The sequence below is a fragment of the Rhinoderma darwinii genome, chromosome 3, assembly GCF_050947455.1.
Source record: "Rhinoderma darwinii isolate aRhiDar2 chromosome 3, aRhiDar2.hap1, whole genome shotgun sequence".
NCBI lineage: Eukaryota > Metazoa > Chordata > Amphibia > Anura > Rhinodermatidae > Rhinoderma > Rhinoderma darwinii.
Genome location: NC_134689.1, coordinates 365,033,880 through 365,105,968, shown reverse-complemented (window position 1 = coordinate 365,105,968; position 72,089 = coordinate 365,033,880). Strand labels below are relative to the sequence as shown.

Here is a 72,089-nt window from a genome sequence, read left to right as displayed (position 1 = left end):
TCTAGCTATACTCCTGGGATTAATCAATCCACACCTGAGGCCAGACCTGTTCGACTGACACCATCTCCCACCAACCAGGGTGGCAGGCTCAGGAGTGGGAGAGCCTATCGCGGCCTGGTCTCTAGGAGTTAGCTCCGCCCCCTGCCCTTTATTACCTGCCCTGTGCTCTCACTCAGTGCTTGTAATTCTTTTGGATTCCTGGCCCCACTGCTGCTTGCTCCAGCCTGCTTCTGCCGTGCTTCTGCCTTGCTGCAGTTCTGCTTGACCTGCTTGCTTGCCCTGGCTTGCTTCTGTCTCCGTGCCCGCTCGGGTGTACTCACTTCGTCCTGGTCCTGACTGTTCGTTCGCCGCCCCGTTTCCTCGTGGCGTTCCGTGGCTACTGCCCCTTCCCTTGCGTGTTCCCCGTTTGTCTTCCAGTGCACTTAGCCAGCGTAGGGACCGCCGCCCAGTTGTACCTCGTCGCCTAGGGCGGGTCGTTGCAAGTAGGCAGGGACAGGGCGGTGGGTAGATTAGGGCTCACTTTCCCTTCACCTCCTTCCTGCCATTACATAATTACAAGCCCCTCACCTCTAGAACCCGACCTCAAGTTACCTGACCGGTTTTCAGGGGACCGTAAGACGTTTCTCTCCTTCCGGGAGAGTTGCAGACTGTATTTCCACCTAAAGCCCCACTCCTCAGGTTCCGAGAACCAGCGGGTGGGTATCATCATATCCCGACTCCAGGAAGGGCCCCAAGAGTGGGCCTTCTCCTTGGCTCCTGACGCCCCTGAACTTTCCTCTGTTGATAGTTTTTTCTCTGCCCTCGGACTCATTTACGACGAGACTGACAGGACTGCTTTAGCCGAGAGTCAGCTGGTGACCTTACGTCAGGGTAGGAGACCGGTTGAGGAATACTGTTCTGATTTTAGGAAGTGGTGCGTAGCTTCTCAGTGGAACGATCCGGCCCTAAGGTGCCAGTTTAGGTTAGGATTATCTGACGCCCTGAAGGATCTGCTGGTTAGCTACCCCTCGCCTGACTCCCTTGACCAGGTTATGGCCCTAGCAGTACGACTTGACCGACGTCTCAGGGAACGTCAGCTAGAACGCTTCAGTGTGCTCCCCTCTGACTTTTCTGCGATTCCCCCCGAGGTCCCGTCTCCTCGCCCCTCCACGGAGGACTCGGAGGTACCTATGCAACTCGGGGCCTCCATGTCCCCTCGACAACGTAGGGAGTTTCGCAGAATGAATGGTCTCTGCTTCTACTGTGGGGACGACAAGCATCTACTGAACACCTGTCCCAGGCGCAAGAATAAGAAGCCGGAAAACTTCCGCGCCTAAGTGATCATCGGGGAGGTCACTTGGGCGCACAGGTATTTCCCGTTAATGTGAAACGCAATAAAATTTTGCTTCCCTTTCAGGTCTCGTTTGCTGGCCGGTCTGCCACGGGCAGTGCTTTCGTGGATTCTGGCTCATCTGCTAATATCATGTCTGTGGAATTTGCTATGTCTCTAAAGATGCCTTGTATTGATTTACCTTATCCTATCCCTGTAGTAGGAATCGACTCAACCCCCCTTGCTAATGGTTATTTTACTCAGCATACCCCTGTTTTTGAACTCCTGGTTGGCTCCATGCATTTGGAGCAGTGCTCTGTACTGGTGATGCAGGGATTATCGTCTGATCTGGTATTAGGTCTTCCCTGGTTGCAGTTGCATAATCCCACGTTTGATTGGAATACTGGGGATCTCACCAAATGGGGTAATGAATGTCTGATGTCATGTCTTTCTGTTAACTCTATTTCTCCCCGGGAGGAGGTAAACACGCTTCCTGAGTTTGTTCAGGACTTCGCCGATGTGTTTTCCAAGGAGGCCTCTGAGGTGTTGCCCCCCCATAGAGATTACGATTGCGCCATCGATTTGGTGCCTGGTGCCAAGCTTCCTAAGGGTAGGATATTTAATCTTTCATGTCCTGAACGTGAAGCGATGAGGGTGTATATCCAAGAATGCCTGGCCAAGGGTTTCATTCGCCCCTCGACTTCTCCTGTAGGTGCTGGCTTCTTCTTCGTGGGGAAGAAGGATGGTGGTCTTAGGCCGTGCATTGATTATCGTAACCTGAATAAGGTCACCGTAAGGAACCAGTACCCACTTCCTTTGATTACGGATCTTTTTAATCAGGTTCAGGGAGCCCAGTGGTTTTCTAAGTTCGATCTACGGGGGGCATATAACCTTATCCGCATCAAAGAGGGGGATGAGTGGAAAACTGCGTTCAACACACCCGAGGGTCATTTCGAATACCTGGTCATGCCCTTTGGGTTGTGTAATGCCCCTGCTGTCTTCCAGAATTTTATTAATGAAATCCTGAGAGATTACCTGGGGATATTTCTTGTTGTGTACCTTGATGACATACTGGTGTTTTCCAAGGACTGGTCCTCCCACGTGGAGCATGTCAGGAAGGTGCTCCAGGTCCTTCGGGAGAATAATCTGTTTGCTAAGACTGAAAAATGTGTCTTTGGGGTACAGGAGATACCATTTTTAGGGCAAATCCTCACTCCTCATGAATTCCGCATGGACCCTGCCAAGGTTCAAGCTGTGGCGGAATGGGTCCAACCTGCCTCCCTTAAGGCGTTACAGTGTTTTTTAGGGTTCGCCAACTATTACAGGAGATTTATTGCCAACTTCTCGGTCGTCGCTAAGCCTCTTACGGACCTCACCCGCAAGGGTGCCGATGTCCTCCATTGGCCCCCTGAGGCCGTCCAGGCCTTTGAGACTCTCAAGAAGTGCTTTATCTCGGCCCCCGTGCTGATTCAGCCCAACCAAGAGGAGCCATTTATTGTGGAGGTTGACGCTTCCGAGGTGGGAGTGGGGGCCGTCTTGTCCCAGGGTACCAGCTCCCTCACCCATCTCCGCCCCTGTGCTTACTTCTCTAGGAAGTTTTCGCCCACGGAGAGTAACTATGATATTGGCAACCGCGAACTTCTAGCCATTAAATGGGCGTTTGAGGAGTGGCGGCACTTCCTGGAGGGGGCCAGACACCAGGTAACGGTCCTTACGGATCACAAGAATCTGGTTTTCCTAGAATCGGCCCGGAGGCTTAATCCTAGACAAGCTCGGTGGGCACTATTCTTTACCAGATTTAATTTCTTGGTTACCTATAGGGCTGGGTCCAAGAATATTAAGGCTGACGCTCTGTCACGTAGTTTCATGGCCAATCCTCCTTCCGAGAAGGATCCCGCTTGTATTTTACCCCCTGGTATAATCGTCTCTGCCACGGATTCTGATTTAGCTTCTGATATCGCGGCTGATCAGGGTGCAGCTCCCGGGAACGTCCCTGGGGACAAACTGTTTGTTCCCCTGCAATACCGGCTGAGGGTACTCAGGGAAAACCATGACTCCGCTCTATCTGGTCATCCTGGCATCTTGGGCACCAAACACCTCATTACCAGAAACTATTGGTGGCCTGGGTTGCCTAAAGATGTTAGGGCTTACGTCGCCGCTTGTGAGGTTTGCGCTAGGTCCAAAACCCCTAGGTCCCGACCTGCGGGCCTACTACGTTCCTTGCCCATTCCCCAGAGACCTTGGACCCATATCTCCATGGATTTTATCACCGATTTGCCTCCATCTCAGGGCAAGTCGGTGGTGTGGGTGGTAGTCGACCGCTTCAGCAAGATGTGCCACTTTGTGCCCCTTAAGAAGCTACCTAACGCCAAGACGTTAGCTTCTTTGTTCGTGAAACACATCCTGCGTCTCCATGGGGCCCCAGTCAATATCGTTTCTGACAGAGGGGTACAATTTGTTTCCTTATTTTGGAGAGCTTTTTGTAAAAAGTTGGAGATTGATCTGTCCTTCTCCTCCGCCTTCCATCCCGAAACTAATGGCCAAACGGAAAGGACCAACCAATCCCTGGAACAATATTTAAGGTGTTTCATCTCGGACTGTCAATTCGATTGGGTCTCATTCCTTCCCCTTGCTGAATTTTCCCTGAATAACCGGGTCAGTAACTCGTCAGGGGTCTCCCCGTTTTTCTGTAATTTCGGGTTTAACCCAAGGTTCTCCTCCGTCTCCCCTGGTTGTTCCAATAATCCTGAGGTAGAGGAGGTTCATCGGGAACTGTGCACTGTCTGGGCCCAGGTTCAGAAGAACCTAGAGGCGTCCCAGAGCGCACAAAAGATTCAGGCGGATAGTAGACGTTCTGCTAACCCCCGGTTTGTCGTCGGGGATTTGGTCTGGTTGTCGTCCAGGAACTTGCGCCTTAAGGTCCCGTCCAGGAAGTTTGCTCCCCGATTCATTGGACCTTATAAGATCATTGAAGTCCTCAACCCTGTATCCTTCCGTCTGGAGCTCCCCGCATCCTTTCGCATACATGACGTCTTCCATGCCTCCCTCCTTAAACGCTGCTCCCCGTCCTGGTCCCCCTCGAGGATACCTCCTGTTCCCGTTCTCACCCCTGAGGGGGTGGAATTCGAGGTGGCCAAGATTATGGACAGTAGGATGGTCCAGGGCTCCCTCCAGTACCTGGTCCATTGGAAAGGATACGGGCCGGAGGAGAGGACTTGGGTACCTGCCCGTGATGTTCACGCTGGGGTATTGATCAGGAGGTTCCACCTCCTCTTCCCCACTAAACCGGGTCCCCTTAGTAAGGGTCCGGTGGCCCCTCATAAAAGGGGGAGTACTGTTAGGGATCTGCCAGGTACTTCATCTAGCTATACTCCTGGGATTAATCAATCCACACCTGAGGCCAGACCTGTTCGACTGACACCATCTCCCACCAACCAGGGTGGCAGGCTCAGGAGTGGGAGAGCCTATCGCGGCCTGGTCTCTCGGAGTTAGCTCCGCCCCCTGCCCTTTATTACCTGCCCTGTGCTCTCACTCAGTGCTTGTAATTCTTTTGGATTCCTGGCCCCACTGCTGCTTGCTCCAGCCTGCTTCTGCCGTGCTTCTGCCTTGCTGCAGTTCTGCTTGACCTGCTTGCTTGCCCTGGCTTGCTTCTGTCTCCGTGCCCGCTCGGGTGTACTCACTTCGTCCTGGTCCTGACTGTTCGTTCGCCGCCCCGTTTCCTCGTGGCGTTCCGTGGCTACTGCCCCTTCCCTTGCGTGTTCCCCGTTTGTCTTCCAGTGCACTTAGCCAGCGTAGGGACCGGCGCCCAGTTGTACCTCGTCGCCTAGGGCGGGTCGTTGCAAGTAGGCAGGGACAGGGCGGTGGGTAGATTAGGGCTCACTTTCCCTTCACCTCCTTCCTGCCATTACATCCAGCACAACTTATCCCCACCGCCTCAAACCAAATGAGGCCGCACATACAGCCTATATCTGTCTGACTCCCACCTACCTATCTTCTTGACCATCACTGGGGATAAACCCCACCTAGCTGCTTCCGTAGCCGCACCGATCCTAAAAGAGTGAGAGCTAAACCCAGCTCCACCCCTGCCTGACAACAGGATACATTTTTTGAGAACCTGAGAAAACTGGAATTTAGACAAAGACTGACCATCTGCATGAACCAACAAGGATGTCGACCCCTCCGGCCTCACCGCAACAAACTCCTGGAAACAGTGAACCGGGCACACCCTTGATCCTTGTAATTCATACAAGCGCACCAAAAAACCTCTTCCTTCTTGATCCGTCTTTGATCTACGAAGCAAGCAGGATAAGCAGGAGCCATCCAATTCAACGTCCGCGTACAATAAGCCCCCAGCTATATGCTTACTGGCCGACACCAACTCCGATATCCTGAAAGTCCCAAAAAAAAGCTAAAGAAAAAGCCAGCGAAAATAAACGTACTTCAAAACCTGGAACACAAACAGACTTCAATAGCTCACAAATCGCTTCCAAGATCTCAAAGGAAACCGGCTTCCTATGGTCCCTAAATGCGGAACCCCTCCTGAAACCCTTCATTGCCTGCCGAACCAGGAAGGACTTAGTCACGTCCTCCTTCCCTCTGATTTTAAACCAAAAAGCTAATGCAGACAAACTCCGAGCCACCGCTGATGAAGACACCCCCTTACTGTAAGCATTCCCTATAAAGTATAACAAGCACGCCGGCCGATCCGAAATACCCACCTGCGCATTCTCCAACAAAGCCTCCCATACCTGCCATACCGCACCATACCTCTTCCACGTAACCGCGTTAACTGACTTCTCTACGAGCGACATCGCCATCATCATACCACCTTCCAAAGATGCTCTGGGCAAGCCAGGCCATGAGTCTCCGCCCCCGGCGCCAGCAGACGAAACCTGTCCCACTGTTGACGAGAAAGGGAATCAGCCACTGAATTAAGCACCCCTGGAACATGAACAGCCACAAAATGCGCATTCAAAACCAAGCCTTTTAAAATGAAATGGTGCAATAGTCGCACGACCGGCGGAGAATTCGCTGTCTGTGCATTAACGGCCTGAACCACTCCTAGGTTATCACATATGAAGCGCACTCTCCTGTCCCTCAGACAATCCCCCCAAAGCTCCGCAGCCACCACGATGGGGAATAGTTCCAACAAAGCCAAGTTACGGACGAAACCACATTCATGCCATGCACGTGGCCAAACCCCGCACACCACTGCCCCTGGAAATATGCCCCAAAGCCACAAGCACGTGATGCATCCATAAAGAGCTCCAAATCCACACTAGACACCAGCCGATACATGAGCACAGACCGCCCATTGTAGCTCTGCAAAAACTCCCCCCATACCAACAAATCCGCTTACAACTCCCCCGACAACCTAATAAAATGATGAGGCGAATGAACCCCTGTGGTAGCACTAGCCAACCGCCTGCAAAACACCCACCCCATGGGCATAATCCTACATGCGAAATTCAAATGTCCCAATAATGATTGCAAATCCCGCAACTGGATCTTTTTTCAGCGTAGCGCACTTGCCACCAACTCTCTCAACTCCAGCAATTCCTCTCTCAACTCCTCTGGCAAGCGACATTCCATTTTATCCGAATCAATCATTATCCCCAAAAACTTGATGACCGTCGTAGGTCCCTCAGTTTTTTCCGGCGCTAGGGGTACCCCAAAATCCTTTGCCACTCGTTCCATAGTATGTAGCAATCCTGCACACACATAGGTAGCTGGCGGACCAATAAACAAAAAATCATCCAAGTAATGCAGTGCCGATGGCACCTGCGCCTCACTCCGAACCACCCACTCCAGAAATGTGCTAAACATCTCAAAAAAATGGAGCAGTCCATCGGGAGGCAACAATCCACGAAATACACCTCCTGCCAATAACAACCTAACAAACAAAAACTGTCCGGGTGCACCGGCAATAAACGAAACGTGGCCTCAATGTCAGTTTTCGCTAACAGTGAGCCTTGTCCATACTTGCGAACCCAAACAACCGCCGCATTAAATGAAGTATAACTAACAGTGCACAGGGCAGGATCGATGCCATCTTTCACCGACTCCCCTTCCGGATAAGACAAGTGATGAATAAGGCGGAATTTGTTCACCTCTTTTTTAGGAACCAAACCCAACGGGGAAACCCACAAACTAGGAGCAGGCAGGGAGGAAAACGGGCCAGCCATGCGGCCCAAAGCCACCTCCATCATTAACTTATCAGTAACTAGATCAGGCCGCGCCAAAGCAGACGACAAATTACGGACCACTCCCTCATGTCCAGCCGACGTACACGGAATCCGAAAACCCTCAGAAAAAAACAACAACTCTGCCACTTTTTTATTTGGATACTCCCTTAAAAACGGAAGCATCCTTTCCACCTTCACTGGCGTCACCCCTCTTCTGCTCAGAATCTCCCTGCCTGCCCTTATGCTTCTTGAAGCATCTGGACAATCCATGGGCGCCTCCGCAAACCGGAGCACTCGTGCTTGTACCGACAGTCTGGTCCAAACTTACAATGCCCCTCATTAAATTGTCAGCAACATCCTTTTCCCGAGGAAGCTGACCGACCCGTTGCTAACCCCTGCCCGCCGGCCGCATCCCGAAAGGACTGATGTCCCTGTTTTGGAGCCGACATTAATCGCATCCACAAACTAATATCCTTGTGATCCCATCTCAAGGAAGGGCGCACCGACTTCCGCTGACGAAACTGCTCGTCATACCTCAATCATGCGTTACCGCCATATACCCGATACGCCTCCCCCACTGAATCCATATAACAAAACAGCGCCGAACAATTCTCCGGCGCCTTTTCACCCACCACGCTAACCAAAATAGCGAAGGCCTGCAGCTAATTCGCAAACGTCCTAGGAATCAAGCGATAATGACGACGCTCCTCCTCCTCCTTCTTACTCTCATCTAGTTTCCACCGGTCCAGGTTAAACTTTTCTAACGGCAATAACGCAAAAATCTCCACATATTCGTCTTTCCAGATCTTGTCCCTAATCTCAGCCTTCAAATGCGCCCCAAGCGGGCCCTCAAAAACACACGTACACTTCGCCCTTCGCCGCGTCAGCCAAGCGCATGTCCTCCACAACTTTTTTAGATGTACCAGCCCCCGCATCAACCGACTTATCCAATTCCAGCACGGCGCCCGCAGCCGGCGCCACCTCACTAGCCACTGCAACCCCCGCCGCAGCCGCACTTGCACTCGCCACACTAACAGCGCCCCACACCCTCGCTGGCGACTGCTCTACACCCCCCAAACCTTTAGTAAAATATTCCTGCATACCCTTAAAAAACAGTTGCATCTGAGACACAGAAAACAGCCCCCCCACATCCCCCCCACACATCCCCGGCACCACATCAGTGGTAGACTCACCCGGCCATCCCTGAGGTGACCTCCCAGCGGCCGTATCCACCGATCCAGTCGTTCCGGCTGGCGATCTCGTCGTTCCAGGGGATTGGCGCGCCTGCACCCCTTGCTCCCCTTAGCTACCCGACATCCTGGCCAATGATGCCCTAGGCCCCGCCGACACCGGCCCATCCAAAGCCCTGTCACCCGCTTCTGGCGTGGCATAGATAGATAGACAGCCCTGGCTTCCAAGTCCTTCAGCAGGGCTGTCATCCGAATCCTCCTCTCCTCTCGCTGTGGGGCAAGATGGCCGCTGCCCCCCCCCCTGCCGGAAGGGGCACGACGTCACTGACAGACCTGGACCGGGTACTTCCGGTCCCCGCTGCACGCCTCCCTGCTCCAGCAGGAGGCGATCTCATCCTCCAATTCGAGCCCGCCCGCCTCTTCCTGCGGGCCGGGCCTGGCGTCCGCTCGTCCTTCTGATGAGCTCCTCCGACGCACGGAACATCCGTGCCTGAGAGAGCCGTCACTTCCAGTCCCTCCCTCACTTCCGGCCTTGTTTTTGAAGACAGGGGGAGGGAAGATGGCCGCGGCCTCCCCCTCCTGTCACCTCCAATCCCGCCCGCCTGCCGGGATTCCTCCCGAACCTCTGCGGCCCTGCGCCTGGCGATAGCTCAGGACCTGGAGGAGGACGGTCCCTGGAGGGGCTTCCACGGCGCCGACGGGACTGAGGCGTTACCTCGGGTGAAGGCCTCTCCGGAGGCCTGGAACGACTGCTGCTGCGTCCCTCCACGCTCTTCACTCCCGCCACTGGATCCGGAGGAAGAGCCCCAGAGAACAGCTGCTCCAGCCATCCAGGACCGTGCTGCAGCGCTGCGTCTCTGATCCTGGCCATCATGGTCTCAAGTGAAGCCTCCATGATAAGGTAAGTGAATAACTGTTTTGTTTTTTGTTTTTTTAAATCAGTATCACACACAAATCTTTTCTCCTGTTGTCCAGCGGGAAAGAGGGCTGCCTCTATCCAGCATGGACTTATATACACTATACTCCTCCCACAAACATATAGATACATTTGCACACCAGCCCCCCTGCACTTAACCATTTTACTCCCTATACACATAGCCTCAAACATAATAGCCTAAAACCCCAAACCACCTTGTCATGCACTCTCTCCATTACGGCTGCACCTACATTACGTTGGGCTGTTCCTGAATAATGATTTAGGCGACCAATATGGTAATTCTCTGTACTTAGCCAACAAGGCGTGAACTACAGTGAATCCCCCTGGCTGGAGCCAACTTCACAGCCTCTGATGCTGTCCAATCAGCGCGAAGTATCTTATGACAAGCCTTGTCCAATCACCACGCAGGGAGAAGTTTTCTAACCAAACGCATTTGTTCTAAACTGCCTCGCTCTGGAAACGGGGAGCGAGCGGGGTAAAGGTAATATATGTAAACGGGATGTTAGGACTTGGTGACAGCTACTCCTTAAAAAATGAATTCTGTCCCTTAAATAAATTCAGAGACAACAAAAAGACACCTAAATATTAGATCCTCAGAATAGACGCCCCCCCCCCCCCATTTACCACTCACACGTCTCACGCACAGACGGTACAAACACTTCACCGCATAAGAGCTAGATACACACACACTACTCACAACACAACTCTAAACAAGTATCCCACAGCGTCCCATGTATACCCCTCCTCATATACTGCTCCCCATTTACCCCCCTCCTCACACACTGCTCCCCTTGTACCCCCCTCCTCACACACTGCTCCCCATGTACCCCCCTCCTCACACACTGCTCCCCATGTACCCCCCTCCTCACACACCGCTCCCCAGGTACACCCCTCCTCACACACTGCTCCCCATGTACAGTCCCTCCTCATACACTGCTCCCCATGTACACCCCCTCCTCACACACTGCTCCCCATGTACCCCCCTCCTCACACACTGATCCCCATGTACACCCCCTCCTCACACACTGCTCCCCATGTACCCCCTCCTCACACACTGCTCCCCATGTATCCCCTCCTCACACACTGCTCCCCATGTATCCCCTCATCACACACTGCTCCCCATGTGCCCCCCACCTCACACACTGCTCCCCATGTATCCCCTCCTCACACACTGCTCCCCATGTATCCCCTCATCACACACTGCTCCCCATGTACCCCCTCCTCACACACACTGCTCCCCATGTACCCCCCTCCTCACACACACTGCTCCCCATGTACACCACCTCCTCACACACACTGCTCCCCATGTACCCCCTCCTCACACAATGCTCCCCATGTACCCCCTCCTCACACACACTGCTCCCCATGTACCCCCTCCTCACACACACTGCTCCCCATGTACACCCCCTCCTCACACACTGCTCCCCATGTACACCACACCCTCACACACACTGCTCCCCATGTACCCCCTCCTCACACTGCTCTATCTCTTTTTCAGACCACTCATTACCTCCCACCTCTCTGCAGCCTCCTTGTATCTTTTCTCCCTGCATAGAGATGCATTAGGAGTAAGACCCTCCCCTTTCTGAGGTCACCTGTCCTCCACTCTACCTTCTATCATTTTACTATCCTCCTCAGTGGTTAAGAACCTTTGTCATGTGACTATGATGTCACCAAAGGTCCTACTCCTCTCCTAATTGATGTTTTGGGGTCATTTGCGCAAAATCGAGGCAAAAACGCAGCGTTTTTTTGTAAATGCGTAGAGACATTTAGAGACAATGCAGTTATGCACAAATCATGCTCAATTTGCAGCAGTTTTGAAGTAAAGATGCAAAAATATAGAAAAAAATATGCCTGGGCCCCGCCTGAGTTAATCAGAGACTGGGGCCTGGAACATGTGCTCCAGGAGCACCAATGATAATCCGGCCCTGGCCACAGCCCTTTTTCAGGTTTTCATTTTTGTTTTTTCCTCCCCACCTTCCAAAAGCCATAACTTTTTTATTTTTCTCGTCGATATAGTGCTATGAGGGCTTGATTTTTGCGGGACGAGTTGTAATTTTTCTTTGCACCATTTACTGTGCCGGATATTGTACTAGGAAACGGGGAAAAAATTATTTGTGGGGTAGAAAAGGAAAGAAACAGTGATTCCTCCATTGTTCTTTGTGCATCGTTTTTACAGAGTTCGCTGTGCAATTCAAACAACATGTTAACTTTATTCTGTGGGTCAATACGATTACGGCGATACCAAATATGTATGTTTTCTGTATTTTACTACTTTTACAAGTTAAAACCTAAGTGTAAAATATAAAATGTATTTTGTGTCGCCAAATTCCGAGAGCCATAACTTTTTTATTTTTCCGTCGATTATGTAGTATGAGGGCTTATTTTTTGCGGGATAAGCTGTAGTTTTTAATGATACCATTTTGGGGTACATGTGACGTTTTGATCACCTTTTATTTCATTTTTTGTGGGAGATTAGGTGACCAAAAAATTTAGATTCTGGTGTGTGCAATATTTTTTTTCCGGCGTTCACCGTGCGTGTGAAATAATGATATAATGTAATAGTTCAGACTTTTACGGACGCGGCGATGCCAATTATATTTATTTATTATTTTACTATGCTCTAGGGGGAAAATGAGAAAAGGGGGTCTTTTTGAACTTTTAATTTTAATTATTTTTTTTACATTAAAAAAAACGTTATTTTACTCATTTTTACTTTATTTTTTTACTAAGGTATTGCAGTATATCGTGACTCTGACCGGAGGCAGGGCTTAATAGGAGCACAAAGATGGCGGACCTGGGGGCCTTCATTAGGCCCCCAGGCAGCCATAGCAACCATCGCCCCCCCTGCAATTTGCGTTGCGGGGGGCGCGATGAACTGTTAGAGTGTGTCACCCCCCTCTTTCTAACGATTTAAATGCTGTGGTCGCTATTGACCGCGGCATGGAGCGGATTCACTCCGTGAGCCCGTTCCATACTTCCCTTACCCAACTTTGGGAAGGGGTTAAAGATTATTTTAATAACCAATTAACGGTAATATTTAGAGATACGTAAGATTTATTGATCGTATTTGTATTGTTGATATGACAGGTTATGTGTGCAACCCTGCACTTTGACCCTGTGTGACGTATGCTCTTCTGATTATATAAATAATTGTCAACGTGAATTATAATTTTCCATGCCTGAAAAATTTGAGGCAGCGCTCAAATGAACGGTGAAAAATAAGAAGCATTATTCACCTAAATGTGCAACGCTTCCTCCTCAATTGAGTTGGTCTAAAACATCGCACATGTGGGTGATACAATACTATTTCTTATTTGAACACATTAGCTTTTCTTTTTTATTACTTTTCTAGTCACCCTGTATTTATATATCCCCCCTCTTATACTATGGTATCTTCTTTGTACACCATGGTGCCATAATGTGATGACTTCATAAAGCAGATATGTCATCCACCTTCTTGACCAATCATGGTATGTTCTTCCATGGTGTCATAGTGTGATGACATCATAAAGCAGTCATGGGTTAACTTATCACTTTCTCCTTGATTTGACCTCTCTGATTATGGCGAGTGTACTGAGCAGAATGCTTATTTTCTGGCTTATTTTTGCTTTATTTGTTGCTGAAACAGCAGCATCTGAGAATGACCGACCATCCAGGTCTTCTCCCATCCCAGCTTATGCTGAAGGTAAGAACAATGTCCTTTATTATATGTAATATGGAAGCTTGTAGATAGAAATGCCGCAGTTGTGGATTCTCTAGTGTGAAGAACTCCCTTTTATTACATGTGTTTTATACATAGGGGGGATGTAAAGTGGGTGACCTCTTAAAAGCAGATCTCCAGGACCCCCCGTTATTACGGCTCATTTGTCTCAGTACATGGGAGGCCGTTATCTTACTGTAATATACATGTTATGTGCACATAGTATATACTTATCTCTGGTATTGATGGAAATGTAATGATAAAGGAGGTGAACCCTTTACCAGTGACTACAGATGTACAATGTAGGACCCTCCAGTAATCCACAATCTGCTATTACATATCACTACGATGTTTGGCCCCAGATGTCACCAATGATAATAAAAGGTCATGTGTTTCATTCTTTTCTTATAGGAGAAACACAACGTGTTTTTCTCAGGGGTTTGAGACAACTCAAACAAATCATGGATGAATTTCAGTCCGTACAAGGTAAGTTTATTTATTGCCACCATTTTATTCTACAATTATGTCAATCACACAGAGATCACAGTGACCGGACCCCCAACTAATCTAAGAACAAGGGGGTCCTGTCCCCATACTGTAAATTATAAGGAATATTAGAAGTCATGTAGAAATGTCCTCAGCCGGCAGCCTGTTATATGTCATACAGCTCCCTGGTGACCTCTAATATTCTTCTCGGTTACAGTAGAAGATACATAATCCCATATATAATAATAACAAATTGATACTATAAACATATAATGTATATTATACTCAGGATAGATAATACAGGAAACATAAATAACCAATAAATGGAATGTCCTTCACATAGGAACATCTGATGTACAAACTGAAAAACCTAAAACACGTCTGAGGAAAATTGTGGTGACTCTTCCTCCGACCATCGATGGTAAGTGTCTTCTGGACGTCTTCTGTGTCTTCAATGGCAGAAAACTCATTATATTCATCATTTACATTGTTTATTTGATTTTTCTATAATATATTGTTTTATTATTTACAGAAAAGACGTCTGGCGAGATAATAAAACCATCGTCCATCGCCGTGCCAACATCCCCTGCAGGTAATATAATAACACATTATAGAACAGACTCATCTCTATCCATAGAGGACATAACGGCTCAGTTTCTACATGCAGCAGTCAGGGACAGAAGATACAAGTCTCCATCCCGCACATTGTCTTCTGTGTCCACACTCAACATCCAGGAGGAGGAACCTGAAGACATTTGTGGTCAGCAATGTATAGAAGGACGTCCAGTCAGGAGGAGGAATCCTGGAGACATTTCAGTAGACTAGAACCCCATTACTTCACCACATAGAGTCATGTGTTACACTAGAACATGTTCCCTAATGATCCCCCAATGCTGATATATAGGGAGAGTAGGGAACAATAAGGCGTCTACTACATGTGGAGAAGGTGGGCTCCGCCATTATATTGTCTCCATAACAATGTTGTATGTGAATGACTCTCTGCTCTGTGCAGGACATCAGAATGGATTAGGATTATTAGGATTAGATCAATAATTTCTCTGTATTTTCTTCCAGGTCCAACAAGTGCATTAACAACAAGCACAACACAGGGGTTTACATCCCCGACTGCCTCTGATCTACAGGGGATCGGTGAGTTCCCTAGATACATATATTGTCTGTTCTAGTACGAGGCTGATACTGGAATAAGATTCTCCATATATTGGGGTCACTTATTGTTATTTCTTTGTGAATAATTATAATATGTTCTTGTTTATTATAGTAAAGACGTCTGCTGCAACTGAACAACCGTTGCCGACCACCACGACCACATCCCCTGCAGGTGATATAATAACACATTATAGATCAGACTTATATCTATCCATAGAGGACATAACGGCTCAGTTTATACATGCGGCAGTCAGGGACAGAAGATACAAGTCTCCATCCCGCACATTGTCTTCTGTGTCCACACTCAACATCCAGGAGGAGGAACCTGAAGACACTGGTGGTCAGCAATGTATAGAAGGACGTCCAGTCAGGAGTTGGAATACTGGAGACATTCCAGTAGACTAGAACCCCATTACTTCACCACATATAGTCATGTATTACAGAGTTGATGGATTAGGATTATTGGGATTAGATCAACAATTTCTCTGTATTTTCTTCCAGGTCCAACAAGTGCAGTAATAACAAGCACAACACAGGGGTTTACATCCCCGACTGCTTCTGATCTACAGGGGATCGGTGAGTTCTCTAGATACATATATTGTCTGTTCTAGTACGAGGCTGATATATTGTACTAAGTATCTATATATAAAGTAGATGATTAATAATGCAGTTTAATGACTTCTATGTAATAGAATAGACTGGACAAGCTATGAATATATAGTTATGGAGGGTAATTTAAGTACTTTTCTCACATAGGACACTCCAATGGAATTTCTACCAAAAAACAACTAAAATCCATCATTGTTCCACGTGGAATCCTCCATGGTAAGTTTATCTTGATCTTCTTGTTGTTCTCAGCTTCATATCTTGTTCTTCATGTGGAATCTATAATTAATAAAAATGTAACATCTCCAAATGTCCCAGTGTAGAAGAAGCGGAGATGTAGAGGGGACTGGAAATCATGGAAATATTACAGGAAATATATATGATGCTCTTATCTGGAAATAATAATTCCTAAGAGAGTCTGAATACTCAGTTACATCCCTGTAGTGTATTTGGTAGAAATGAAATCTTCAATAATAAAAGTGAATGTGAATTTTTATCATACAGGAGAAATCGGTTTTACCACAACAATTCAACCAAAGAAAATCCGGGTTGTATTTAGGAGAAAGTTTGGTAAGTTCTGTCTGAGGAATTTCTTCATAACCATTGAGACAATTTATCTCCTGAAAATTACATGTAACCATGACCCAATGTATTTCTACAGACAGTAATTGTCATGAGGCAGTTGTAATTGGAGCTGTTTATATATATATATATATATATATATATATATATATATACATATACATACATACATTTATAGTGCATGTAACTCTGGCCTTATACCTACAATATAATAAAGTATCTCATACAAAGACCTTTTCCAGACTGGCACGCCACTCACCAGTGTTATTTATATATGACCCATTAGAATAACATGAATGGATTTGGCCCTTTGCTCTACATGACCCTTTATTCCACTATCAATGAAGGAAATATCTCCTGATGGAGCTCACACTCATATTCTACATTGACTGACAATATACACCAGGTTCTCCTCCAGTCCACTATACCCCATAGCTTTCCTGTGATAAATGGGTTCAATAATCTGGTTGAGTAGAAAGCACAGAACCTACACAGTGGCCATATATAAACACTAATACACTGCAGAGTAATACATTAGGAGGAAACATCTGCAATGGATTGAAGAAGATGTAAGGAAATACATGTTAAGTGTTATGTTAATGCCCACTAATGCCACAGCCTGTTACCAGTAGATGTATCAGTTATTATGAGAGTAGATATACTGTATACCAGTCAGTCATATTTTGCTGTTACCTGGGCACAGACCGTTATGTCTCTGATCTTATGATTACAAGTTCTAACTATTCCACTATTAGAAGCATCTGACACTCATATCTATAATATCACAATATCAGGATTCATACTTGCTTTGCTTTAATCCATGGCCTTTATTATTTTGTTTCTGATTTTCAGGTCGCAAAATCAATGAGGACATAGAAATATCCGACCATGCAGGTAACTTCTTCTCCAGTCTATTACATCATTCATATTATATATATAAACTTGTAAAGAATGACCCTCACAGATGTAATAAATAACACTGTACATAGGAATACATTTATTAATGGACTAACAAGTTAGTGGCTCTACAGGGGTTAAAATCATGTATTTCTCACACTTGACCCTGCAGGGTGACTATATTATTAGTCAGGGAAATGAAATCCCCAGTGACCACAATGTCCCCTCCATGTCACTGGCAGGTACACGGTTAACTATAAGACCCTGTAATTGTGACATGGGTAGAAGAGGGATATTGGGGTCTATTGCAGTCACCAGGGAATTTTTAGGTTTTGGGTGTAGTTAGGTCTTGAATATTAAATAAGTTGCAGTAAATTATTTGCACCTCAGCAGCAGGATATCTGTTACATCCATGATGGCGGCTTTTTAGTTTCAGGAGAAAGCCGACACTTTATTGTAGAAATCTAACTGCTCCAAATAATACAATACAAACCAAGCAGAACTGTAGATGCTGCAAATCAATTAGACATTTCTAAGAAAATTGTAGACAATCGTTCTTAATAAAGTGTAAATAATGCGGTAGATATTGTACCAGATCTGGACAACCTACCTCTAGAATAATAAAGGTTAATGGCTGGAATTTTATCATGTAGGTGAAACCGATATACAGAAAGAGCTAAAAATATTAAAGAAGATGATGGCTGGGACTAAAAAGAAGCGCGGTAAGTTCTATGTGAGGTAATTCTTTATAGACACTGAGATAATAACACTTATAATATAACATCATATCTCATATAAACAGGGAGGCTATGGCTGTAGATCCACCACTATATACAAAGACACAGCAGATCACACAGTAACACATGTAACTCTGAGACACTGGTTAGGGAACAGTTTTCTGATTAACATAATATCCATTTAATGACATTTCTAACAAGTAAATGATTATAAGATGTCGTTGAGTAAGAGAATATAAGTCTCATACACTGGAATTATATAATAGAATTTGTGTTTATGTCAGAACGGGCAGGTCCAGTGTCATGGTAATGCCCACTAATGTCACAGCCTGTTACCAGTGGATGTATCAGTCGTTATGAGAGTAGATATACTATATACCAGTCAATATTTGGTCTGGACCTGGGCACAGACTGTTATGTCTCTTATCTTATGATGACAAGTTCTTCTATCTATCCCAATATTAGAAGCATAACACAGTTATAGCTATAATATCACAATATCAGTATTTGTATCACTTGTTTTATTTTAGCTTCATGGAATTTTAAATGATTTCATTTTTAATTTTTAGCTCGTAAAATCAATACAGGAAAAACATCTCCTGAGAAGGCAGAAACCATCTACCGTGCAGGTAACGTTTACTTCAGTCTTTAAGATCATTCTTGTCATTGATATAAATGTTATATACAAAGATATGGGGCTCATGTACAGCATCATGTTATGCCTCTATACCACCTCCGAGTTATACAGAGGCGTAATATGGCGCCCATAGACATGTGGAGGGTTTTCGGTCTGATTCCATATTAATATGACATAGAGCACCTATAGCTCCATAGTACGGAGCTGCAGGAATTGTGTTCTCCTCTGTACAGGCTCCGTGCACACGCCATATACTGACATTTATACATAACATTCACACCAGAAATAAGTAGTGACCAGAAGAAAACATTTACTAATGATGAACTGTGTGACACGTCTTATTTCCAGAATTATCACCAGCGCCACCAGATTATGACGAGGAGTCCTATCCCTGGATGGAAGAAACAACAACTGAACGTAAGCTTCTCTACTCTCCCAGATCTCTCATCTCTGTAATACAGTTCTGATAATCAATTATTGATTTTCTAATCATTTTCTTGTTTTCCAACAGCCTCTTATCAAACAACCATAAAAACACAACCAGCCCCAGCAGCAATCCAGAAACTAAAAGTGCGTCTAGCAGCAGCAAGAAAAATGGCTGCAAAAACGAAAACAACGGCGCATATAGCAGCCGCAATAAGAGCGCCAACCATCCGTACAACAACAGCGCATACAGCAGCCGCAATAACAGCGTCTCCAGCCACACAACAAGATCTTGCAGCCACTGCCAGCATTACAGACGACAGCCTGAGAAAAATCCTGATCATCAGCGGTGCTGTCGGCGTTCCACTCCTGCTGGTCGCTGCCCTGTTAATGCTGCTACTAGTGAAGCTGCACAACATTCAGAAACTGCTGGAAAGAGAAAGTGTCTGATGAGCGCTGCTGCTTGTAGAATATCGCTTGTTCTGGCTCTGGCACATGACATCTTGGCTGGTAAAGTAGGTCAACATCTGGATTGAACATAATGGCGGCTGTGAAGGGTTTAGATGAGAAGACTCCTCCATCTCTTCAGTGGTGATCCATCATCAGAGGCGTAACTTGAAGCTCCTGTGTCCCAATGTAAAATCTACAACAGGGCCCCGACCTACCATATATCATTTATAATACTGGTGTCTTCTTATGCGGCCCAGGGCTTTTGGGCCCCTCAGACTCCAGGGCCCAGGTGCACCCCCTATAGCTACGCCCCTGTCCATCATTATCATAACTATGAGGACAGTATTCGGGAGTCCTGGTGATTGCCGGTGTGATAGTGAATGTGCGTGTTTCCACCATTATGTCAGTGTAGTGATATCATAGACTGACAATGGCGCACTATTAATTCATCACAGATTCTCTGGTAGAAGCAGCTACGAGATTTTCCATTCTTGCTGTGAAGAGAGTGTGATAAGAACTGCACAGATATTCATTACTATCAATAAACTTCTACCACTCACCTGTGTCTGTGGAGTGTTGTATTAATAATATTCCTTCTCTGAGTGAAAAGCGACTTCACATATAGAAAGGCTTCGCTCGGAGGCGGCTACCGGGGCACTTGCCCAAGAAGCAGAATGTGGGGTGTGCGCAACATGGGCCCCCTCCAGATTTAAAAAGAAATGATAAAAATCGTCCGTTATCTATTGGTCTAATCCTATAGATAGCAGCATGTATACTTCCCTCTTCGCTCCTGAATCTTCTTCAGCTCCGGGCACAGCTGCACTGGGGCCCTATGCTGGTTAGCGTCAGGACGCATTCTGTACCGCTCGGAGCTGAACAAAATACGGAAGAAAGGTGGGTAAGTATATAGTTTGGGGTCTGAATATGTATTTATGTCAAGACAGGAGTCAGATGTTAATATAGAGGCCCAGTCTGGTGTGTGAATTAATTTAGGGTTCTGTTCTATATTAATAAATAAATATATTTATGAAGGTCTGAAACTAATATAGTAGTTTGACATTAATATAGGGATTGGGTCTGGCGTCTGATATTAGCACCTTCTGACATTTAACGTCATAGATCCTTTTTTATATATATATATATTTTTATAATTTTTTTTAGTGAGGGCAGGGTTTTTCCAGGATTTTCCATTGATGACCTCTGGGACCTACACCGAATGAATGGGGACCTGCCGTGACTGGATAAACAATTAAGGGGCCGGAGAACTGTGGCCCCTTCATTAGCCTTTCTTCTAGTTAGTCTTAATTTCTTCTAGTTTGTCTCCTTTAAATAAATACAGTACAATAAATACTCAGGTTTCCTTTGCTTATATTACTTATTTTTTAATGGCAGAAACCATTCAGTGTAACAACAATAGGAAACATGCGAAAGGGGGCAAATACTTGTTCACATCACTGAACTTAAATACAGCACACTTTTAAAGGGCAATTTCCGCTGCCCCTTCAGCTATAGGACAAGTAATTATCATGGTGGGGTGTTAAGAAAGTAATACACACATTGTATCCCTGCATACAGTAAATATGATATGATTGGGACTACTCTCCATGTCTCATGAGTTATATATAGGCAAACCTCCTAACCGTCCCAGGCGGCTGGTGGTTTGTCCCGGTTTCAACTGTATCTGCATCCTTAAGAGGCAGATAAAGTTGAATCCAATGGTGAAGCAGAGAGCCGTCAGCTCCCTGCTTCAACATTTACTATATAAAGCCAGCCATGAGCGGCTTGGCAGAGACAGGCGCGATGCTGTGACGTCATCAAACCTGCCTGCGCCGAGTCGTACACAATTCACAGCCCATAGGAGACTTGCCAAGGGATCTCCTCCACTCATCGTGGAAACAAGGATAGGTCTTTATTTTATAGCCCTCTTCCGATCATGTCTGACAACATCTCATTAGGGTTGAGGTCAGGACTCTGTTTTGGCCATTCTAAAACACAACTCTTCGTTTTCAACCATTCTTTAGTTGGTTTGTGTGTTTTAGGTGATTGCCTTGTTGCATGACCCAACGCCTCTTCAGCTTTGGGTCACGGACTGCTGCCATTTGTGATAAAAAAGCTTAAGTCATCTATATTACACGAGCCCGTCTTCTGAGACATTCTGAAAGATGTTGTCAACAACCAGGCTTTGTGTGCCTTTATTTAATAAGCAAAGCATCTGTGAAACCCACACTTCCGACCTCACCTCCTTAATTGAAACACCTTTTCCCAATTAGCTCTTGGAGAAGTCATTAACACAGAGGTTCAGTTACTTTTTCTTCTTGCAATGTGAATAGTTACTCAATGTGCTTAATAAACGACATGAAAAGTACAACCTCTTGGTTTGTTATCAGTTTAGATTGTGTTTGTCTAAAATTGTGACATTCTATTAGTAATCAATGCAGAAATCCAGGTACTTCCAAAGGGTTCACTAAGGCTTCGTTCACATCTGCTCCAGGGTCCCGTTACGACGTTCCGTCTGAGTCTTCCGTCAGAATGAGACCCTGTCTCGATTTCAATGGTGCCGGATCCGGTGCCAATGGTTTCCGTTTGGTTCCGTTGTGCAAGAGTTCCGTCGTTGACTGAATCAATAGCGTAGTCGACTACGCTATTGAATCCGTCAAAACAACGGAGCTCTTGTACAACAAAGACAAACGGAAATCATTGGCACTGGATCCGTTACCATTGAAATCAATCGTGATTGAAAAGTAAATCTATGGTTTCCGTTTGTGTCAGTTAGGGCTCCGTTCCGACGTAAAGCTCAGACACAACGTTGGAACGGAGCACTGATGCAGATGTGAACGAAGCATTACTTTGTCTTGCAACTGTAAGTGCAATCCAGCCTTGAACCTCAACGCATGCAAGTGCACCCATCGAGTATAGAGGATCATTGCAAGTAATAAATAATTGTATACTGATCATGGGTCATGAGTGCTGCCAAAGTGAATTTTTCAGAAAAAGCTGTTTGTAGATGGGCCACTTTCCTATGGGACCTGATTTATCCATAGAGGCAGGCCATGCAACCACTATAGGGCCTGTGGTGAGAGAGGGCGTCGCACTGAAGTGCTTTTACTTCTTGCTGAGTTATAGCGTTTGCCTGCCACTAGAGGGAGCTTGCTGCATAAAAAAATCATGTAGCTCCATTGAGTTCAATACTAGCTATATAAATCCATATGCAGTGAGCTCCCCCTAATGGTGGCTGCATGCAGTCAAAATTATAATTTTTAATAAGAAGTAGTCACCTACATATCACTTTCTCCCCTGGCTGGTGGAAGTCATCCTTTTGCCGGAGCTCATTCATGTAGGATGGAGCTCAGTCTGTTATTCTATGTGTCCCTATGATAACTCTACATTTTCTAAAAGCTTATGTAACTTAAATCGTCCTGGGCCCATCTCCTTGAAGCACAATTAGTCAGGAGCATAATTGAATTTCAGAAGATGTAACACACATTGGTAGATCAAGAAAAGTTCTGACCACTCACTGGTGGATGTAGAAAGGATCTTTTGACCCTTCTTCACATGTACAGGGTGCCATATATATGGACTTAGCCACATTGTTTCCAGGCATCTTTATACAGGAGCCAAGAGATAGGCAGAAGGGCTCTAGTTTTTTAGTAAGTATGCTTTATTAACATATGCGTTTAGGGTATTCACCTGGATTTCTCATGAGAACATGTGTGTAAATGTAATCCAAAAGTGTACAACCCCTTAAAGCAATGGTGTCAAATAATGTATGAATTTAAGACACAAGTTAAGAGTAACATGCTAGAAGCATTGCTGAAAGCACAACATTTTATTAGTGGATCCTGTGATAAGAAATAAGAACACAGTGTTTACAGGAAAAAGACACAAGACTTATCTCTGCTATTTAAAGAGGCTCTGTCACCAGATTTTGCAACCCCTATCTGCTATTGCAGCAGATAGGCGCTGCAATGTAGATTACAGTAACGTTTTTATTTTTAAAAAACGAGCATTTTTGGCCAAGTTATGACCATTTTTGTATTTATGCAAATGAGGCTTGCAAAAGTACAACTGGGCGTGTTGAAAAGTAAAAGTACAACTGGGCGTGTATTATGTGCGTACATCGGGGCGTTTTTACTACTTTTACTAGCTGGGCGTTCTGACGAGAAGTATCATCCACTTCTCTTCAGAACGCCCAGCTTCTGGCAGTGCAGACACAGCCGTGTTCTCGAGAGATCACGCTGTGACGTCACTCACAGGTCCTGCATCGTGTCAGACGAGCGAGGACACATCGGCACCAGAGGCTACAGTTGATTCTGCAGCAGCATCAGCGTTTGCAGGTAAGTCGATGTAGCTACTTACCTGCAAACGCTGATGCTGCTGCAGAATCAACTGTAGCCTCTGGTGCCGATGTGTCCTCGCTCGTCTGACACGATGCAGGACCTGTGAGTGACGTCACAGCGTGATCTCTCGAGAACACGGCTGTGTCTGCACTGCCAGAAGCTGGGCGTTCTGAAGAGAAGTGGATGATACTTCTCGTCAGAACGCCCAGCTAGTAAAAGTAGTAGAAACGCCCCGATGTGCGCACATAATACACGCCCAGTTGTACTTTTACTTTTCAACACGCCCAGTTGCACTTTTGCAAGCCTCATTTGCATAAATACAAAAATGGTCATAACTTGGCCAAAAATGCTCGTTTTTTAAAAATAAAAACGTTACTGTAATCTACATTGCAGCGCCGATCTGCTGCAATAGCAGATAGGGGTTGCAAAATCTGGTGACAGAGCCTCTTTAAGATATCGGAGAGAGCACATTTTCATTCTAGACACATTAATTTGCATAAACACAACATCTCCTGCACTCAGGAACACAGACACAAATCCCAGAATGGGTTAAAAACTGGTTGAATGGAACAGCTACCCTGCAATGTCAGCACCGGGGTCCCCTCTGAACACCCTACACCCACATCGATTGCAACATTTGGCGTTCTCGGCAGTAGGTTTTCGATATTATAGCTTTAGTCTTGCATTAAAGGTCTTTCTGAGCAATGTATTAGTCTTGGATAGTTGATAAGTACCGATGAAGTAATGTAAGTACCTTGACTACACTGCAATAAAATCAATAAAAAAAATGAAAAGATTTTACTATTGGTGAATTGTAATGACATCATTGTTTAGTTGATGGTTGTCATGAATAGAAAATGTCTTCTTCTAAGCACTGATTTATTTTCTCACAGAGATGTATAATCCTAAATCCATATCCTGAATGTAGCAAGACCGAGATGTTTCTATAAGGTGACCTTTCACTGAAGTACAAAAGAACGACCTGGATGTCGACTTAAAGAGGGGCGTGAATGGTCGCTAGAAAGGACAGGTCTTGTGGAGCATTTTAATTCAACCCGAGTATACCCACACACATGCAAACATGCCAACTCACACCTATGAATGATTTACATATGAGTATATGTACCAAAGTGCAAACACATACATACATACATACATACATACATACATACATACATACATACATACATACATACATACATACATACATACATACATACATACATACATACATACATACATACATACATACATACATACATACATACATACATACATACATACATACATACATACATACATACATACATACATACATGTGTGTTTGAGCGATGTAACCCTCTGTGTTTCCTAAACTGTTGGTATCTTCTCCTAGAAAAAGTCACTGCCCCCGATATTCTAAAAAAAAGAAAAGAAAAAGCCAGGAATCGGTAAATCTTTCGGAAATAATTCATCTTGGAGAAGGAACACAAACCAGGGGCAGGAGAATTAGTTTGGGTCTAGCCTAGGCTGGTGATGTTGGCACAGCCACCAGGAGGCGCCACAATGCGCTGAGTAGTGCGACAGGAAATATTGTCATCAACCTGTGCCCCTGCAAGAACAAGTCAATAAAAGGTAAGACATAAATTGTCCAGAATATTTGCAGAAGAGGAAACAGCAAAATGGAAAATCAGAGATGTTTCCAGTTTATAAAATATAAACAGGATAATGTGATATTTTACTAGTTCAGACTTTTACGGATATATTACGTTAATTTTTTTTATTGTTTACATAATTTTTTGTATAAAATGGGAAATGGGGGATTTTTTAACTTTACATATTTTTGAAAATGTTATTAACGGGTTCCAAACTTTAAAAAAACCTTTTCACATGTCATAGTGACATGTCAGAAGTTTTGATCTGTGGGTGTCCGAGCACTGAGACCTCCACCGATAGCTAAAACAAAGCGGCAGTAGCACACGGGTGAGCGCTTTTACTGTTTAGTGTCTGATCGGCTTTCCTCTGAAAGTCGAGAAAGCGGTGTATGGACTCATAATTAAGCCTGTACACCGCTCCGAGGAAAGCCGATCAGAAACACCCAAGCACTACTGCCACTTTGTTTCAGCCATCAGTGCTCGGACACCCACCTATCAAAACTTCTGACATGTCACTATGACATGTCAAATGTTTTTTAAAAGTTTAGCTAATTTTTTTTTAGTCATTTGGCAAGGCTTAATTGTAGGGCACTGATGAGAGACCTGGATGCCTTCAATAGGTCTCTGTCTGTCATTGCAACCGTTGCGGGGGGTGATTGGGGGACAGCGGTAGCCTACTCCCTCTGCCACGGTCACTATTGACAACGGCATCTATCGGAGGGGGAAAATGGCCAGGATAGGAGTTATCACCAATTTGTTTCCTACCACTAGAGTAAGAATATGAGCAGAAACACATCTAAACACCCCCTTTGCCTATGCACCATTTTTCGACTCGTAACCCGGATGTCTACTGGCATCTGGATCGCAGAGATTTTCGGTCTCTTCAGCTTTCATGACTTTGTGAAAGTGAGATGTCTAGACTCTGTATATCCTGAACTTTTATTTCAAACCCCTATCTCCTATTGCAGCTGATCGGCGCTGCAATGTAGATAAAAGTAACTTTTTTCTTTTTAAAAAACGAGCATTTTTGGCCAAGTTATGAGCATTTTTATATTTATGCAAATGAGCCTTTCTTATGGACAACTGGGTGTCTTTAAAGGAACAGTGTCATCACAATTTTTTTTTTAATATGTTAACGATGTTAGTGCTTTATTAAAAATGTTTATATTTATTTGTGTGTTTGTGTTTTACTTTTTCTTATTTTTACACTTTTTCTTCCCTATGGGGGCTGCCATTTTTTTTTCCATTTCTGTATGTGTCGATTAACGACACATACAGACATGGAATACGGCAGCCACAGTCCCATAGGGACTGTGAACGGCTCCCGTCCCATCCACTTCAATGTACGCCGTCTGTGTGGGAACTGCGCATGCGCCGCTCCCACACAGTCCAATTTGAAATGCGCGCCGTCCGGCGCCATTTTCGTGTGGACCGGAAGTCGCGTCCGGACAGTAAGATTACTACTTCCGGTCGCGGCTTCCGGACTTGTGCACTTGGACCAGCGGCAGCAGACGGAGCGGACGGGCCGGAGGGAGCCGCGGCGGCAGGAGCAGGTAAGAGATTTATATGTATGTTCGTGTTTGTGTACGTTTACTACTGTATGTAAACCTACTACACTGTGTGTTAGCTCAAAAAATGTCGACACACAGTGTAGGAGGTTAGACCGTTCAAACCCCTCGTTTATCCCGGCACTAGCCAGGATAAAGGAGGGGGGGGATGCTGAGAGCTCACTAGAGCGAGGGATTTTTACCCAATTTTGCAGCATAAAGCAATGTGGTTGCTTTACCACATGCAATTCTGCAATTTTGGGAATAGCTCCATCTAGTGACCAGCAATGGGAAATATTATAAATTAGAATTAATTTATAATATTTCCTGACTCGTGAAAAAAATAAAAAAAATTTGAACAATGTTTAATCACCTACACACTAAATGTTTAATTAAAAAAAAAAAAAACATGTTTTTCTGGCAACACATTGCCTTTAAAGTTATTTCCAACTGGGCGTGTATTGTGTTCGTTACATCTGGGTGTGTTTACCTGTTTTACTAGCTGGGCGTTGTGAATGGAAGTGTATGATGCTGACGAATCAGCATCATCCACTTCTCTTCGTTACCACCCAGCTTCTGGCAGTGCACAGACACACAGCGTGTCCTCGCGAGAACACGCTGTGACGTCACTCACTTCCTCCCACAGGGGGAACGAGCGAGGACACGCTGTGTGTCTGTGCACTGCCAGAACCTGGGTGGTAACGAAGAGAAGTGGATGATGCTGATTCGTCAGCATCATACACTTCTATTCACAATGCCCAGCTAGTAAAACAGGTAAACACACCCAGATGTAACGAACACAATACACGCCCAGTTGGAAATAAGATTAAAAACGCCCAGTTGTCCATAAGAAAGGCTCATTTGCATAAATATAAAAATGCTCATAACTTGGCCCAAAATGCTCGTTTTTGAAAAAGAAAAATGTTACTGTTATCTACATTGCAGCGCCGATCAGCTGCAATAGCAGATAGGGGTTTGAAAATCTGGTGACAGAGCCTCTTTAATTCAAATTGCTGTTTTGATGAATGGATCGCTGCGTCTTTGCTGATGCAAGTTTTCCATGTCCTAGTCAAGCAATGGTGGAATGGGCAGTCTGAAATGAAGAACTCACCTGACAAGCTGAATCCAGACTGGTGTAGGTTCCTTATGGGCTGCGCTGGTTGTTTGGCAGGTGATGTCTTGGCAGAAGAGCCAGGTGTTACGGCTTTTGGAGTCTCAGAAACTTCACAGACGGGCCCATCATACAGTCCACGAGGGACTCCTTGCAGCTCCGCAAGCTGAAGAGATATTATTATACAATGTTAAGCTTAAAGGAAATAGATTTGCCGTCTAAAAACTTTTCCAAATTCTTTTTCCTCACAGCTGTGCCCTTCTTCCAGATCCTCCTACAACTATTCAACCATTGTCTCCTCCTGATGCTCTTACTAGACCATCCCAAACACTATCAATAGGAGTTGACTCAAGGTTAGTGCCACCCTTTGTGGTTTCTTTATGATCATACTCTGCCTTCACCTGGATGTCATCCTAGAAGCTACTGTAACCAAATAATCTACATTTGTTCCTCGCCAGAATCAATACTGAATGAGCACTGAAAAATTATCTAACAGTCAGTTCCAACCCCTATCTGTTAAAAAATGTGAACAGAAACAGCCCGTTTTCCACAGGATAGGTAATGAATATTTGGTCGTGGGGGGCCAACTGCTGGAATCCACACCGATCTCGAGCTTACCTTGCTGTTTCTGGGAGCCCCATAGGAATGGAGCGGTACTGCACATGCTTGACCACCGCTCCATTCATTTCTATCGGCTGCCATAAAAATTAATGTAACGGTAGCCAAGCATGTGCACTACCGCTTCATTCCTATGTGGCTCCCAGGAACGGCAAGATAAGCCTCGTGATCGGTGGGGATCCCAGAAGTTGTACCCAAACCGATCAGATATTTATCACCTATCCCGTGGAAAGGTGATAAATATTGATTATGGAAAAAAGTCTTTAACCCCTTAATGACCAGCCTATTTTAGACCTTAATGACCAAGCCATTTTTTGCGTTTTTCCATCATCTCATTCAAAGAGCTATAACTTTTTGATTTTTGCATCGACATAAGGTCTTGTTCTTTGCGGGACAAGTTGTAATTTTTAATAGCACCATTTTGGGGTACATAGAATTTATTGATTAACTTTTGTGAACTTTTTTTGGGGGGGAATAGAAAAAATACTGCAATTTCGTCACACTTTTGTGCGTCCTAAATTTACGCCGTTTACCGTGTGGTATAAATAACATAATAACTTTATTCAGCGGGTTGTTGCGATTGCAAAGATACAAATTTATATAGATTTTGTATGTTTTACTACTTTTACACAGTGAAAACACTTTTTTCAAAATTATTTGCTTTTGTGTCTCCACAAAGCCATACATTTTTTATTTTTTTCGCCGATGCAGTTGTATGAGGGCTTTTTTTGCGGGATGACTTGTAGTTTTTATCGGTACCATTTTGGAGTAAATGCGACTTTTTGATCACTTTTTATCACATTTTTTTTAAGGTAGGATTCACAGAAAACAGCAATTTTTGCATTGTTTTTCATTTTATTTTTTATGATGTTCACAGTGCGGGTTAAATGATGTAATAACTTTATACTTGGGGTCGTTACGGACGCGGCTATACCAAATATGTGTACGTTTTTAACTTTATTTTGTTTTTTAATACTAAAACAGTTTGTAAGGGGAAAAAGTGAGTTTTTAATTTTTTATTTCATTTTTATTTTTCGCTTTTTATTAAACTTTTTTTTTAAAACTTTTTTACTAGTCCCACTAGGGGACTTCACTATGCGATCCTCCGATCACATTTATAATACACTGAAATACTGGCATGACCTAGCAGGCATTCACTAAAGGCAGACCTGGGGGCCTTTATTAGACCCCCAGCTGCCATCGGAGACACAGACACTCTGCGATCTTATCACCGGGTGTCGGTGGGATGAGAGGGAGCTCCCTCCCTCTCTCCATAACAACTCAGAAGCGGTGCTCGCTATTGAGCTCCGCATCTGAAGAGTTAAACGGGTGAGATCAATACTAATATCGATCTCATCCATTCGAGCAGGGATGCCCCAAGCCCTCAGCTACCTCTGGTAGCTGAGAGCAGGGAGATTTAACGGCTCCCTGCTCTGTTCATTTATTTCGATGCAGCGCCGTAAAAAGGCTATTGCATCACAATAAAGCCCGTTAGTGACCGCCGTAAAAACACTATGGGGCGGTCACTAACGGGTTAAGATATGGGATACTTGAATTTGTAGACACTTTAATTTCACTACTTCTGCTTCTGTCAAACATAATGATCCGTTACTCCCATTGACATACAGACAACACGTTTCATATGGGAGGATCAGTGATCACCGCAGGTCTAGCTCCAGACACCCTTGACAAACAGCTGATTTCGTTAGGGGATGTCCTGACCAGTTAGACATTTCCCTGCAGTGGAAATGTAGTATTACTTAGTGGCCATTCAGATGAATGCAATAAATCGACAGCTCGTGTCCACCGGAGCTTCTTCATTGATGGTATATCTTTATTATAGTCGATCGATGTATGATCAGTGGAAATCCGGTCATGTGAACCTGCCAATCATGTGTACCAGGAAGCCTAGTCTTTCAAGTGAATGGGCTGAACTGCAATACAAAGCACAGCCAAACCTGTATATACATCGTTGTGTCTAGATAAACAATAAAGGGACCACAGCCCCTTAGGATAGATGGGGTTGGACCCTCACACTCATACATTGACAACCTATTATTACACAATATTATTTACGTCCACATTAGGGATCACTCTTTTCTCCATATGAAAGAAAAAACTGATTCTACTTTGATTTAAAGGCATATGTACTACATGTATACTTTGCTCCAATGCATCTAAAATAAAAAGTTAAACAACTTTGAAAATAGTCCTGATTAAAAATATCCTACCGGTGTGTACAGCTCCTATGCAGACCTATATGTTTCCATGATTACAGATTGCAGACACACCCTGTAATGTCTGATCCTATAGTCACATGCTTCTCTCTTCTATCCGTACCCTACTTCTTGATCATGTACTTTTGGTAAGTTTCAAGAATTAGGGCACAGATGGAGAATAGTAAAACATGATCACAGTATCAGACTACACAGGGTGGGTTTGTAGTCTGTAACCATGGAAACACAGAGGAATGCATAGGAAATGTAGACACAAAATAGCGGGACGTCCGTAATCGAGACTATTTGTAAAATTGCTTCATTTTTTATTTTAGATGCATTGGAACAATAAACAAAATTGGTTGCAAAGGTGTATATGGTCTTTATGTATTAATACCCTGAGTGCTGATGTCATCTTTTTTCTTGTACAGGGGGAAAGTATTGTTTCTGGTAAGCACTCAATAGCTAAAGGTCCATATTCTCTTAAATGCGTACATGCTTATCATATGAAGATCATTTTGCAGATTACAGAGGTTTTGGGGCATTTTGGCGTTTTGGTGTATTACCGCAGAGAGGAGGACATTGAATGGAGGGGTGGTCAACCATGGCTGTTTCAATCAGTCCCATAGACATTGAATGGAGCAACGGGTCGAATGCTTGACCTTCAATCACTTTCTCACTGCGTTGGTGGAAGATCGTAGACCTTGCAGGAACCAGAGGCAGCAGCCAGCACCGCAACTTGGTCAGTGAATCTGCTGTATAAAAGCAGCAGCTTCAGTGCAATGATTTTATTTATGTATCGCCCCTGCCCACCTGTCTCCCTCTTGGCCCTCCACAGAGCCCCTGTCATGGTGCATGTCCACCTGGCCCCACCCACGCCATGCCACTTTCCACTCTCTTACCCACCCTGTCATACTCCGTGCACTGAAAGAAAATCCAATATATACATATAAATATATATATTGTAGCATATCCACGTGGTGCGAATATTTTAGATCCACATTCAGGCAATAAGATACCAATTAGGTCACGATGTGACTGTAATACTATGTATGTGGTGTTTATGTTGAAATGTCCTTGCGCACTGTATTATGTGGCAGAGACGGTATCTCCCACCATAAACCCACAGTCCGCACGACACCATGTGAACTTCCAGCACCTCGACACTTTGCTGAAGTGGTCACTCACCTACTCAGATAAGATTTCAGGTTCTAGGGGAAATGATAAAAGAACGCAGAGGGGGTGATCGCCATGAGCGACTTAAAGATCGGGAGGTGTTTTGGATAAATTATTATGTGTCCAAACGGTCTGAATCGTGATTTTTATATACATCTGTTTGTATAATGACTTGTGTAATATTCTTATTTTTTAGCGGGACATTATAAATGACTCTTTATGGGAATCTAGAATTTAGGTGGTCATGACCAGAAATGGAAAGAATGTAAATTTTGCATATTTTATGAAGCGTCTATGAGAGTTCATCATAGTGGTCAGGATATATTATTATAGATATGAGAGAGTTTAACCCCTTAAGGACACGGACAATTTTGGCCTTGAGGACAGTACAATTTTTTTATATTTCCCTCTTTGCATCCCAACGCTCATAACTTTTTTATTTTTTGTACGTTGTAGCTGCATGAGACATCTACATTGTCGTTGTGTTGCGGGACGAGTTGTACTTTATGTAGGTACCATTTTTTGGTACAAATACATTATCGTTTAATTTATCTTGGCGAAAATGCAGAAAAAAAGCAGTTCCGCTGCAGTTTTAATATTTTATATATATAAAGTTCAAGTAGATAGGAAAAACACAGCACTCAAGGTGAACTGAACATCAGGCCATGTGCACGTTACCAGTAGAAGGATGAATCAACTCCTTAGAATGGAATAACAGGAACAGAGGACAAGTAACAGCACCAGGACTTCAGTGTTGGGGAGATGTTGGTTTATTCACCACCAGGTGGAAAGAATGAGCAACGTTTCGGTTCACACCTGAACCTTTCTCAAGCTAATTCCATAAGTGCATAGTGCCACATATATATAGGGGAATACACAGGGTATACAGTAAATAGTGCAATAATAGTACATATGTTAAAAATGAATCAATACAAAGAACATCATCATACAATTAGTGAAAAATATATAAGTCAATGTGACCAATAAACGTATAATAAAGTACAACATCTCTCAATATGAAATAAATAATGCAAAGATAACTAAGATAACATTATAATTACCCTAATGAATGACATCAACTCATAATGAAGGGGAGGAGCAGAGGAATTATATTCCAACATAATTATAATAAAGAAAAACAGAGGTCATGTGGTAAAACCTACAGTGTCAGCTCTCGGTGATGCGTGGAGTAAACAATGGCGTCCCACGATCGATAGTGCACATGTGCAAGATGGCGAACTGCCGGAAGTGCGTCACATGGAAAGCATCTCTGGAACGCAGTATGACCGCGCATGCGCGAACAGCAAATTCCGTCCCGGCGCATATTTTGGCAGTACATAATAACACTCAAAAGAGTGTGTAACCAGCAATATATGTTTTTATACAAGTGACTCGCAATAGATGTACATATATATTATGTGCATATGTCAAAGACTCAATATGGAGTCTAAAACTGTAATGGCCACGGACTGCAACATTAGTGGGGAGAATGGCTACACCCGATTGGACAGGTAACCATACCACCCAAAACAAAGTCTTCTCTACCGCCCACCTATTTATTTGTTCAGGACCATATAAATATAAATAGTGACTATGAGACATAGCATATACGTAAATAGAACAACAATAGATTAATTCAAATGCTAATTAAAGTTTATTCCATACATTTTCCACAGAGAGCATATAATCTACACAACATTTTTTTTTATAATTTGTATGTAAAAAATATAATCCATGGAAAAAAAATTATTGAAAAACGTAACCTCTGCTCCCGTGATGTACATGCCTTCATTCCTGTGAAACGCCTAAAGGGTTAAAACACTTTGTGAATGCTGATTCGAATACCTTGAGGGGTGCAGTTTTCAAAATGTGGTGACTTCTGGGGATTTTCTAATATATAAGGCCCTCAAAGCCACTTCAGAACTGAACTGGTCCCTGAAAAAATGGCCTTTTGAAATTTTCTTTAAAATATGAGAAATTGCTGCTAAAGTTCTAAGCCTTGTAACGTCCTAGAAAAATAAAAGGACGTTCAAAAAACGATGCAAACATAAAGTAGACATATGGGGGATGTTAACTAGTAACTATTTTGTGTGGTATTACTATCTGTTTTACAAGCAGATACGTTTACATTTAGAAAAATGCTAATTTTTGCAAATTTTCACTAACATAAAGTACAATATGTCACGAGAAAACAATCTCAGAATCGCTTGGATAGGTAAAAGCATTCCAACGTTATTACTACATAAAGTAACACGTCAGATTTGAAAAAATCGTCTGTGTCCTGAAGGCCAAAACAGGTTGGGTCCTGAAGGGTTTAAGGGTGGGTTAGTGTGGAGGGGCGCCATTACGGGACCAGACAGCGTTAACCTTGTCCCGCCCTTCCTCCATAATTTCTCGTTAGTCATGTATATTGACAAGTCTGTGATTTCGCTTTGTTGCTCGTTGTTTTTGCTTTTTTCACAGGTACAAGGTGATCCTGAGGAGCGGTTATTGCAGTGTCGCAGCAGTAGCGTGGCGGATTGGGGTCCATGGAGTTGGGGGTAAATTGGTGTGGGGGGGGGGTATGGTCCCTCCCTAATTTATTATGGTTCAGTGGTCTGGTCAATTTGGGCTCCTGCTGGGTGGTATCCCGGGGAGTGGTTGCAGTTTAGGTCAGCCAACTGCAGGTATGACGGTGCCCCTGAGCCTGTAGGGTGACGGCTGTGAGTAAAATACGATGCAGGTGGGCTGTTTATGTTGACAGACTTTTATAGATCCAAGGACTCCCCTTCCATTGTTATTCTTATATGTAAATCGTTGTTTCTATTATGTTTGTTTGTAAATAAAATGGCTGCTGTGGCTAAATTTATCCAACCCAAGGTGTCCGTGTTTTCTTATAGGGGACGGGTGGTGTAAGTGGTATGGCCATTAAGGGGGGGGGTGAGTAGTATTCATAGTAACATTGCCCTTATGAGAATGAACGTACTCTACTGTCCCCTGGTCATGTGAATTACATTCCATTTAGAAATTTGAATAAACAATACCGTGCTAACCGTGTCAGTCTTTACTGTAGCATTGGCATTCTGCTCATGGACCAGGAGGCACAGGATGGACAGTGCTATGGGACTCCAGTCGAGTGTTTTATATAATAAGATTTATCAATTGTTTAGATTAAAATGTAACATAATTATCAATAACAATGCTACATCTATATGTGTAATCTATAGGGCCTCTTGGAATTGGAGGCAATGTTATTGACAGATTATGAGCCCCACAGAGTGATTAGCTGCGTACAGTGCTGTGGAATATGGTGGCGCCATAAAATATAACCAATAATTATAAATAATAACTATTTCCAGGGGACCCCTGCCAGGAATAAGAAGAAATCCTTTATTTGACCCCAAGTTAGTAAATGAGCTGCTGTCATTTAGATGGACACCCCTGTGCTCCGGCAGGGAATATGAGGAGCAGGTAAGGGGCCATGGACAAGGTGAAGATGTCGTTTGACAGCCAGCCAAGACCATAGAGACCAAGGAGACGACTCCACCAAGTGATTAACCCCTTAGTGACCAGCCCATTTTAGGCCCTAATGACCAAGCTATTTTATTCGTTTTTCTATAGTCGCATTCAAAGAGCTATAACTTTTTTATTTTTTCGTCTACATAGCTGTATGAGGACTTGTTTTTTGCGGTATTAGTTGTACTTTTTAATAGCACCATTTTAGGGTACATATAATTTATATATTAACTTTTATTAACTTTTTTTGGGGGGATTATAAAAAAAACTGAAATTCCGCCATTGTTCTATGCGTTTTTAAATTGACGCCGTTCACTGTGCGGCGTAAATAACATGTTACCTTTATTCTATGGGTCGGTACGATTACGGCGATACCACATATGTAGAGGTTTTTTATGTTTTACGACTTTTGCACAATAAAAACACGTTTGAACTAAAATTATTTGTTTTTTCATCGTTGCTTTCCAAGAGCCGTAACTTTTTTATTTTTCCTTCAAAGTAGTGATTTTTTCGGCTTGTTTTCTGCGGGACGAGACGTAGTTTTGATTGGTACAATTTTGGGGTGCATGAGACTTATTGATTCATTTTTATTATGACATTTTTGGGGGGCAATGGAAAAAAATTGCAATTTCGCCATTGTTTTTTGCAGGTTTTTTTTACGGTGTTCACCTTGCGGTTTAAATTACATATTAACTTTATTAATTGAGTCATAATGGTCGTGGCGATACCACATATGTGTACTTTTATTTATTTTTTACACTTTTACTAAATAAAACCACTTTTTATGGAAAAAAAAATTTTGAATGTACTTTTTATTAATAATCTTTATTTCACATTTATTATTTATTTCACTTTGATGACTTATTTTATTAGTCCCACTAGGGGACTTTACTGTGCGATCTTCAGATCGCTGCTATAATGCTTTGGTATACTTCGTATACCAGAGCATTATTGCCTGTCAGTGTAAATCTGACAGGTATTCTGTTAGGACGTGCCTCCGGCGCGTCCTAACAGGCATATGTCCAGGGCAGACCTGGGGGCTTTTATCAGGCCCCCGGCTGCCATAACACCCCATCGGAGACCCGCGATTGCATTCGCCGGACGCCGATGGGTGACAGAGGGAGCGCACTCCCTCTGTAAACAAAGTTAAATGCCGCGGTCGCTATTGACAGCGTCATTTAACGGGTTAAACGGCCGCGATCGAAGTAAACTTCGATCGCAGGCGTTGGAGCAGGAGCTCAGCTGTCATCAGACAGCTGAGCCCCGGCTCCAGCCTGCACGGGAGACCTGTGCAGGACTTAGACTAGGCTAACGTGAAAAGGCGTCAGCCTAGCCTAAGGCCCCTTAGTGACGAACGTGAAAAGGCGTATTGTTAGTCACCAAGTGATTAAGAAGAATTGCTAAGCAATGTCGGCATGAATACGGCTGTATAGCACAGGGACATTGGTAAGAAGACATACTCTATGTGTCTTATGTGGGGTTTCTATGGCTCTTGTCGGATAGAATAATGGAGAATTGTTCTATTGAGAACAATAAAAACTATGCGTCATCAAAGGAGAGGGAAGCCTCAGATCAGGATAACCCTAACCCTCCTCTATATGAGAAAATCATTACTTCTTTAATCACGGTCCAGATACTTTTGTGACTTAATGGACTGCAATTCCTTCCAGCCGATGACAGTGATGTCGCTGGACGCTGGAGCTGTCAATCAAGGCCAATCAGGGGCATTGCTAGGGTCTTAAAAGATCATATGCCCCGAGACATATATTTACCCCCGTAAAATAAATACATTTTTACATACATACCAGATTATAAGTGCCCTATCTCATACATAGTCTGATCGGCGCTGTAATGTAGATAACAGCAGTGGTTTTTATTTTGAAAAACTATCATTTTTTAGCAAGTTATGAGCAATTTTAGATTTATGCTAATGAGTTTCTTAAAGACCAACTGGGCGTGTTTTTACTTTTGACCAAGTGGGTGTTGTAAAGGAGTGTATGAGGCTGACCAATCAGTGACCAATCAGCGTCATACACTTCTCATTGTTCCAGCCCAGCTTCTTTCACAGCACAATAAGGGGAGATTCACACGAACGTTGCGTTTTTGCGCGCGCAAACAACGCAGCGTTTTGCGAGCGCAAAAACCATTTGACAGCTGCGTGTGTCATGCGTGTCTGATGCGCGGCTGCGTGATTTTCGCGCAGCCGGCATCATAGAGATGAGGCTTGTCAACGCCCGTCACTGTCCAAGGTGCTGAAAGAGCTAAATCTTTCAGCACCCTCGACAGTGAATGCCGAACACAACAGCGAAAAACCTGTAAAAAAAAAAGATAAAGTTCCTACTTACCGAGAACTTCCCGGCCGTTGCCTTGGTGACGCGTCCTTGGTGACGCGTCCTTGGTGACGCGCCTCTCTTGACATCGGGCCCCACCTCCCTGGATGACGCAGCAGTCCAAGTGACCGCTGCAGCCTGTGATTGGCTGCAGCCTGTGCTTGGCCTGTGATTGGCTGGAGCTGTCACTTGAACTGAAGTGTCATCCCGGGAGGTCGGACTGCAGGAAGGAGACAGGAGTAATCGGTAAGTTAGAACTTCGTTTTTTTTTTACAGGTTAATGTATTTTGGGATCGCAAGTCACTGTCCATGGTGCTGAAACAGTTTAACTCTTTCAGCACCATGGACAGTGACTATCTCCTGACGTCGCGTACCGATAATTTTTTTGCCGGGATCGGCCAAAACGAGTTTGGCCGAACCCGGTGAAGTTCGGTACGCTTGTCCGGCTTCGCTCATCGCAAAGACACTCCGTTTGGATGTTCGGAAACAGAAAAGCACGTGGTGCTTTTCGGTTTTCATTCATCCTTTTCACTGCTGTTGCGCGAATCACGCTCGTCCCACGGAAGTGCTTCCGTGTGGTGCGCGTGATTTTCACGCACCCATTGACTTCAATGGGTGCGTGATGCGCGAAATACGCAGAGTTATTGAACCTGTCGCGCATTTTGCGCAGCAGACAAACGCTGCGCAAAAAGCACGGACTGTCTGTACTGCCCCATAGACTTGTATTGGTCCATGCGTGCCGCGTGAAAACCACGCGGCCCGCACGGACCGAATACACGCTCGTGTGAATCCCCCCTTACACTGAGGAAAAAAAGTCTTTGCAAGAGCGTGAATGACGCATGCCACACGCAAAGCACACTGATGCAAACTTCTGGGGCCCCAAGCAAAGTTATGTCTCGGGGCTCTAATCAAAGACACCTGTAGAGCGTTCCCCACATAATGCCCCCTGTATACAGTGTCACAACCCCCCTGTATGGTTCCACACAGTCCCCCTGCCATACATCGCCCATGTAGACAGTGCCATGAAGTCCCCTGTAGGTATTCCCACAGAACCACCTTGTCTGAGCAGACAGTATAATACATGATAGGAATAGATACATGGCCACAGCAGACAGTGCCACACATGATAGACTTAGATACAGGGCCCCAGCAGTAAGTATCCTTGTACTAACATATGTCCACTCCCCAAAAAAAATGTGTGTGCATGTATGTGTGTGTATATGTGTGTGCATGTATGTATGTATGTATGTATGTATGTATGTATGTATGTATGTATATAGACAGCATATCATTAGCACTACGACCATATAGCTATGGATAGGATTAGATACATTGGCTCAGTAGACAGTACCACACATGATAGGCTTAGATATAGGGCCAAGCTTGCTGACATTGTGGGTCCAGCGCTGGACCCAGGAAAGGTTAGTATAAGAATTGCATTGCTTGTTACTAATATTTTTGGTGTGTTTTTTTGTTTTTTTTACAGGTTCGGTTGTTGGACTATGTCAGGTGGTAGGCTTAGATACCTGGCCCAGGTGTGATACTGTGTCTTAGACCATGTATCTAAGCCTACCACAAGTTAGGATTAGATACAGGGCCCCAGCAGACAGTAATCTTATAATGTATAAGATTACTGTCAGCTGGGGCCCTGTATCTAAGTCTACTATGTGGTAGGCTTAGATACAGTGCCCATCAGGCAGGATCACACATGGGCCATGTATTTAAGCCTACTATATGGTAGTCTTAGATACAGGGTACATGTGTGATACTGTCTGTTAGACCCTGTATCTAAGCCTACCACAAGGCAGGCTTAGATACAGGACCCCAGCATTCAGTAACGTTACACTTACCCTCCTCTTCGGCTCTGGGTGCAGCGGATGTCCCGACACCATCCAGCGTCATGCGCAGCGCACAGCGTAGTGACGTCATGACGTGAGAAGACGTCAGGACTTCCGCTGCGCTCGGGAAGGAGGGTAAGTATAGTGTTATTACTATAGAAACAGGGGCCTGTGTATTTTATGACATAGACCCCAGTTACTATAGTTAATTTTTTATAGACGAGGTGCGGGGGGCCACGTCCCGGTCGCAATTGCAACCGCTGCGACCCCTGTTGCTACACCATTGAGGCAGTGTGGCAGTCGCTTGGGCCCCGGAGGCCTGGTGCTAGCGACGCCCCTGAGGCCAATACCTAATTTTTATATGAAAACAAAGTTATTTTTATCTGAAATACTAAGTGTATCTGCGGCCAAATAGGTATATTTAAGTATATGTTTAAGTCCCCTACCTGGCGCTGTTATTGGTTTACTGGCCATAAAAGACCTGACGGACTCTGTTTATAAGAAGCTTTAGTTCATATTATATAAACCTGGAAAACGCCTTATGATTTATATGTTTTGTATGTACAGAGTGTTAGGTATGTTGGTAAACTCTCGTATTGTTTTGAACCTCTCAAACTGTAAATATTTTATATTCAGGATTAAAATTGGTTATTTATGTACATAACTTGTGTTTTATTTCTTATTGTGCAAAATGCAACACAGAGGGACTGTGCCCGGATGTTTTAGGATCCTAGCAATGCCCCAGCTCCACACTTCTGATTCATAACTAGTAAGATTTACCAATAATATACCAGACAGAAAACACAGGAGGCAGGAAGAAAATAAGAATATATTTTTAAAATAGTTTAGAAGTTCATAAGTGATCATTCCATATGTGAATGCTAGAATACTATCAGGTGACATCTTCACGGTATCTCCAGCCCGGCAGATCTTATGTCACGGGCCTGTATACTGTTTGGTCTTTCTGATGTTTCTGATGATGAACATTTAGTGAAGTTGGTAATTCTCATCTTCTTATGAACTTCTGATGTTATTATATCTGGTGGAACTGTGGATGTTGTTCAGTTGTTCATTCCAATGTCTTGATGTTCCAGCAACAGAAAATTGCCCTAAGGAATCTGGATGGCCGAGCCGCTCCTTCTCTGCCGCTCCTCCTGACACATTTCGGAATCCACCATTTTCTGTGTGATGTAACTGAATCCACACTCGGCCAAGCTACCTTTATATGATGTCCTAAAGGTGCATTCATTCTCACATAGATATTTTCCCTTTCCTTGTCTTGTTCTGCCTCCGCATCCTCCTCTTCTTCACTGATTTTATCCAGATCAAAGCAATTTTGGAATCTTCTTAATCCGAAGTTCTCTCGCTTGTCTGTATCTCCAATCTCCTCCTCTTCATTCTGTATGCCCTCTGCTTCCTCGCCAATCTCTACCTCCTCCTCCTCAGGTATGGTCTCCAGACTGGGACAAAATGAGACCTCTCCAAACTGAGAAGGCCGGAATGCTGGCTCTGCCTCCTCAACCATCTTCCTCCATATCTCATCTGGGTATTCTTCCTCCTTCATCCTGACTCAATCAAAGTGCTCACCAACGCTACAAATACTCAACCGACAACTACAACCATCAAGTGAGTATCTGCCAAGCAGCCCCTTATATAAGGTGAGTGATGTCATAATACCCGACCATTCCATGACATTGCGGCTAGCAACAGCAGTGATTTCAAGGGAAATGACAAGACTTTAACCCGTTAGTGACCGGCCCATCGTGTTTTTACGTCGGTCACTAACGGGCCTTATTCCGATGCCATAGACTTTTTACGTCGCAGCATCGGAATAAGTAAACAGAGCAGGGAGCTGTCAGATCTCCCTGCTCTCAGCTGCCAGAGGCAGCTGAGGGCTGGGAGTGTCCCTGCTCTGCTGGGTGAGATCGATATAAGGATCGATCTCACCCGTTTAACCCCTCAGATGCGGTGCTCAATAGCGAGCACCGCATCTGAGTGGTTTTGGAGAGAGGGAGGGAGCTCCCTCTCTCCCCCACCGACACCCGGCGATACGATCACCGAGTGTCTGTGTCTCCAATGGCAGCCGGGGGCCTAATAAAGGCCCCCAGGTCTGCCTGGAGTGAATGCCTGCTAGATCATGCCGGAGGCATGACCTAGCAGATGTCTGTCCGTTTTAAACGGACAGGCATAACACACTGCAATACAGAAGTATTGCAGTGTATTATAATAGCGATTGCAGAATCGCATATTAAAGTCCCCTAGTGGGACTAGTAAAAAAGTTTAAAAAAAAGTTTAATAAAGTTAATTTAAAAAAAATGTGAAAAAAACCCCACTTTTTCCCCTTACAAACTGCTTTAGTATTAAAAAACCAAAATAAAGTAAAAAAGTTACACATATTTGGTATCGCCGCGTCCGTAACGACCCCGACTATAAAGCTATTACATTATTTAACCCGCACGGTGAACGCCGTAAAAAATTAAATAAAAAAAGATGGAAAAATTGCTGTTTTCTGTGAATACTGACTTTAAAAAAATGTGATTAAAAAGTGATCAAAAAGTCGCATCTACTCCAAAAAGGTACCAATAAAAACTACAAGTCGTCTCGCAAAAAAAAAGGCCTCATACAACTGCATCGCTGAAAAAATAAAAACGTTACGGCTCTTCAAATATGGAGACACAAAAACAAATAATTTTGAAAAAAAAGCGTTTTTACTGTGTAAAAGTAGTAAAACATACAAAAACTATACAAATTTGGTATCGTTGCAATCGTAACAACCCGCTGAATAAAGTTATTGTGTTATTTATATCAGACGGTAAACGGCATAGATTTAGGACGCAAAAAAGAGTGGCGAAATTTCAGATTTTTTTCTATTCCCCCCCCCAAAAAAAGTTAATAAAAGTTAACCAATAAATAATATGTACCTCAAAATGGTGCTATTAAAAAATACAACTTGTCCCGCAAAAAACAAGACCTTTTACAGCGATGTCGACGCAAAAATAAAAAAGTTATAGCTCTTGGAATGCGACGATGGAAAAACTTAAAAAATAGCTTGGTCATTAACGTCTAAAATAGGCTGGTCATTAAGGGGTTAAGCTAATTTAATTCATTATAGGATAATTGGTCTCTAAATTGTCCTCCCAGCCCTCAAAACCAAAACGTAAATAGTTGCTCAATAAGAATTTGCTTACAGAAGGACTCCAGTTCCATCAACATGAATGTAATAGCAGCTCTGGTCTTTATAGGCTATGTACACTTTTGTAGCCGTTTTTGTTTTGTTTTTTTTTAAATAAATCAATGTTTTATTTGATTCTAGGACATTTAATAGAAAAAAAATGTTTACTTTTTCAGAAACAGCTTTTATGTGTCCTGTATACATAGAAGCTGTATCTTGCTGTCAAAGTCGATTCCGTCAGGTCAGCTGGACTGACGCCTCGGCAGAAAGCTGGTCCTGGCTGTTTCTGACACGCAGGATCCAGCTAATAACTATCACATCTAAGTTCATGAATGACGGAATCGCCTGTGACGGCAAGACACAGCTTCTATGTATACAGGATACATAGAAGCTGTATCTAAAAAAAAAACGGCTACAAAAGTGTGCATAGCCTTTAAATTATCAGCAGACATTTACCTTCAGCAGACCACTGCCTCTTATTCCCACTGACTGTGAAGTCTTCTACTTCAGGACCCTGCTAGCTGCACACAAATTCCCAAAAGCTTTAAGGACTGAACTAAATATATTTTGCGTCTCACACTCATTATCACTATTCAAAAGTTTTATATAAAATATAATTGTCATCCTTTACAGCCGGATACAATGTTCTCCAAGGATCTAGTATGCCAGCACAGCAAATCATCAATCATCAATCTTAGGGCATGTTCACACTGCTTATTTTCTTGCTAATATCGAAGTGTAAAACGTTCCAAAATACACTTTGAAAGCGCCTGCAGTCTTCCATTGTTTTCAATGGTAAAACGCTGTGCTGTTCATATGAGGCATGATTTTATGCCAGTGTTGGAGAAAACGGCGTGTAAAAATACGCCTCGACAAAAAGAATGGCGATTGTTATTAACAATCTGTCCTCTGAAGACGCTGCTATATGCAGTGAAACACGTACAGAGGTTGGAATGTGAATGAACATTTTAAATCACAAATTCATGTCAGACCGCTACTTGTGAAATAATACATTACCAGACCAGCAAACAAGAACATGAGTGCTAGAATCATACCTCCCAACCGTCCCGGATTCAGCAGGACAGTCCCTGATTTCGGGCGGTGTCCCGCTGTCCCTGGCGGCCGGTGGTATGTCCCAGGGTCAACTGTATCTGCGTCTTCAGGATGCAAATACAGTTGAATCCAATGCCGAAGCAAGGAGCCGTCAGCTCCTTAGTATTATCCGTTAGTATTAGTCGACTATAGTCTACTAATTTTAGAGCATCCGGCAGACGCCTATACAACGACCGTGACAAAGGCTAAGGTATGGCCGAAACGTCTCTATGTAAAACCGCTTATGCTCTGTTATACTACATTTTACTTCATGACATGAAAAAAAACTTATGAATGGAATCCACTTTTGCATCAGGAATCTCTATGTTTTACTTTGATCCTGAGTGCTGAGGTTTTCTGCATATCATATATGGACAGTGACGTCAGTGGCTCCTCCCGGAGAGGAATCCCCGGCCCCAGCGTGGCCAATGATCTGTCTGGGGCTTCCGTTTCTAGAGGGAGCCTCAATGGCGCTATATACAGGGAGTAGTGCTATATACAGGGGGTTGTGACGCTATCTATAAGGGGGTTGTGACTATCTACATGGGCACTGTAGCAATATATGGGGCTGATATACAGGGGTCACTATGGCACTATCTACATGGGCACTGGCACTTTATATGTGGGCACTGGCACTATGGGCAGCTAAGGGGGCCTTATACTGTATGGGGCAGCTATGGCAGAATTATACTGTATTGGGGCAGCAATGGGGCATTATACTGTATGGGGCAGCTATGGGGCATTATTCTGTATGGTGGCAGCTAAGGAAATACTACAAATTATGGTGGCAGCTACGGAGGCATTATACTGTATCAGTCAGCTTTAAGGGAATTATAATGTATGGGACAGCTATGCGGGCATTATACTGTACAGGGGAAGCTATGGGGGCATTATGCTGTATGGGGCAACTAAGAGGGTATTATACTGTATGGGTATTATACTGTATGGGGGCATCTGTGTGGGCATTATACTGAATGGAACAGCTATGGGGCATTATACTGTATGGGGGAATCTCTGTGGGCATTATACTACATGACGGCATCTGTGTGGGCATTATACTGTATCGGTGCATCTATGGGGGAATTATACCGTGTGGGGGCAGCTATTTGGCATTATACTCTGTGGGAGGCTGTATGGGGCATTATAATGTGTTGGGGGCAGCTAAGGGGCTTTATACTGTGTGGGAGTTTCTATGGGGTATTATACTGTGGGGGGGGGGTACTATGGGAGCATGACATTATGTGGGCTTAACCGGGTGTGTATGATCGGGGTTACATGTGTCGCTCAAAAGGAAATATATTGTTTCTTTTCTGCGATACCTGAAAGTTGGGAGGTATGCTAGAAGGCCAATGTTTAGTCAAAATCAGAACTAAATAAGAACAATATTTTATTGGGTATACATTATAATTGGATTTAAAAAGGGAGTCCCACAAGAACTGGAAGGGACCCTACCGTGAGGTATACATGTATACAATACAGGCTTAACAAGGATGCTGAGGTTACCCCAAATGAACAGAATAGCAGGACAGAGTATAACAATAAAGTGGCATAGTGCATAAGTTCAGTATTAACGTTCAATGTCATGTAACATTGTCAGCGCACATACCCATGTGATCTCTGCCATCAGAGGGACGCCCACCCCGACACGCTTTTCGGCTGAGAGCCTTCATCTGGTGGTGAAATGAAATAATAGGTTATATACAGTGGACTAGCAATGCGGGAGCGAGGGCTATGAGCTCAGCTTTTCTCCTACAGCGTTCTGCAATGTTTCTCCACTGAGGAGGGATGATATACCTGGTAGATATTCACAATAGAAAGTATATAGTCCATGATTGTCCAGCACGTTATAATGAGTTGTATATACTTCTATAGGATTGAATAAAGATGGATTTTTATCATTAGAATGCTTAGCCCTCAGCTGATGGTGGGTCCTTTATTACAGCCTATTAGAAAATACGAGTATATGTTCAGGGACCGGAGACAATTTTCTTGAATATTGTAATACCGATTCACACAGGAATATCTTACAATACTCGTCACACATAAGGGTTTCTATAGATTCACTTATACTGTTTATGGCAGTTTTGCCAATTTATGGCAGTTTTGCCTCAGTGGTCATTTACTGCAGAACTCACATGTTACATTGTAGTAAATGGAATATTGAAAAACAGCCCCGACTTCAGACCCTGCCCCAAAACCAGTCATCTAAGTGTCTGAAGACTGCGATGGTGTCTAATATGGTCTGCCCAGTCTTCCCGATGGAGCCGGCTGGCAGAGACAGGTGACTGGTGACTCTCCTGCGTTTACCAGCCTGCTCCATACTGCAATCCTAGGGAGGAAGAGGAGCGCGGTGCCACGAGATACACTGCTTTATTAGGCGTTCATGGATGTATTTTTTTTTATGCATTTAACCCTTCTGCTGCCAGGGGTATTGGACAATTTGGCACGTACATATAAAACCAAAATTACAAAATAAAAAAACAAAACATACTAAACCTATTTGTTTTCTGAAAGTGGACAGTGGGAACATTGTCAAAATGCCCCTCACCCCTTTATACACACAGAAATCTTCATGCAGTTTTGTTACAGTGTAATACTTTTACATAAGAACGCATACAAATGTATATTTGTGATTACAAGCCTGACCCAAGCAGAAACATAGATGCCCACACATCCTGTGAATAAAAGGTTAATATGGGCAGAGATCATTCCTACCACTTATGCCTATGTCTACATGCACAGATCTCCATACAATTACTGGAACTGAAGAGATCAAAAATATGGTTTTAAGTTGAATTTTTTTTTTTTTTTTAAAGTAACAACCTAAAAACGCCAGGGATTACACACATTGATAAAAGTGCAGCCCCAAACACGATATATTTCCTTAAAGCAGACAAGCGGACGATTGCAGTTGTCCTGATGTGACAGCCATGTCCACCTTCACATAACTTTGTCAAGAAACCAAGAAATAGAGTCGTAGACATCCATAAATTCAGGGGAGATCGTCACAAATATTACACTTTCATTCTAGTAGAAACATCATTTATTGCAGGAAAGTGAAAACATTGTAACTTACATTATATTTATAAGCCCCTGACAAGAAGAGACAAGCCAATATTTAAAGGGGTATACGCAGCACAGACAACCTCTTAGATCAGGGGCGTAGCTAAAGGCTTACGGGTCCCGGCTCATGGGACCCCCAGGGGCGTAGCTAAAGGCTCATGGGCCCCGATGCAAAAATTCTTACTGGGCCCCCCCCCACAAACTTCTCATGCCCGGCGGTCCGCAGCTTTCAGTTGCATCGCTGGGTCTCCTAAGTGACCCAACAATGCAGCACTAGCAGCCGGGGGCGTCACTAAGGCTGGGTTCACACACCCTATTTACGGACGTAATTCGGGCGTTTTAGCATTGAATTACATCCGAAAATGCGGCTCAAAAGCGTTGGCAAACATCTGCCCATTCATTTGAATGGGTCTTACGATGTTCTGTGCCGACGGTCATTTTTTTTTACGCGTCGCTGTCAAAAGGCGGCGCGTAAAAAAGTGCCCGTCACTTCTTCAGACGTAAATGGAGCAGTTTTCCATGGACTCCATAGAAAAACAGCTCCAATTACGTCCGTAATGGACGCAGCGAAAAACGCCTGCACATGCCACAGCTCCGTAATTTCAGCCGTAACAGACGCTGCCGTGTGAACATACCCTCAGGGCTTAAAATGTCAGGGAAATAGCCCCAATACATATGTGTCCGCCCAAAAAAAAAAAAAGTGTGTATAGGAGACAGCATAGCATATCTATAACACTACGACCCTATAAACTATGGATAGGATTAGATACAGTGGCTGAGCAGACAGTATCACACATGATAGGATTAGATACAGACTCAGAAGGCAGTATCACACATGATAGGATTAGATACAGTGGCCCAGCAGACAGTATCACACATGACAGGATTAGATACAGTGGCTGAGCAGACAGTATCACACATGATAGGATTAGATACAGTGGCTGAGCAGACAGTATCACACATGATAGGATTAGATACAGACTCAGAAGGCAGTATCACACATGATAGGATTAGATACAGTGGCCCAGCAGACAGTATCACACATGACAGGATTAGATACAGTGGCTGAGCAGACAGTATCACACATGATAGGATTAGATACAGTGGCTGAGCAGACAGTATCACACATGATAGGATTAGATACAGTGGCTCAGAAGGCAGTATCACACATGATAGGATTAGATACAGTGGCCCAGCAGACAGTATCACACATGACAGGATTAGATACAGTGGCTGAGCAGACAGTATCACACATGATAGGATTAGATACAGTGGCTGAGCAGACAGTATCACACATGATAGGATTAGATACAGTGGCTCAGAAGGCAGTATCACACATGATAGGATTAGATACAGTGGCCCAGCAGACAGTATCACACATGATAGGATTAGATACAGTGGCACAGCAGACAGTACCACACATGATAGGATTAGATACAGTGGCTCAGAAGGCAGTATCACACATGATAGGATTAGATACACAGCTCAGCAGACAGTATCACACATGATTGGATTAGATACAGTGGCACAGCAGACAGTACCACACATGATAGGATTAGATACAGTGGCTCAGAAGGCAGTATCACACATGATAGGATTAGATACACAGCTCAGCAGACAGTATCACACATGATTGGATTAGATACAGGGGCCAGCTCGCTGACATTGCGTCTCCAGCGCTGGACCCAGGCCAGGTAAGAATAATAATTTTGCTTCTTTATGTGTTACTGATTATTTTTGTGGTTTTTTACAGGTTCGGTTGTTGGACTTCAGATTCAATGACGGCGTTTTTTTTATTCTCAATAAAATGGTTAATGAGGGTTGTGTTTTTTTATTTCAATAAAATATTTTTTCTATGTGCTTGTATCTATTTAAACTTTATTATCACCGCCTTAGTAATGGCCGCCGGCTGATTGACAACCTCCATTACTAAGGCGGAGCTTAATGTTAGCAGGTGCAGAGGCTACACTAACCCCCATTATTACCCCGGTACCCACCGCCACCAGGAGTACTGGGAAGAGCCGGGTACGAACCAGTACCCGACCATCTGTAGTGACGGGCAGGCACCGGGGTGGCCGCAGGCTGGTAGTATTAGGCTGGGGAAGGCCAAAAACAGTGGCCCCTACCACCCTGGTAATGCTGCCTGCTGCTGCTGTGTTGTATCTGGCTGGTTATGAAAATTGGGGGGGACCCGACATCGTTCTTTCCAATTATTATTATTTTTTTTTTAAATGACGTGGGGTCCCCCCCATTTTTCATAACCAGCCAGATACAATAACGCAGCAGCAGGCATTACCAGGGTGGGAAGGGCCACTGTTTTTGGCCTTTCCCCTCCTGATACTACCAGCCTGCGGCCACCCCAGTGGCCGACCATCACTACAGATGGTCAGGTACTGGATCGTACCCGGCTCTTCCCAGCACCCCTGGTGGCGGTGGGTACCGGGGTAATAAAGGGGGTTAGTGTTCGCCTCTGCACCGGCTAACACTAAGCCCCGCCTTAGCAATGGATGCTGTCAATCAGCCGGTGGCCATTACTAAGGCGGTAGTAATATAGTTTAAAAACAAAGACATAGAAAAAATATTTTATTGAAATAAAAAAAAACACACACAACCCTCATTAACCATTTTAATGATAATAAGAAAAAAGCCGTCATCGAAGTCGTCCTGGAATCCGACGTAGTCCAACGACCGAACCTGTAAGAAAACACAAAAAATGATTAGTGACACATGTGTTAGGCTTAGATACAGGGCCCATGTGTGATACTGTCTGTGGGACCCTGTATCTAAGCCTACCACAACGTACAGGGTCCAGCAGACCGTAATCTTATACAGTATAAGATTACTGTGTGCTGGGGCCCAGTATCTAAACCTACAGTGTGGTAGGCTTAGATACAGGGCCCAGCAGACAGGATCACACATGGGCCATGTATCTAAGCCTACCATGTGATTGGCTTAGATACAGGGCCCAGCAGACAGGATCACACAATCTGTGATCCTGTCTCATGGGCCCCCTAAGCCTGATACATCGTAGGCTTAGGGGTTGTTCAGTCCCTAAACATTGATGGCCTATCCACAGGATAGGCCATCAATAGCTGATGTGTCTCCCGGGACCCGCAAATCAGCTGTTTTGAAGGGGCCGCAGCACTCGTACAAGAGCTGCTTCCCCTTCATTTCACTACTCGCCCACACTGTGAATGGCCGACACTGATTCACAGTGTGACTGGAATGAAGTGACAGGAATGAAGGGGAGCAGCTCTCGTACGAGTGCTGCGGCCCCTTCAAAACAGCTGATTGGCGGGTCCCGGGAGTCGGACCCCGCCAGTCAGGGATAACCTTACCTTCCTCTTCGGCCGCGGCGGGAGTTCTGTCGTCTCGCTGCTGTGTGCGGCGCATAGGGCTATGACGTCATGCGCTGCGCACAGCGCTTGACGTCAGGACCTCCGCTGCCATCCGGAACCAGGAAGGTAAGTAAAGTATGTTACTATAGTAACAGGGGCCCGCGGCCCGAGTTACTATAGTAACTTTTTATTGATGTGGTGCGGGGGGCCGTGGGCCCCCCTGGCTTCGGGGCCCGGTCGCAATTGCGACCGCTGCGACCCCTATAGCTACGCCAGTGGGGACCCCCAACTTCTCTTCATGGCCGATGTCCTGCATGTTTAAGCTGCATCCCTGGGTCTTCTAAGTGACCCCTCGATGCAGCACTAGCAGCCAGGGGCGACCAGTTGTGACCCCTATAGCTACGCCGCTGACTTTCATCCATGACCCCTTGGCTGATTTTGCCAGGGGAAGATTGAGCCGGCTTTAGGTTTACCCTGCAGTGAGTCTGCCAGTGCGGCAGCTTGTTAGCGGTTCTTTACTCTGACCTCCAGTATGACATCTATATGCTCTAATAGTAAATATGGACACGGGGAGTCCTGATGGGACAACCCCTTTATACATTTCTTCTCCTCTGACTGTCCACAATGCATATCTGCCCAAAGACGTTGCAGCCGTGTGTAGTGCTGAGCTCTCTTTAGTGTGACTGGCAGCTGTGCCCCCTGAGCCACAGATTGTCATGAAGACTCACCCCTGGAGACCCCCTGCAGCCCCCAACTTCACAGGTCAGTGCTGGGACTATTTACCTATACAGTGTACAGCATTATTCATCTGGGCACTGCATGCATTATGTGTTGGTGATATATGACATTATGTAAACCAGGTACAGTATATACTGTGTGACCGCTGTATCCATTATTTATCTGACCACTGGATTACCTATTTATTAGGCCATTGTATCTTGCCATTTTTGGCCTTCAGGACCACATCATATTTTTGTGTTTTTCTTCTCGCCATTCTAGAATTTACAACATTGCAGCGGTATGAGGTCTTGTGGGACAAGTTGTACTCTCTATACGTACAATTCTGCATATACATTAGCCTTAATAAATTAGACTTTTTTAAGATAAGCAAAATAAAAACAATTCAACAATGACCTATATACAATGTGTCTGTGTGTGTGTGTGTGTGTGTGTGTGTGTGTGTCTGTGTGTGTGTGTGTGTCTGTGTGTGTGTGTGTGTGTGTGTGTGTCTGTTTGTGTGTGTCTGTCTGTGTGTCTGTCTGTGTGTCTGTGTGTTTGCTTGTTTGTGTGTGTGTGTCTGTCTGTGTGTGTCTGTGTGTGTATCTGTCTGTGTGTGTCTGTGTGTGTATCTGTCTGTGTGTGTCTGTGTGTGTCTGTGTGTGTATCTGTCTGTGTGTGTGTGCACGTGTGTGTGTGTGTGTGTGTGTGTGTGTGTGTGTGTGTGTGTGTGTGTGTGTGTGTGTGTGTGCGCGCGCGTGTATGTGTGTTTGTGTGTGTCTTTGTGTGTGTGTGTGTGTGCGTTCACACTTGCGCTTGCTCTTTGTCATTAGAAAAACCTGTTGGAGCCATTATACAGTGTCAGAGGAACAACGGATCATAATGGCTGTGTAACAGATCCTATAAAGATACAGAAGTCATGACGTCAGTGTGAACAGAGCTTTATTAACCGGTTAAGGACTAGGCTGTTTTACAGCTAAATGACCAGAGCAAATGTCACAATTTTGCTATGCGCTTCTTTAGATGACTATAACTCTGCAGGTGAATAAAGTTCATCTTTGAATTTTACACTCTTTTTAAAGGACAGATAGGGCTTTGTTTTAGTGGCATTTGTCAGTATATATCATTTTTATTTTTTTCTCTAAAGTGGGCAAAATTGGAAAAAAATGCAAGAATTTAGCAATTGCGTCAGTTTATGCTAGCATTTTTCACACACGGTATGGACCACGGACAAAATTCATCTCCTTTCACATTCTTCCACTTCTCCCGTGCATGGGGATACCAAATATGTGTGCCTTATTCACTGTGCGGGCATGTGCCAGGGCTTGGCATAAAAGGAGGCTTTTTGGCCTTTTCGGTCCAGGAATTTTGCATTTGATTTTATAGCCGCATACTGTTTTCTGGGGGGCCTAATGCTGCTGAAACATTAGAAACACCCCATAAATGACTTCATTCACACAAGTAGACCCCACAAGGTTTCCTTCAAGGGGTTTATCATATTTTTAGCATGTCCAGTTTTCTTCTGAAAGTTTTTTGAATAAGATGGAACAAAATAAAATCAGCGCTTTTTTAGCAAATGCGTCAGTTTAGGCTAGCATTTTTCACACACGGTATAGACCACGGACAAAATTCCTCTCCTTTCACATTCTTCCACTTCTCCCGTGCATGGGGATACCAAATATGTGTGCCTTATTCACTGTGCGGGCATGTGCCAGGGCTTGGCATAAAAGGAGGCTTTTTGGTCCAGGAATTCTGCATTTGATTTTAGAGCCGCATACTGTTTTCTGGGGGGCCTAATGCTGCTGAAACATTAGAAACACCCCATAAATGACTTCATTCACACAAGTAGACCCCACAAGGTTTCCTTCAAGGGGTTTATCATATTTTTAGACAGTCCAGTTTTCTTCTGAAAGTTTCTTGAATAAGATGGATCAAAATAAAATTAGCAGTTTATGCCAGCATTTTTCACACACAGTATAGGCCACGGCCAAAATTCATCTCCTCTCACATTCTGCCACTTCTCCCGTGCATGGGGATACCAAATATGTGGGCCTTATTATCACATAGAGATGTAATCTCTAATCCGTGTGTCAGCAGCGTATGATGCGCGGCTGCGTGATTTTCGCGCAGCCGCCATCATTATGACACTCTGTTTGTATGTTTGTAGCACGTGGTGCTTTTCTGTTTTCATTCATAGTTTATACTGCTGCGGAAGTGCTGGGCGTGATTTTCACGCACCCATTGACTTCAATGGGTGCGTGATGCGCCAACAATGCACAAATATCGGACATGTCGTGAGTTTTACACAGCGGACACACGGACACACGCTGCGTGAAAATCACTGACAGTCTGCACGACCCCATAGACTAACATAGGTCCGTGCGAGGCGCGTGAAAATCACTGACAGTCTGCACGGCCCCATAGAGTAACATAGGTCCGTGCGAGGCGCGTGAAAATCACTGACAGTCTGCACGGCCCCATAGAGTAACATAGGTCCGTGCGAGGCGCGTGAAAATCACTGACAGTCTGCACGGCCCCATAGAGTAACATAGGTCCGTGCGAGGCGCGTGAAAATCACGCGCGTTGCACGGATTTATTACACGTTCGTCTGAATAAGCCCTAACAATAAGGCCCAGTTCACAGAGTTTTTGGGCCTTGATATTGACTCGGACACTGCGTCAGAATCAGCACCAAACAACTTCCAAAACTGCCTCCCATTGATTTAATCTGTAATCAATGGGAGCCAGTGCAGGAAAAAAGGAAAAGCAGCACGTCCTTTCTTGCCGCGGTTCTGCCTCTGACCTCCCATCGAAATCAATGGGAGGCAGAAAATGCATTTTTCCCTGCGTTTTTTGTCTGCTGTCCACAATCGCCGCGGGCAAAAAACGCAGCAAAAAAACGTGGCAAGATAGTGTGGGCAGGTCAAAATCTGCCTCAAAATTCTTTAAGGAATATTGAGGCAGATTTTTTTTCTGCCTGCAAAATACTATGTGTGAACAGGGCCATACATAATCAGCACTTTGAGACATTTTACTCACTGTGTCAGAAGAACTGTTCCCACTCCAGTCCTCGTCAGGCGATGTCTTCGGTCCAGATGTCGTCCTTCACCTCCAGGCTCCAGAAAATTGATCGACGAACTCCTGCCGCCGCGCAAGAACTGGACTCCTCCCCTCTCCTTACGCAGCTACGCTCTGGAGAAGAGGGAGGAGGAGAAGGAGGCGGAGTCGGACGAAGAGGACGAGGAGGCGGAGTTGGACGAGGAGGCGGAGGACGAGGAGGCGGAGTCGGGCCAGCAGGTAAGTAAACTGTGCGCCGCTGCTGTCCTTCCACGTAGATCGGACTTGTGTTGCGGGCGCACCGCCTCCCTCTCTGGTCGTTCGCGCGTGGGGGCGCGCTTGCGGTCATGCGCGCGCGGGAGCGCGCTTGCGGTTGTTCGCGCGCGCGCAAGCGGTGTTTCGCGCCGGTGATGAGAGGGGGGGCCCGCAGCTCACGACATTGTTTTGGTGAAAAGAACAGGCCCCATTGCAGGGGCCTGTTTTTTTCTACCAAAGGCAAGTCGCGGCAGTTGCCGGGCCCCCCTTTCAATTACGTTTGGCCGGGCCCCCTACACTAGTACCCCTAATACCCTCCTGATGGCGGCCCTGTCTCCAGCAGATGAACTTTAGAAAACATCAAACATGACATCCACCCCCCACCCATTCCCTCCCTCACCCTTGGAGTAAAATCAGGGGAAAAATAAAAATGTAATGTAGGGCAAATATATTTTCAATGAATTAACTAAAATCTAATAATTCAGAACAGTGTGGTATTTTTTAAAACATGGCTCAATGCACAGGCCTGGTTGTGAGGGACATGATGGACAGAAATATTGGGAATCTGTAAAGGATCTGCCAGGCACAACTTCTGTGTATACTCCCATAGGTAATCAGTCTGCACCTGAGTCTGTGTCTCTGAGACTGACTCCATCTTCCACCACTCAGGATGGCAGGCTTAGGAGTGGGAGAGCCTATCGCAGCCTGGCAGGACGGAGCTAGCTCCCGCCCTCTGTCTATTTATACCTGCCTTTCCTGTTCCTCCTTTGCTTGTGATTCTTCTCGTGTGATTTTCCTGGCCCAGCTACAGCTTCTGACTATTTGATCCTGCTCCATACTGACCCTGGCTTACTGACTACTCTCCTGCTCTGCGTTTGGTACCTCGTGCACTCCTGGTTTTGACTCGGCTCGTTCACCATTCTTGTTGCTCACGGTGTTGCCGTGGGCAACTGCCCCTTTCCCTTGCTTTGTGTTCCCTTGTCTGTTTGTCTCGTGCACTTACACGAGCGTAGGGACCGCCTCCAAGTTGTACCCCGTCGCCTAGGGCGGGTCGTTGCAAGTAGGCAGGGACAGAGTGGCGGGTAGATTAGGGCTCACTTGTCCGTTTCCCTACCCCCGTCATTACAGAATCTTTGCGGTGCCCGTCTTTTCTGCAGACGCGGCACTTTTTCTGCGGGTTGCTTCTGGTTGGTGTTGGGGGAATCCGACTGATGAAGTGTCTTTCAGTGAGTCGCGTGACATCCTCAGACTGGGGGCATTCTCTGGTGTCCTGAATGTCAAAAATGAGGCCTTCAATAATTTTTTCCTGGAAATCCAGGTATGTGTCTCTGCCTCTGTTTTTTTTGTAGAGCACAAATGAATTGTGGATTGCCACCTGTAACAAATAAATGGCCACTTTTTTGTACCAGGTTTTAGTTTTGCGTTTTACTAAATAGGGCTGTAAAACCTGGTCGCTTAAATCCACCCCCCCCCCCATGTACTTGTTATATTCGGACACGCTCACTGGTTTGTGCTTGTCCGATGATGCCCCCCTTTCCCTCACTGCCACTGTTCCTGCGGTATGAATCGTGCTTAGCACATACACATCTTTGCGATCCCTGAACTTGACCGCCAGCAATTCCTCAGATGCATAAGCACAGGAGTCCCCCTTTACCATGCGCTTCCCCACTAATTGCTGTGGAAAACCAATTCGGTTTTTGCGCATGGTACCACATGCCCCAGTCCTTGCAGCATGCAAATGCCTAAACAGGGGCACACTGGAATAAAAATTGTCGCAGTACAGGTGGTACCCCTGCTGAAGCCGAGGCTGCATTATCTCCCACACGATCTTACTGCTGGTGGAAAGATCAGGGGGGCATCCAGGAACATTTATTGTGCGGTCCCGCCCTTCATAAATCCTGAAGGCGGTGGTATATCCTGACCCGCTTTCACACAATTTGTAGAGCTTAACGCCATATCGTGCCCTTTTGGAAGGTAGATATTGGCGAAAGCTAAGTCTGCCATGAAAGTTGAGGAGGGATTCGTCCACAATTACATTCTGCTCAGGGGTGTAGAGTTGCAGAAATAAATTATTCAGGGAATTTATTAGCGGTCTTATTTTGAACAACCGATCCCGGTTTGCATTGGTACTTGGGGGGGCCTGTGCATTTGTCATTGAAGTGGAGGAACCTCATTATTGTCTCATAACGAGACCTGGGCATTACTGCAGAATATACTGGGGTGGCTTGGGCGGGTCTTGTTGACCAGTAAGACCTAATGGAGGGCTTTTTGACAATACCCATATTTAGGGTGAGCCCCAAAAATTTTTTTAATTCCTGCAAATTGGTGGGCGTCCAATCTCTGGCATGGGTGGATGAAGGTTTCTGCCTTATATATTGAGTGGCATATAAATTTGTTTCGTGGACAATCTGATTTAGGATGTCGTCCGTTATAAATAAATGGAAGTAATCCATTTGGACAAAATTTGTATTGTCCACGGTTATGCAAGGAGTGGCAGTAAATCCGTGGATTCTAGGCCCAAAAGATGGGGCAGGTGCCCATACAAGAGCCTGGACTGGAGGGACCAGGCTGTCCCGTGCTACAGCGCTACTTGGCCCTGCGCTTTCATGTTCTGCAGTTTCAACTGCATCAGGGACAACATCCCCTGAAGATGAACCTGAAGTGACGCTGTCATCGTCACTACCTAAAACAGGTTCCATCTCGGACGCCATCTCTGATGCGGTCTCCGACTCAGACCACAGCATGGCGTATGCCTCCTCGGTGCTAAACAACTTCCTCGCCATAACGTCACTAACACTAACTAATATAACACACAAATTAACTGGTATATATATCTACACTACCGCTAACAAAAAAATAAACCGCTACTGCTATATATATTATATATATGTGGATATATATATATATAATTATATACTCCCTACCTGCCTATTCTAATAGAATAAAAGAAAGAAAGGTAGATAGATAGAAAAAAAGATAGATAGATAGATAGATTGTATAGATAGATAGAAATCTATCTATACAGAGAATGTTTTAGAGTGTAACTGTATTTTTTTTCACTGTATTCTTCTGGCAGCAATTCTCCCGAGTCTCTTCTTCTCCTCAAACTGAAACAATGTGTGAGGAGAAGAAAAGAGGCAGGAGATTTACTGCCAGAAAAGTCAAAATAAAACAAATGTGGTCGCTGTGATAGGTTTTCACAGCGACCACATGTTCAGGGACCATCAGATTGGTCCCTGATACTCTGCCCAGTGCCCAGAGCTGTTGGTAACAGCGTGGGCACAGGGCTGTGTGCACGCGATCGTGTGCACACTGTTTTATACGCAGAAATGCATGTGATCGCTGTGATTGGTTGTCACAGCGATCACATGTTCAGGGGCCAAAACATTGGCCCCTGACATTCTGCCCAGTGTCCATGGCTGTTAGCAACAGCCAGGGCATAGAGCTGTGTGCACGCGATCGCGCGTGCACAGTCTCTGAAGTGCCGCCGTAATTAGTCTATACGGCGGACTTCAGAGACCCTGACCGCTGGCCGTATATATACAGCCAGCGGTCGGGAACCTGTTAATGTTTACTACTGTATAAAACAGTGCTAATAGAATGGGCATATGTAAGCTATAAAAAGGAACCATTTAGGGTATGTGCCCACACAAAATAAAAGACGTCTGAAAATACTGATTTTCAGACGTTTTTTTTTCAAAGTCGCGTTTTTTGCTGCGTTTTATACGGCCGTTTATGGAGCTGTTTTTCTATAGAGTCAATGAAAAACTGCACCAAAAACGGCTCAAGAAGTGACTTTTTTTGAAAAGGCCACGTAAAAAAACAGCCCTTCGGAGCAGAATGCCATATTTCCCATTGAAATCAATCGGCAGATGTTTGTAGGCGTTCTGCTTCCGATTTTTCAGCCATTTTTCAGGACGTTTACGCCCGAAAAACGTCTAACACTACGTGTGCATACCCTCAGACAGATCTGTCGGCTCCTTATGCTGCCCTGTCTGAGAGCAGTATAAAGTAGTGACAAACATGCTGATCTCAGCGTTCTGTCACTTACTCATTAATGTGCAGGCGTTTGTGAGAACTAAGGCCCCATGCACACCACTGGAGTTTTTATCCCTAATTAATGATGATCTGTGGACCCATTCATTTCTATAGGCCACAGCCACCTTTCCGTATATTTACGGATGTGTGTCCGGGCTGTAGAAGTGATCCACAAAATAAGTGATCCCTGCAAAATTGTGGTCGGTTACGGATGTGCATCTGTACCCATCCGTAAATGCGGAAGCGTTGCTATGCGACGGCAGGGGATTCTCCAAGAAAATAGCATCTGAGCGATCATGTGACCTTTTCAAGGGCTTGGGACACGTTGGTGGCATCATTTGTAGCCTCCATTTTATTTTGCGGATCCGTAAACGGATGCATTACAGACCGTATTTGCAAACATCGTACCACATATGCGGAAGACATGTGGATGACTACGGATCCGTATTTGCGGACTGTAAAAACACTACGGTAGTGTGCATGAGGCAAGAAGTCCAGTGATATTCATGCTCCCTCCCCCCGCCGCCCTCCAGCCGCTGACTGACACTTTTCTCCCTATAGACAACCTATACGCAAACACAAAAGCCCAAAAGTTAGCAAAAATAGTACATCTTTAATATATAATATTCAAAGTACAGTATATGAAAATAAGACTGTTAAACCAGGAGCATATTTGGACAGGGATACAGCAGAGGCCTCCTGACGAGGCCAGTCCTTTCTTTGGCGTAACGTACATCGAGGTCTCTGTGTCTACCCAAACCACCACCTGCTACTAGGTCACCATGTCTCAGGGTATGTTCATCCTTTTGGCCTATTAAGGGCTCTCTTTTGCATAATATTGCCTGCCATTTTGGTCCTTACAAGTTTGTGCTAGGGTTTTCATATACATTCAGTGGCGTAACTACCGCCGTAGCAGCCGTAGCGACTGCTACGGGGCCCGCGGCATGAGGGGGCCCGTGTCGCCCGCCGGCACTGGCACCCACCATGGCCGCAGGCTCCGCTAGCAGCCTCTATGGCTGCTACAGCGGGACGCCACTGAACACTACAGCAGAGCAGGGAGGTATCTCCCCGCTCTGCCATTAAACAAAAGACACGTATCCCCTATCTACAGGACAGGGGATACATGTGTGATCGCTGGCAGCGATAGGGAGAACGGGGGACTGAAAGTCCCCTGAAGTTCTCCATCACAAACCTCAGACTTCCGGGATCTGTGTCGGCAGCTCCGTAGAAATGAATGGAGCGCCGGTCGTGCTTGTGCTCCTTTCATTTTTATTGAGCTGCCGACACAGACGCCGGAAGTCAGAGGTTAGTCATGGAGAACTTCAGGGGACTTTCAGTCCCACGTTCTCCCTATCAATGCCAGCGATCACACATGTATCCCCTATCCTGTAGATAGGGGATGCATGTTATGTGTAGGACACGCTATAGGTCGCATTTTTTTTTGGGGGGGGGGGCTGTATGGCGTTCCCTACAGGGGGGGTCGCTGTATGGCGTTCCCTACAGGGGGGGCTGTATGGCGTTCCCTGCAGGGGGGGGCGCTGTATGGCGTTCCCTGCAGGGGGGGGGCGCTGTATGGCGTTCCCTGCAGGGGGGGCGCTGTATGGTGTTCCCTACAGGGGGGGGGGGCGCTGTATGGCGTTCCTAACAGGGGGGGTGGTGCTGTATGGCGTTCCCTACAGGGGGGGCTGTATGGCGTTCCCTGCAGGGGGGGTGCTGTATGGCGTTCCCTGCAGGGGGGGGGCGCTGTATGGCATTCCCTGCAGGGGGGGCGCTGTATGGCGTTCTCTGCAGGGGGGCGCTGAATGGCGTTCCCTGCAGGGGGAGGCGCTGTATGGCATTCCCTGCAGGGGGGGGCGCTGTATGGCGTTATCTACAGAGGGGGACTGTATGGCGTTGTCTACAGGGGGGACTGTATGGCGTTCCCTGCAGGGGGAGGCGCTGTATGGCGTTCCCTGCAGGGGGGGGCGCTGTATGGCGTTCTCTACAGGGGGGCGCTGTATGGCGTTCCCTACAGGGGGGCGCTGTATGGCGTTCCCTACAGGGGGGGCTGTATGGCGTTCCCTACAGGGGGGGCTGTATGGCTTTCCCTACAGGGGGGGCTGTATGGCGTTCTCTACAGTGGGGGCTGTATGGCGTTAGCGCCATACAGCCCCCTCTGTAGATAACGCCATACAGTCCCCCTGTAGGTAACGCCATACAGTCCCCCCTGTAGATAACGCCACACAGTCCCCCTGTAAATAACGCCATACAGTCCCCCCTGTAGATAACGCCATACAGTCCCCCTGTAGATAAAGCCACACAGTCCCCCCTGTAGATAACGCCATACAGTCCCCCTGTAGATAACGCCATACAGTCCCCAGTGTAGATAACGCCACACAGTCCCCCCTGTAGATAACGCCACACAGTCCCCCCTGTAGATAACGCCACACAGTCCCCCCTGTAGATAACGCCACACAGTCCCCCCTGTAGATAACGCCACACAGTCCCCCCTGTAGATAACGCCATACAGTCCCCCTCTGTAGATAACGCCATACAGTCCCCCCTGTAGATAACGCCATACAGTCCCCCTCTGTAGATAACGCCATACAGTCCCCCTCTGTAGATAACACCATACAGTCCCCCTCTGTAGATAACGCCATACAGTCCCCCTGTAGATAACGCCATACAGTCTACAGGGGGGGCTGTATGGTGTTATCTACAGGGGGGCTGTATGGCGTTATCTACAGGGGGGACTGTATGGCGTTATCTACAGGGGTGCTGTAAAAAAGGCACTATCTACAAGGAGGGGGGGTTGTGTGACACCCAGGGGAGGGGGGGGGGCCCAGTCAAAAGTTTGCTATGGGGCCCAGTCTTTCCTAGTTACGCCCCTGTATACATTGGTCGGTATTACCTGACCAGTATATTTTCACTTTGCATATAGCTTGCCCTGCATAATTCTTTGTTCATATAATCCTTATATCTATTTACTCTGTATATGTGGGTGTTATATATGTTCTATGTCTGTATTCTACTACAGTGGTTGTCTGTGGGTGGTTGTAATGTATAACACATGGCACGTCCCATCTTGCCCTTGCTGTATTCCTGTATAAATATGGTCCTGATTTAGCAGTGTTATTTTCATATACTGTACTTTGACTATTATATAGTAAAGATTTACAATTTTTGCTATCTTTTGTGCTCTTTTGTATTTGCATATTGGTTGTCCACTAGCTATTGAAGAGGCCCTTCCCTTGTTCTAGTTTGGAGGTATTTTGTAGGTTGTATACCTTTCTGCCTACGCACAGTACGGGTAGTAACACACGCGACGTAAGCACTGCAGTTCTTCCGCAACGGATTAATTGAAGAAAATCTGCAGCGTATTACAGTAGCAGCAGTGTGGGTGAGACTTCAACAAATCACGTCCCCACACAGTGGAAAAAAGACGCCAAAAAACGCACATAAATTGACCAGCGGTGCAGTTTCTTCAGCCGCAGCATGTCAATTAATGCTGCGGAATCACAGCCCTTCCGTTGCAGGTTTTCCCCGGGAAGGGGAGGGGGAGGTCAGCAGGGGGCGCTCTGCAGTAGCTGCTCAGAGTTCATCAGGACAGCACAGTTGGAGGAGCTTGGACTGTACCACACAGAGACAGGGATGGGCTCTGCTCTCTGTCCATCCAAATATAAGAAAAACAAACAACTTTCTCTGTTCTGCCCTAAAACATTGTTTGATTGGCCGGACTGTCGGCATAATAATAGGGAGCAATCATTACAGGACAACATATTGCAGTTACCTGTTAGGCTGGGTTCACACACCCTATTTACGGACGTAATTAGAGCGTTTTAACCTCGAATTACGTCCGAAAATACGGCTCCAATGCGCCGGCAAACATCTGCCCATTCATTTGAATGGGCTTTACGATGTTCTGTGCCGACGGTCATTTTTTTTACGCGCCGCTGTCAAAAGACGGCGTGTAAAAAAGACGCCCGCGTCAAAGAAGTGCCTGTCACTTTTTGGGATGTAATTGGAGCCGTTTTCCATTGACTCCATAGAAAAACAGCTCCAATTACGGCCGTAATGGACGCTGCGAAAAACGCCTGCACATGCAATTACGTCTGAAATCCGGAGCTGTTTTCTCCTGAAAACAGCTCCGTGATTTCAGCCGTAATGGACGCTGCCGTGTGAACATACCCTCATTATCAGACAGCAAGCCAGAGAAAACGAGAACAAGTGTAATAAGGTACAAATACCCTCTCCTCATAAGTGTCTCATTTGTAGATGTCCCCATAATAGTGTCATACACAGATCTCCATAAACAATGCGTCATCCGCAGATGTCCCCATACCAATGCGTCATCCACAGATGTCCCCATAACAGTGCATCTTCCACATATGTCCTCATAACAGTATCATCCACAGATGTCCCCATAACAGTATCATCCACAGATGTCCCCATAACAGTATCATCCACAAATGTCGCCATAACAGTATCATCCACAGATGTCCCCATAACAGTATCATCCACAGATGTCCTCATAACAGTATTATCCACAGATGTCCCCATAACAGTATCATCCACAGATGTCCCCATAACAGTATCATCCACAAATGTCCCCATAACAGTATCATCCACAGATGTCCCCATAACAGTATCATCCACAGATGTCCCCATAACAGTATCATCCACAGATGTCCCCATAACAGTATCATCCACAGATGTCCCCATAACAGTATCATCCACAGATGTCCCCATAACAGTATCATCCACAGATGTCCCCATAACAGTGCGTCATCCACAGTAGTTGAGGTTTCACCTTATTTGTTTGTTTGACAGCCTGCCGTTGACCTAAACATTATTGAAAAATTGTTTGCTTACTCTATTAAAAATGTTAGCATACTATTTGGTCTGAATTTATTTTTTCTCATTTTTTTTCAACTAAAATTAGGGTGCATCTTATTGTCCGGGGCGTCCTATAGTCCAAAAAATACTGTATATAATTTTTTTATTTTAAATTATTTTTTTGAATTAAAGAATTAGGGCATGCCCCCACGTGGCGGATTTCCTCCGCAACTGTCCGCATCAATGCCGCACCTAATCCGGGTTGCGGATTACGGCTGCGGATCTGCCCAAAATGTGCAGTAAATTGATGCGGACTAGCTGCTGCGGACTGCGGGAAAAGTGCTTCCCTTCTCCCTATCAGTGCAGGATAGAGAGAAGGGACAGCACTTTCCCTAGTGAAAGTAAACAAATTTCATACTTACCGGCCGTTGTCTTGGTGACGCGTCCCTCTTTCGGCATCCAGCCCTACCTCCCTGGATGACGCGGCAGTCCATGTGACCGCTGCAGCCTGTGATTGGCTGCAGCCGTCACTTAGACTGAAACGTCATCCTGGGAAGCTGGACTGGAGACAGAAGCAGGGAGTTCTCGGTAAGTATGAACTTCTATTTTTTTACAGGTTGCTGTATATTGGGATCGGTAGTCACTATCCAGGGTGCAGAAACAGTTACTGCTGATCGCTTAACTCTTTCAGCACCCTGGACAGTGACTATTTACTGACGTCTCCTAGCAACGCTCCCGTAATTCCGGGAGCCCCATTGACTTCCTCAGTCTGGCTGTAGACCTAGAAATACATAGGTCCAGCCAGAATGAAGAAATGTCATGTTAAAAAAGCAAGACGCATCCGCAGCACACATAACATGTGCATGACAGCTGCGGACTTCATTGCGGAATTTAGAATCTCCATTGAAGTCAATGGAGAAATTCCGCCATGAGTCCGCAACCAGTCCGCCGCTGCTCCGCAACAGACAGAGCATGCTGCGGACACCAAATTCCGCTCCGCAGCCTATGCTCCGCAGCGGAATTTTACGCATCGTCTAAACAAACACTTCTAAATTTAAGTGGAAGTCAATGGAGAAACGGCTCCGCTGCGGATTAACGCTGCGGAGTGTCCGCAGCGGAATTCAAGTGAAATTCCACCACTTGTGAACCCAGCCTTATGGGCCTAAGCTATGTCGCGCAGATAGCTGTGCGACATAGCAGACTCCCATGCGTCACATAGTTTGTAGTTGATTCTTGCGTAGCTTAGGGTATGTTCACACGCACTAATTACGGACGTAATTCGGGCGTTTTTGCCCCGAATTACGTCCGAAAAAAGCGCCTCGATAGCGCTGACAAACATCTGCCCATTGAAAGCAATGGGCTGACGTTTGTATGTTCACCCGAGGCGTATATTTACGCGCCACTGTCAAATAACGGCGCGTAAATAGACGCCCGCGTCAAAGAAGTGACCTGTCACTTCTTGGGGCGTAATTGGAGCCGTTATTCATTGACTCCAATGAATAGCAGCGCCAATTACGTCCGTAATGGACGCGGCGTTCAAGCGCCTGCACATGCCGTTACGGCTGAAATTACGGGGATGTTTCCTCCTGAAAACATCCCCGTAATTTCAGCCGTTACGGACGCTGTAGTGTGAACATACCCTAACCCTCCTGTGTACACATGGGGCTCAGCTATGTCGCACAGACAGCTCTGCGACATAGCAGACTCTTGACTTAAGGTATGTTTGATGCGCTTGCTATCTATGACCTTCCACCTCCCAATACCAATAAGAGACCACAACTTGAAATTGGTGTAAAGGCCACAGCAGCCATCTATTAAATACACAACTTTTTATGCAATAAAATAGCATAATCGTAACATATCACAAAAAACACTCCACAAATGAACATCCTGCACTATTCTTCAAACATTCTCCAGTTAAAGGATCCTTGAAGGCACTTCAGGCATTATATCAAAAACTCCATCCTTTCCTTGTCAGGTCTGGACTTATTGCCCTACAGCCGTACTGCACCTGACCCGAGGGCACCAACCATCTCCAAGACCTCTCCCTTCCTGGGGACCCTGCCCATCAGGAATGTATACAAAAAGAGCTGGGTAACCACTCCCCAGCCCCTCCAATACTACCCAGGGTTAAACGCCCCGAGTTCTTTTCCAACCATCTTCAATGTTGTTCTCCTTCTTCCCATTACGTGCCTTCAAAGACCCCTCCTCCCGCAACCACGACATTCATGTGTGACACCTTACACATGATTGTCCCTCCACAACCGCAGGGCTTTTTCCAGGCCGTCCTTGATGCCCAGTGTCCACATATCCAAACCCACGTCATTCAAATGAACGCCATCCGCTCTCAGAAAACCAACTTCACTGCCCTCCAACTCTCTATGACGTACCACAACACCACCATTGCACGCCACAAATCTCCCAACCACTTTGTTCACCTTTGCTCTAGCCTTATTCAAACTGTGAACCGAACGGGCCTTACGCCACACCTTGTGAGCAACAATATCCGACCATACAATAATCAATCATGGAAATGATGACCACAACCGCAACAGATCTAGCTTAACATCACGCATCAAATCCCTAGATGACCTTATACCCAAGTCATTGCCTCCAAGGTGCACAACCAAAATATCAGGCGCTCTATCCAACCCTGCGTAGAACTGGAGTTCTGGCAACAACCTGCACCACAGCATGCCCCTCAGACCCAACCATCTGACCTGAACCTCTGACTGATCCAGGCTCAACTGCCGTCCCGCCGGACGAACATCAGCCCGTACACCTCCCCAGTGCACGTAGGAATGCCCCATAATCCAGACCAAGCAGGGGCCCGCACCTAGAACAAAACAGTAAGATAGCAACTCCATGTCCCACCTCCAGCACAACTTATCCCCACCGCCTCAAAGCAAATGAGGCCGCACATACAGCCTATATCTGTCTGACTCCCACCTACCTATCTTCTTGACCATAACTGGGGATAAACCCCACCTAGCTGCTTCCGTAGCCGCACCAATCCTAAAAGAGTGAGAGCTAAACCCCGCTCCACCCCTGCCTGACAACAGGATAAATTTTTTGAAAACCTGAGAAAACTGGAATTTAGACAAAGACATCTGCATGAACCAACAAGGATGTCGACCCCTCCGGCCTCACCGCAACAAACTCCTGGAAACAGTGAACCGGGCACACCCTTGATCCTTGTAATTCATAAAAGCGCACCAAAAAACCTCTTCCTTCTTGATCCGTCTTTGATCTACGAAGCAAGCAGGATAAGCAGGAGCCATCCAATTCAACGTCCGCGTACAATAAGCCCCCAGCTATATGCTTACTGGCCGACACCAACTCCGATATCCTGAAAGCCCCAAAAAAAGCTAAAGAAAAAGCCAGCGAAAATAAACGTACTTCAAAACCTGAAACACAAACAGACTTCAATAGCTCACAAATCGCTTCCAAGATCTCAAAGGAAACCGGCTTCCTATGGTCCCTAAATGCGGAACCCCTCCTGAAACCCTTCATTGCTTGCCGAACCAGGAAGGACTTAGTCACGTCCTCCTCCCCTCTGATTTTAAACCAAAAAGCTAATGCAGACAAACTCCGAGCGACCGCTGATGAAGACACCCCCTTACTGTAAGCATTCCCTATAAAGTATAACAAGCACGCCCGATCCGAAATACCCACCTGCGCATCCTCCAACAAAGCCTCCCATACCTGCCATACCGCACCATACCTCTTCCACGTAACCGCGCTAACTGACTTCTCTACGAGCGACATTGCCATCATCATACCACCTTCCAAAGATGCTCTGGGCAAGCCAGGCCATGAGTCTCCGCCCCCGGCGCCAGCAGACGAAACCTGTCCCACTGTTGACGAGAAAGGGAATCAGCCACTGAATTAAGCACCCCTGGAACATGAACAGCCACAAAATGCGCATTCAAAACCAAGCCTTTAAAAATTGTGCAATAGTCGCACGACCGGCGGAGAATTCGCCGTCTGTGCATTAACGACCTGAACCACTCCTAGGTTATCACATACGAAGCGCACTCTCCTGTCCCTCAGACAATCCCCCCAAAGCTCTGCAGCCAACACGATGGGGAATAGTTCCAACAAAGCCAAGTTATGGACGAAACCACATTCATCCCATGCACGTGGCCAAACCCCGCACACCACTGCCCCTGGAAATATGCCCCAAAGCCACAAGCACGTGATGCATCCATAAAGAGCTCCAAATCCACACTAGACACCGGCCAATACATGAGCACAGACCGCCCATTGTAGCTCTGCAAAAACTCCCCCCATACCAACAAATCCGCTTACAACTCCCCCGACAACCTAATAAAATGATGAGGCGAATGAACCCCTGTGGTAGCACTAGCCAACTGCCTGCAAAACACCCGCCCCATGGGCATAATCCTACATGCAAAATTCAAAATGTCCCAATAATGATTGCAAATCCCGCAACTGGATCTTTTTTCAGCGTAGCGCACTTGCCACCAACTCTCTCAACTCCAGCAATTTATCCTCTGGCAAGCGACATTCCATTTTATCCGAATCAATCATTATCCCAAAAAACTTGATGACAGTTGTAGGTCCCTCAGTTTTTTCCGGCGTTAGGGGTACCCCAAAATCCTTTGCCACTCGTTCCATAGTATGTAGCAATCCTGCACACTCATAGGTAGCTGGCGGACAAATAAACAAAAAATCATCCAAGTAATGCAGTGCCGATGGCACCTGCGCCTCACGCCGAACCACCCACTCCAGAAATGTGCTAAACATCTCAAAAAAAGCGCAGGAAATGGAGCAGCCCATCGGGAGGCAACAATCCACTAAATACCCCTCCTGCCAATAACAACCTAACATACAAAAACTGTCCGGGTGCACCGGCAATAAACGAAACGTGGCCTCAATGTCAGTTTTCGCTAACAGTGAGCCTTGTCCATACTTGCGAACCCAAACAACCGCCGCATCAAATGAAGTATAACTAACCGCGCACAGGGCAGGATTGATGCCATCGTTCACCGACTCCCCTTCCGGATAAGATAAGTGATGAATAAGGCGGAATTTGTTCATCTCTTTTTTAGGAACCAAACCCAACGGGGAAACCCACAAACTAGGAACAGGCGGGGAGGAAAACGGGCCAGCCATGCGGCCCAAAGCCACCTCCATCATTAACTTATCAGTAACCAGATCAGGCCGCGCCAAATCAGACGACAAATTACGGACCACTCCATCATGTCCAGCCAACGTACACGGAATCCGAAAACCCTCAGAAAAAAACAACAACTCTGCCACTTTTTTATTTGGATACTCCCCTAAAAATGGAAGCATCCTTTCCACCTTCACTGGCGTCGCCCCTCTCCTGCTCAGTATCTCCCTGCCTGCCCTTATGCTTCTTGAAGCATCTGGACAATCCATGGGCGCCTCCGCAAACCGGAGCACTCGTGCTTGTACCGACAGTCTGGTCCAAACTTACAATGCCCCTCATTAAATTGTCAGCAACATCCTTTTCCCGAGGAAGCTGACCGACCCGTTGCTAACCCCTGCCCGCCGGCCGCATCCCAAAAGGGCTGATGCCCCTGTTTTGGAGCCGACATTAATGGCATCCACAAACTAATATCCTTGTGATCCCATCTCAAGGAAGGGCGCACCGACTTCCGCTGACGAAACTGCTCGTCATACCTCAATCATGCTTTACCGCCGTATACCCGATACGCCTCCCCCACTGAATCCATATAACAAAACAGCGCCGAACAATTCTCCGGCGCCTTTTCACCCACCACGCTAACCAAAATAGCGAAGGCCTGCAACCAATTCGCAAACGTCCTAGGAATGAAGCGATAACGACGACGCTCCTCCTCCTTCTTAGTCTCATCTAGTTTCCACCGGTCCAGGTTAAACTTTTCTAACGGCAATAACGCAAAAATCTCCACATATTCGTCTTTCCAGATCTTGTCCCTAATCTCAGCCTTCAAATGCGCCCCAAGCGGGCCCTCAAAACACACGTACACTTCGGCCTTCACCGCGTCAGCCAAGCGCACGTCCTACACAACTTTTTTAGATGTACCAGCCCCCGCATCAACCGACTTATCTAATTCCACCACGGCGCCCGCAGCCGGCGCCACCTCACTAGCCACCGCAACCCCCGCCGCAGCCGCACTTCCACTCCACCGGCCCATCCAAAGCCCTGCCACCCGCTTCTGGCGTGGCATAGATAGACAGACAGCCCTGGCTTACAAGTCCTTCAGCAGGGCTGTCATCCGAATCCTCCTCTCCTCTCGCTGTGGGGCAAGATGGCCGCTGTCCCCCCCTGCCGGAAGGGGCATGACGTCACTGACGGACCTGGACCGGGTACTTCCGGTCCCCGCTGCATGCCTCCCTGCTCCAGCATGAGGCGATCTCATCCTCCAATTCGAGCCCGCCCGCCTCTTCCTGCGGGCCGGGCCTGGCGTCCGCTCGTCCTTCTGATGAGCTCCTCCGACGCCCGGAACATCCGCGCCAGAGAGAGCCGTCACTTCCGGTCCCGCCCTCACTTCCGGCCTTGTTGTTGAAGACAGGAGGAGGGAAGATGGGCGCGGCCCCCCCTCCTGTCACCTCCAATCCCGCCCGCCTGTCGGGATTCCTCCCGAACCTCCGCGGCCCTGCGCCTGGCGATAGCTCAGGACCTGGAGGAGGAGGGTCCCTGGAGGGGCTTCCACGGCGCCGACAGGACTGAGGCGTTACCTCGGGTGAAGGCCTCTCCGGAGGCCTGGAACGACTGCTGCTACGTCCCTCCACACTCTTCACTCGCGCCGCTGGGTCCGGAGGAAGAGCCCCAGAGAACAGCTGCTCCAGCCACCCAGGACCGTGCTGCAGCGCTGCGTCTCTGATCCTGGCCATCATGGTCTCAAGTGAAGCCTCCATGATAAGGTAAGTGAATAACTGTTTTGTTTTTTGTTTTTTTTAAATCAGTATCACACACAAATCTTTTCTCCTGTTGTCCTGCGGGAAAGAGGGCTGCCTCTATCCAGCATGGACTTATATACACTATACTCCTCCCACAAACATATAGATACATTTGCACACCAGCCCCCCTGCACTTAACCCTTTTACTCCCTATACACATAGCCTCAAACGTAATAGCCTAAAACCCCAAACCACCCTTTTATGCGCTCTCTCCATTACGGCTGCGCCTACATTACGTTGGGCTGTTCCTGAATAATGATTTAGGCGACCAATATGGTAATTCTCTGTAGTCAGCCAACAAGGCGTGAACTACAGTGAATCCCCCTGGGTGGAGCCAACTTCACAGCCTCTGATGCTGTCCAATCAGCGCGAAGTATCTTATGACAAGCCTTGTCCAATCACCACGCAGGGAGAAGTTTTCTAACCAAATGCATTTGTTCTAAACTGCCTCGCTCTGGAGACGGGGAGGGAGCGGGGTAAAGGTAATATATGTAAACGGGATGTTAGGACTTGGTGACAGCTACTCCTTCAAAAATGAATTCTGTCCCTTAAATAAATTCAGAGACAACAAAAAGACACCTAAATATTAGATCCTCAGAATAGACGCCCCCCCCCCCCATTTACCACTCACATGTCTCACACACAGATAGTACAAACACTTCACCGCATAAGCACTAGATACACACACACTACTCACAACACAACTCTAAACAAGTATCCCACAGCGTCCCATGTATACCCCTCCTCATATACTGCTCCCCATTTACCCCCCTCCTCACACACTGCTCCCCATGTACCCCCCTCCTCACACACTGCTCCCCATGTACCCCCCTCCTCACACACTGCTCCCCATGTACCACCCTCCTCACACACCGCTCCCCAGGTGCACCCCTCCTCACACACTGCTCCCCATGTACCCCCTCCTCGCACACTGCTCCCCATGTACACCCCCTCCTCACACACTGCTCCCCATGTACACCCCCTCCTCACACACTGCTCCCCATGTATCCCCTCCTCACACACACTGCTCCCCATGTACCCCCTCCTCACACACTGCTCCCCATGTACCCCCTCCTCACACACTGCTCCCCATGTACCCCCTCCTCACACACACTGCTCCCCATGTACCCCCCTCCTCACACACTGCTCCCCATGTACACCACCTCCTCACACACACTGCTCCCCCTGTACCCCCTCCTCACACACTGCTCCCCATGTACCCCCCTCCTCACACACTGCTCCCCATGTACCCCCCTCCTCACACACTGCTCCCCATGTACACCCCTCCTCACACACTGCTCCCCATGTACGCCCTCCTCACACACACTGCTCCCCCTGTACCCCCTCCTCACACACACTGCTTTCCATGTACCCCCCTCCTCACACACCCTGCTCCCCATGTACCCCCCTCCTCACACTGCTCTATCTCTTTTTCAGACCACTCATTACCTCCCACCTCTCTGCAGCCTTCTTGTATCTTTTCTCCCTGCATAGAGATGCATTAGAAGTAAGACCCTCCCCTTTCTGAGGTCACCTGACCTCCACTCTGCTTTCTATCACTTTACTATCCTCCTCAGTGGTTAAGAACCTTTGTCATGTGACTGTGATGTCACCAAAGGTCCTACTCCTCTCCTAGTTGATGTTTTGGGGTCATTTGCGCAAAATCGAGGCAAAAACGCAGCGTTTTTTTGTAAATGCGTAGAGACATTTAGAGACAATGCAGTTATGCACAAATCATGCTCAATTTGCAGCAGTTTTGAAGTAAAGATTCAAAAATATAGAAAAAAATATGCCTGGGCCCCCCTGAGTTAATCAGAGACTGGGGCCTGGAGCATGTGCTCCAGGAGCACCAATGATAATCCGGCCCTGGCCACAGCCCTTTTTCAGGTTTTCATTTTTGTTTTTTCCTCCCCACCTTCCAAAAGTCATAACTTTTTTATTTTTCTCGTCGATATAGTGCTATGAGGGCTTGATTTTTGCGGGACGAGTTGTAATT

The 72,089-nt window shown here is 45.8% G+C and overlaps 2 long non-coding RNA genes across 2 annotated transcripts; one reads left to right on the top strand and one right to left on the bottom strand.

Annotated features, from left to right (window-relative positions):
* The first annotated feature begins 15,481 nt into the window (after positions 1 to 15,481).
* Positions 15,482 to 17,061, top strand: LOC142748258 (uncharacterized). The gene is made up of 4 exons (XR_012882209.1): positions 15,482 to 15,553; positions 15,734 to 15,802; positions 16,088 to 16,153; positions 17,018 to 17,061. It is a non-coding gene; the product is annotated as an uncharacterized LOC142748258 (long non-coding RNA).
* Positions 17,062 to 27,944: 10,883 nt separating this feature from the next.
* On the bottom strand, positions 27,945 to 71,577 carry LOC142748257 (uncharacterized). The gene is made up of 3 exons (XR_012882208.1): positions 71,543 to 71,577; positions 45,482 to 45,545; positions 27,945 to 28,104 (listed from the first exon to the last, which is right to left on the bottom strand). It is a non-coding gene; the product is annotated as an uncharacterized LOC142748257 (long non-coding RNA).
* Positions 71,578 to 72,089: the final 512 nt, after the last annotated feature.